The sequence below is a fragment of the Humulus lupulus genome, chromosome 6, assembly GCF_963169125.1.
Source record: "Humulus lupulus chromosome 6, drHumLupu1.1, whole genome shotgun sequence".
Taxonomy (NCBI): Eukaryota; Viridiplantae; Streptophyta; class Magnoliopsida; order Rosales; family Cannabaceae; genus Humulus; species Humulus lupulus.
In genome coordinates, this window is record NC_084798.1 from 25,868,696 (window position 1) to 25,940,784 (window position 72,089).

Genomic DNA, 72,089 nt, shown 5'->3' on the forward strand with positions numbered 1-72,089 from the left:
ATTTAATGACACAATAAATCTGATAACTCTAGAAATTAGAGTTATTTTACCACATTTTTTAAGCTAAAAATGATTTAGTTCTTAAGTTGTTAATTAAATTATTAAAGTTTTAATTACTTTTTGAATTTATTAGCTTTATTATAATTTTATAGATTTTTGTGTATTGTTTATTGTTATATTATTGTAAAATGTTATGGCTTAATTATTTAAAATTAATATTGTTAAGTTAGGAGTAAAAAGATGCAATTTTTAGCTTAAATGTTTAAGTAAATTAAATTTTAATTAATATTTTCATTGAACTTTTGTTGTATATTTCATTATTGAAAATATTTAGTTTTAATTTAATTTATGTTTGTTTTATAGGGAATTTTTTGTATGTTATTTGCTCTTGAAAAGCAAGAAGAATGGTGAAAAAATTGGCATCTCTGTAAAGAAAAGGCAAGGAAGTGGCATTTGTCAACACCAACTCAGCCGAAGCCCAGGCCCACGCCTGTTTTTCCTTCCCCAGCCGTGACCATGAGCATCCACTTCCCGAAGCTGACCAACCATGCATCAACTCCAGCTCCTTGCCTCGCCAGCTGTCGCCTCCAAGAAGCAGCTCTTCATATGCATCCTTCAGCCAAATTCAGCAAGTGCTCACGCCTATCACCAGCTGCTCACTCCAGCAATTTGGGCCCAAGCCTTCTCTCCAGCCGAAAGTTCCTTCAGCCTCCAGCATCAATGAAGCATCACACCACCTCAAGACTTCACGCCTGAAGCTCCAGCACCAATTACCCACACGGGCCAGCATTCAGCCCAAAACGTGGGCCTTCAGCCTCTTCTCTCCCAAGGCCCGTTGCCTCCCAGCTGCTTCCCTGCTGCACGCCAGCCACTCAACTCATCCTGTCTTCAGCAAAGCAAGCCCATTCCAACCCAATTTGCACCCCATTTCGGCCCAGCCTAGACCAAGCACCAAACAACCACCAAAAAGACCCAAAAATCACATTTTCATTCCCAATATTTTTCACTCAAATATCAATTCACTTTTCCATATTTTTCTTACCTAAATAAACATTCCTAATTTATTTTTTACCCTAGCTTTTCACTAATCTTTTACCCAACCAAACATTTCATCTTTTCAATACTCTTACACTTACTCTATTTATCCTATCACTTCCCAACATAATTAAATTAATCAATTTATTTATTTTAATTTGATTAATTTAATCTCCACATTTTGCCTATAAATAGAGTCTTGTAAGACCATTTGGGGAGCTCTTCTTCTTCATCTTTTCAACCTCTTCTACACCCCATATTTTTCTATTTTTCACTATTTTCTCTCTACCATTTTCATCTTTTGAAGAGCATGTCAAGTATGTTATTTTGTAATTTTTATCTAGTTATGAGCTTCTAATCTTTTTCAAAGGTTATTAAGATGATGATGAAGCAAAATGTAACTAGATAGTATTTTTTTTTTGTATGTTGATTGCCCATTTGTACAACATTGTTTATGGATTTTTCTATCAAAGATATGCATTTTTCATCTATTATTGAGTGTTAAAGCATATTACACTTAGTTCTTCATTATGCAAAAATATGATATTTTTTGATTAAATGTTTTTCATTAAATTGTTCACATCTAATTCTTAGAGCATAAGTATCATATTTTGCCTAAACATAATCTCTTTGATTTCTTGTAGTTTCATTAGGTTGTAACACAACTAATGCTTAGAAATTATATCTTTCATAAGTGAAGAAAAATCCTACATTTTTAAAGTAACTTGTGCTTGAATAGAAAATGTATTTTGAAAAAAGTATAGTGTGATTTATTTCAACTATATCTAAACTTGGGAATCAATATACTTATAAATACTATTGAACTTGCATTTTGTGGATTCTAATATCTTAATAATCTTATTTTACATATCTCATTTGAAAACAATTTTTCTATTTAATCATTAATCTTTTTATTACTTGTCTTTTATTTTTCTAAAACAAAATCTCATCAAATATTTGGAACTAGGTTAGGATATTCTTGTTTTGTTTGAAATAGTTTCTTTTGATGTTAGTCAACTCCCATGGGTTCGACCTCGTACTTACATGAACATTATATTCTGAAACGATTCGTGCACTTGCGAGTTTAATTATTAAAACACCCTCTTTTGGGACCAACAAAATCAATTATGGCCATCCCAGCCTCCTAATCAAGGTCCTAAACCTTATTAGGAAATTTGGGTCATTACAACTATCCCCTATTTACAGAAATTTCGTCATCAAAATTTATCTGAACTGCCCGGAATATAAATTACGCATATCTGATTCCAGTTCCCAGGTCGTTTCGTCGACCTCACTATTTCTGTGTCATACCTTAACCCAAGGTATAGCTTTGCTTCTCAGAACCTTATTTTTTATGTTAAAATCTGAACTGGCTACTTCTCAAAGGATAACTTAGCCTCAGTCTCCAGATTCTCATAACTCAACACATGAGTCTCTTCTAACCCATGTCCTTAACATGGAAATATAAAATACACTGTATACAGTTGACAGTGCCAAAGATAAGGCCAATCCAAAGTCAACCCGACCAGTCCTATCCAGGATTCAAACGGTCATACTAATCTAGGGCTCAACTTTCCCTTATCTCCTCACCCCTTTCCATGGTGATACTTTAAGGAAGATGTAATCTTCTACTTGGAATTCCATGTTCCTGCTTTTCAATTCAACAAAACTTTTTCATTTACTCTGAGAAGTGAGCATCCAAGATCTAACCTTTTCAATAATCTCAATGATTCCCTGAACTATCTCAAGATACAAATATAACATTTCACCCATCTCATAAAGTGCCCTTCCAATAACTGGATAACCTTCTCTCTCTGATTTACCATCAGTCTGAGAATAATCAACTATATTAAGTTCCAACTATATACTCATCGCCTTCCTTAACCCTCCCAAGATCTGGAAGTACTAATAGAGTCTTCATCTGATAAGATAGACCTTGAATTCCATGAAGGCGTACTACCTTTCTCACCTAGAGGTCTGAATACTAATCAACTGTGTTACTCGTCCTTACTGATAGAAGTGTGCTCACTTTAAATACTGGTCCATAATAACCCAAACCAACTCATATTGGACCACTAACCTGGGCAGCCCCACCGCGAAACCTATCGCGATGTTTCCTTATTTCCATTATAGAATACTCAAAGGCTGCAATGGTCTTACTAATTCCTGATACTCTGTCTTGACCTGCTAACAGGATGAGAACTTTGCCACATATTCTGTTGCGTCACTCTCCATCCCAGGCTACCAATATAAAGCTTTCAAACTCCGTTACATCTTCCATGATGCTTGGATGAAGAGAATAAGAGAATAGTATGAGATTCATTCAGAATCCCTCGTTCAATCCCAGTGTCCATCGGATCCCAAGTCTGATCCTTATACCACAATAAACTTATACCTGACACTGCGAAATCCTTAGCTAATCCAGCTAAGACTTTCTCCTCAATCTTCGTATCTGTGATTCACTTAATTGTTTTCCTTTAATCCTCTCTGAAATAATAATCTCAAATATAAAGCTGGCCACCTGGGCCATCAGTCACTCTACTCTAGTTCTGGTCATACTCTTCAAATAACATGATGCATAGGCAATCACTTTTCCCTATCACTGAGGTATCATAACAACCTATTAACTAATTCTGATCTGCAAGAAGACTCAGAACTCTTTCCCAAAACACATATAATATCCTGCCTGTCCAAGGAAACTTCTGCCCCTGAGGCGTTCCTTGACCTTGGAAAAATCTCCACATAGAATATACCACAATACCATCGATCAAGACGATCACAAATCCAATTCAGATAATTCTTTGAATATTATGTCCATCTAAATCATAAAAACAACTTTGTATTAACCAAATTCTCATAACATCACCCAGCACTCCCAGTGCTCTTATCTAATATAAAAGCATTCTTCTACATATCCTTCTACCTGATCTTTAGCTGGTACTAACCAGATCAAAGATCTACCTTGGAGAATACTATCTGACTCAATAACTGAACCTTTAGGTCTTACAACTCTGCTGAAGCCGTTCAATACAGTGCCCTAGATCTAATTCCATCCCTGGCACCAATCCAATCACCATTATCCTTTTATGGAAACGTAATCCTGACAAATCCCTTGGAGACATATCCAGAAATTCACAAACTAATCCAGTCTGTCCTAATCCCACTGGCACAACCTAAGTGGTATCCACCACACTAGCTAAGAGTTATATGCATCCTCCTGCAATAGATCTCTAGCTCTAAATACAGATGTTATAAGCATACAAAATCCATTCACAGTGCCAACTATCACAAGGGTCTCCCACTCTCAAACCCAAGTGTTACTATCATTTCCTTGCAATCTATCATTGCCTCACACTTGACTAACCAATCCAAATTCAGAATCACCCGAAGTCATTCATAACCAACCTTATCATATCAACTGATGAGTCTTCTCTTCACCATAATCTAATTCATCTCTTAGAATTTACCAATAGAGTATCACATTCTCTTTATAACATAACCATGCAATCTCCATATCTTCTCTATGTCTCTCTATATGCAACAAGCAAAGAAACAGCATGGTACCAAAACCAGTTAGCATAATACAAAAAAATCATAACTAGAAAGCTGACCTGCCACCCCTGAGGAACCAGCCTTAGTCTCATTCTCCGAATCTGACTCCATCGGAGTGAACACTCGAGCCGGAGTCGAGCTATCCACCCCCTTTCGCTTATCCTTCCTTCGCCTTGGGAAATCTTTCTTGAAATGCCCAACCATTTCACATAAGAAACATGCCTTTGCTCGGCATTCTCTCAGATGACGCCTCTTACACCGAGTGCATTTTGGGTAAGTCCTCCAATTCTTTTTCTTATTTGCTCCAATAAATGGAGGTGTCACTGTCTGAGCTCCGTGCTCTCCAGACCTCTACTTCTCAATCTAATTTATTGTGCTCTCGACAGCAAGAGCCTTCCCTACCACCTGAGCGTAGGTAGATATTTCATGCACTGGGGCAACTCTGATGCCCTAAGCTATTCTGGGATTCAATCCCTGGATAAATCTTTCCTTCCAAGCTACATCTGTGGGTACCATATCAAAAGAAAACTTGGCCAACCCATCAAATCTGTTAACATACTCGGTTACCGTTGCATTTCCCTGAATGAGGTTCAGAAACTCATTCATCTTAGCAGTTTTGGCTGCATCACAGTAATATTTCTCATTGAACCGCTGCCTAAATTATTTCCAGTCCATCACAAATGTATCTCGTGCCTGGGATACTACTTCCCACCATGTCTGGGCATCATCCCGCAATACATATGTCGCACAGACCACCCTATCGTGACCTACCAGCTCCATACTATTGATGATGGAACTGATCATGCCCATCCATTGCTCAGCTCTGAATGGATCTAGGCCTCTCTCGAAGACTGGAGGGTAATACTCCTGGAATCTTCCACAAATAAATTCCCACCTGTTCTCAACCCTAGGCTGAGCCAAAACTGGTGCCACTCCTCGCATAACAAAGGAAGAGATGTTCCCCGACATGTTTTGCTATTGCTTCAAACACCTGATCTCTTCCTCTTCCTCTTGCCTCTGCAATCTTAATTGCAAATCTGTAAACATTTGCTGGAAATTTTGAGGGGCAGACAAACCCTAGCTGTAATCCCCAGCCTTAGTATAATCACCACCAGGTCTCATTATCTGCCTTGGATACATATCTACTTGTTGAATCTGCAGTCAATAACTTGACCCATTAAACATGGTGAGCATATCAAGAGCTTTCCCCATGGGAACAATCTTACCACACTATATTCACAAACCACTGCAGTACTAAAAACATACCCATAACATTCATACATCAATCATAATCCCTACTCTTCAAACATACCTACCAAGCCTCCAACTCCAGCATGCAAATATCACATTTATATATATATATATTCACAGAGCAGGTAATCATATAATCACAATCATAAATGTTCACGGAGCATGTAATCATATAATTATATTAATAGTCAAGAGATTGGCTCTATCAGAATCTCATGCTCCCTAATACAATGTGCAGGTAAAGCATTTTCATTCTATTTAAGAAGTTAAGCACATAACTACAGAAATAGTTACCATACCCTGAGTGAAGCTGTAATGCCCCGAATTCTCCGATGTGGTTTAATGGCGGGATTAGTAGGCCGGGAGGGCCATACTTGCTTAATTATGCCATTAATTGATAATATGCATGTATATGTGAATTATATTATGATATGATGTTATATGCGTGCATGTGAGTCCACATTTGAGTATTATGATATTTTGATAATTTGGCCCGTTAAGAGTATATTTGTGTATTTGGGTGCATAATGTGATTTGGGAATGAGATTCCATTATTATGGAGATATATTCGAGCTATTCGGCATGAGACGGTCTTATATTATGGATTAGCGGTTTTGTCATAACGGGGTCAATTATTGGGTAATAGGAATGTTTATTTGATGATAAATTAGGAGTTATTGAGATTAGGATGGAATTCTGGAAGTTTTGACTATAATGTCCCCGGGGGTGTTTTCGGGGTCCCGAGCACTAGGTTTTATTTGAGGTTACTTAAGCTTGAAGTAGCTTGTCAGATAGAACGTACGTTAGAAAAACCTCTCGTTCTCTCCTTCGTTAGTTCGTTTTACCGTTTGGGCCTTTTCGAAGAAATCTTGAGTTCTAGGAGTCAGAATCAAGCGAGGATTGAGGCATAGCGATCCTAGGAAAGATTAGAAGCTTCTTGACCAAATTATTTGATAGAAAACAACCCAATCGAAGGTAATCTAAGTTTAAAGTTTTGAGTTTTAAGAGTTTCTAAGCTTTGAATTGGATTTTGTGAATCGTTGAGTTTTTGGTTCGATTGAGCCTTGGGTTTTGATGGTTTTGGGCCATTGGGAAGCTTGGGAACTTTGTTTTGATGATTTGGGAATGTTTAGGCATGTTTTTGGAGGCTTTGGGATGAAGGAGAACGTGTTTGAGGATGGCTCTGGGTTGGGGGCCGCGGCCCTGTTCTTAGGCGCCGCAGCCCTAGCTTGAAGAAGCAGGTGGGGGGAAATTGCCCTTGCTGGGCGCTGCGGTGCTTGCTCCTAGTGTGACTGGGGGCCGCGGCCCAAGGTACTAGGGCCGCGGCTCTTGAGCAGCTTTGAGCCTGTTTGTGTGTTTTGACCCCGGGAACATAGTTTTAGGCCTCGGGATTGTTCCTACTACTTGGATTAGTTTGGATTGATGTCCTGAAAGCTAGATATTGGTTTGGAAACCTATGTTGATCATTTTATTGATGGTGTCCCTTATTTGGTTATGATTAGGTGACCACTAAAGGACTAAAGGTTGATCGTTCTCAAGGGTCGTTCTTTTAATCATTCTAGCTTGAATCTGAGGTAAGAAAACTACACCCTGTGTATATGTGACATGCATGGTTATTCTTGATGCATGCTGGATGTCTATATGTGATTCATGTAATGCACGAGAAACATGTGATTAGGGCATGCTATGATTATTGAATATGAGAATGTTCAGAGCTTGAGCCTCTGTGTTTATGCATGGTCCTAATTATGCTAGTAATTGTTGAGTAAGCATGTTGAATGCCCTGTATTTGAATATTGGATATATGTGATATATGATTGGTGGCATTGCTTACTTTTTTATGGTACTGACTAGCTAGACCTAAGAGTTAAAAACGGCAATAGTGTCCTGAACGCAGGGCCGGATGAAGATTAGATCTAATCGATATGGACCGACCCTAAGGTCGATGAAACTTATAAGCGCTTGGCTAGTCTAAGATTAGTTACTAGAGTCAGGGCCTAAGGCCCAGGTGACTGTTTGTCACATGGCTAGGGAACGATGTTCCATAGTTATGACTCTAAAGTCATGAGGAAGGTTATGTTGGTGACTAATCACCATGCACCTATCCTGTTTAAGCTATGAAAGGTTCACTTATCTGTTAAACCCTGGTGACCCTATCGTCATATGGCTAAAGGGGGCTGTACCCACTTTAGTGACTTTTACGACTGTCACCTATCTGTTTTGAACTGATAGTCCTGAATGATAATTATGATCATTGTTGATATTATATCATGCTATATTGTGTTTTCTTACTGGGCCTTGGCTCACGGGTGGAGAGCTTAGGTGGTGATGTGTACATATGCGTTCGCTTGACCACCACGGCCAATGAGTTCTTAGGGGAACTAGGGGGTTTACCCTATTTTTCCGCTTAGGTCGGCGGGTTTGTAAATTTGAAACAGTAGTGACCATTTTGAGTTGTAAATAGCTTGTAAACGTTTTGATAAGCTCATGAGCAGTTATATACTTAATAAAATATATCCTTTCCTTTTTGTTGTTTTCACCATAACCTGTTAATAACACTTAGAGCACGTTTTTAACCAAAGGACTCGGGTAGCGGGTCAAATTTCCGGTTCACCGTAACTGTTCTTGGGTAACCAGGGCGTTACAGAAGCTATCTTTGATGACGAGTGTGCATGCCCAGCTTGTCTTTAGGAACCTTTAACCTTGGCTCGCTCTGATACCAAGTTGTAATGCCTTACTTCCCAGGGACTGTTACGATGAGCATTTTAAATAGTGCTAAACTCGCTAATAGAGTCATTTGGCCATAATCGTGTAACTAAGTATGATTAGCGGTTAGGGTTAAAATTTTTGTTTAAGATACAACGTTTCACTAAAACATTTATTGTATACATTGGGATCCAAAAAAATATAATTTAAAGGTTAATTACAACAAAAGATTTACAACTAGCCGACCTAAGCGGCAAAATAGGGTTAAACTCTAGTTCCTCTTTAAACCCTTGGCCGTGGCGGTCAAGCAGCCGCATATGTACACATCATCACCTAAGCTCTCCAACTCAAGGATGATCCAACTTTCTTTTGCCTTTACCTGCACCACATAGCACCCGTGAGCCGAGGCTCAGCAAGAAAACTCAAAATGCTCATGAATAGTAATAACATGTTTCAAAATCATAATAGGCATGCCTAGCAATAATAGCCCTATTCATGCATGCAAATAAGTCCAAATAATGATGGGGGATCCTGCCCTCCTGAATGGATGACTATCAAGTCAATCCTAATCAGATGAGTGATTAACATTTTGAGGTTCTGATAACCATGTTGGGGATTGTAGCCCTAATCAGAGGAGTGACTGATGAGTAAGTCACTAACTTAAATCAGATGAGTGACTGATGAGTAAGTCACTAACTTAAACCAGATGAGTGACTGGTGAGTGAGTCACTAACATGGGCTTTGCACCCTTAGCCATGTGAAGATTTAGTCACCTGAGCCTTCTGGCCCAGACTCTAAGTGGCTAGCCATTAGGCTAGACAATCGCTTTTAGTTTTCATCGAACTTGAGGTTGGTCAAGCATTAATGCTCGTGATGAGTCATTCAATGCTTATGTTGATTAGATCTAATCATTTCGGCTTCTGTTGAACACATCAGTGGCGTTCTTGACTCTTAAGCCAATACCATACGGCTCATGCCGATTTCTGACTTATGGGTCAGTACCATACACAAGTAAGCAATGCAACCAGGTATATATCATATGTCAAATATCCAAATGTAGGGCATTCAGCATGCTTACTTAAAAATCACTATCATAATTATGATCATGCACAATTACAGAGACTCAAGCTATGATCAATCTCATATTCAATATTCATGCCATGCCCTAATCAAATGTTTCTCGTGCATCACATACATTACATACTGGGTGCAGTTTTCTTACCTCTGGTTCGAGCGAGAAATAACAAATGAACGACCCTTGAGGATGATCAATCTTTTAATCCCTCAATGGTCACCTAGTCATAACCAAATATAGAATCCAATTAATAAAATTAACAATAAAAGGTTCTTGACCTAAACCTCACTCCCGGGACCTTAAATCGTACTCAAACGATGAGTATATTCGATCTCGAGCCTTAAGAATTAAAACCCCGAACCAAAAACCCTCAAAAGTGCCCAAAATATGAATCAGGAAAAGTAGGGTAGCACTACAACGCTGCCCCCCTAGCGCCCTAGCGCTACAGCCAGAGTTGTCTGGCCGTGGACAGTGCTGTAGCACCCTCCCTTGGGCGTTATAGCGCTACGACCAGGCAAAAACAGCCCTGGTTCTTCCTCCTTCGACTTCTCCATTTCCAACCTCAAAAAACTTGATCCCAAACTCCATCCAAACCCCCAGATGAACCCAAATATCTACTCTACATGTCCTAGGCACCAAAACCTAATCAACCTTTGCCAAAACTCCCATCAATTCTCATTATCCCAATCAAAATCTCAACTGAACATCAAAAGGAAAAACAGAGCAAAACCAGAGCTCTAATGGCTAGAAACTTACCTCAAGCTCAGAATCACACCCTCTTCAATGGTGGAACATAACCCTAGATCATCAAGGCTCAACTCCCTAGCTTGGTTCCTCAAATGGAGCTAAAAAATTCAAAGGGAAAAGGAGAAGAAATGATGAACGGATGAAGAAGATGAATGCTCAGTTTTGGTTTCTATGTTCTACAGCCTTAATGGTTCATATATCCTTTAGGTCAAAATACCAAAATGCCCCCAAGCTTAAATAAAACCCTTAACAGCCACCAAGGGCAAAATCGTCATTTCCCGCATATCTTGTTAATCATAATTAACACCCTCAAATTCCAGTTATTCCCAATATTCTCAAATGCCAATAAATCATATCACATTACCCTTTAATTCCCGACAATGTACTAATCCTCAAATTACCCCGAGCCCCAAAATTAACCCTGTTATGACCAAACTGATAACTTGCATTCAAAGATCGTCTCATGCCGAATGGCTCGAAAAAATCCACATTATGATGTGGCCGTATTCAAAATTCACCAACATGCATGAAAATATACAAATGTGCTTTCAATGGGCAAAATTACTAAAATGCCCTTATAATTAAAAGTGAACTCATATGCATGCATTTATCATCATATAATAATATAATTCACATAATCATGCATATACTCATTTGATGACATAATAAAACAATTATGGCCCTCCTAGCCTCTTAATCAAGGTCCTAAACCTTATTAGGAATTTGGGTCATTACATAGGGCGTTACAAAAAACCTCAAATATTTAGCCAAACCTTGAGCCAAACTCAGAACCAATTCTTATCCCCACAACTTAAACATCATATCCAACCTTATAAACAATTTCTACTCTTCCTAACACCCAAAATCGGTTTAAGAAATTACTCTCATGCAAACTCAACCCCTTAACATAAACTCAGAAAAAATAGAGAATTTGACTAGAACTCTTACCTCAAATTTTAGCCTAGTTTCCCCAATAGTAACTTTGAATGAACTCATATTAATCCTTAGGTTCCCTCAACTGAATTTCCTGGGTTCCAATCTTCAATTCTTCAAAATTTCCTCAAGTTTAAGGGAGAGAGGGAGAGATCCATGAGTGAGAGGGTGTGAGGATGTGCTGAGAGATTCTACCACTTTCTGGTTATCCTTTAGTCACTTAAAGTGTATAAAGCTTAACTTGAAATGACCAAACTGTCCCTTATTACCAATCTAGTCCTTAAATTACCCCTAAGGGTAAAATGGTCATTTATCCTCGATTCCTGCTAATTCCTCAAGTGTTCCTAGCATTAACCAACTAACCTCGTCACGTCTAATTAATTACCAAATATTTATTCATTATCTAATAAATTCCAAAATATTCTTTAAATTCCCAAAAATACCCCTAGGCTCCCCCCAAGCCGAGTATTAAACTCTGTTGTGACTATTTTGCTAATCTGCTCACTAGGACTGTCTCGAGCCATAAACTACAAATATATTCACATAATAATGTGATATCAACTATTTATCACATATAATCACATTTATACCCTCAACAAGCCAAAATTACAAATATGCCTTTATAAGCTATAAAGGACCCACATGCATATCTAATAAATCCATATAATCATATTAACCATGCAAACCACGTAGTCACACATTTAACCAATTAAACATTCATATAAACCAATTATGCCCTCCCAACACGCTAATCAAGACCCTAAGCCCTATTAGCAATTTTGGGTTGTTATAGTTTGTACTTTTTTGGATCATGTGTTTTGTCCCATTACCTGTTTGGACCCTGTGTTTTGACAAATTACTTTTTGGACCCTATGTTTTGTAAAATTAATCAAATAGAACATTAAACCTGATTTTGGTCAAAGTTTTCTCAACGGAAATCACAAATAATTCACCAAACTAACAATTCTAAACAAAAATAAATATTTCCGCTTAAAATCTGTGTTATTTTCTTCAATTTTTTCTGCATCGAAATTGAGTTTAGGGGTATAAAATATAGGGTCTAAAAATGAATTTTTTAAAACACATGGCCCAATAAAATGTACTCCATATTTTAGTGTCCTTTTATTGATTTATACTATTATTTTGGTTTAATTTTTCATCCATTTTTTTCCTTAATATTGGTCAACTATAAATAGTGGTATAATCTATACATATTTTTTATGTTATAAATGTGATTTTAACGATTTTTGTTGTTGTTAGTGTTATCCCAAAAATTAGAAGCGAGTGACATGGCAGGCATTAATTACACGTGGCTGACACCTGGCAGAATCTGTGCTCGACTATCGACCAGGAAAGCATCCAGTGTCACGCGATCGGTTTCTTCATACGACCAGCCTGGTCGCACACACATTTTACGCGGAGAAGATCTTAAGCAGTTATGATAGAATCCGAGATTATCTCCCATAATTTCCTGAATATCCGATTGTTTAGGAAATAATATCTGTTACAAATCAGTGTAAACTTTCCCTGAGCTTATAAATGGAAGAGGAAGGCTTAGGGAAAGGGGGCCGATCTTTGATATCTTGAGCTTTGAGATTAGAGAGAAATAGGCTAGAATATTTGTATTTTTCTTCAGAGGTGGGTGAAACTCATTGAACCCTAGTTCTTTGATCACTCCTTTGAATCTCATTCTTATAACAATTCAAGTGGACGTAGGTTATTACCAGATCTTGGGGCCGAACCACTATAAACTCTTGTGTCCTTATTATTTTCGTCATTGCATTCTCTCCAACGTTCTTATCCACGTCAAGCGTATTCTGACTCCGTGTCAGTTGGCCAAAATCTGGGTCAACAGTTAGATTTAACACTTTTTTTTTTAATATTTTCTAACTCCGTTAGTTTCAAATTTATTTATATAAGGTAAATAAATAAAAAGTAATAAAATAAATTGAAGAAAAAAAATTAATGAAGTAGCTATAATAATTTCTCATCACATATTTTAAAATTTCATATTAAAGTATTTAAATTACTCTATTAATTGTGTTTTCAAAACTATAACCGAAAAATATTTATGTGCTTAAATTTATTATTTTCTTTCTTTTATAAATTATTTATTTGTCATTTAATGTATTTTGTTTATCCAAACATATACGTGATGGTGAAATAAGATATAAATATACATATTTTCTTATTTGTTGTATAGTTTTTTTTTCATTAAATGAGAAATTACTTATTTTAATTTCTCTAATCATTAATTAAATAATATATATTTACATATATAATTTTTTGTTGGTTTAATTTTTTTAAACTAAATAATTAAGATTTTATCAAATCAATTTTTTAAATTTATAATTTTAATTTATAGGTATTTTTTCTAAAATGAAATTAGAAAAAAAAAATAATTTTAAAACTAGAATGTATCACATCTTTACATAAAAAGTGTGTATCTAACTGATTCTTCGTTTAATAGTATTTTTTTTAAACTATAGATAATATTTTAGTTTATTTTTTTAAAATATGTTTATGTCATTCTTTTAAAATATATGACATTGTTTATTTGTTTAACATTTATATTTATATGACAATTAAAAAAACATAATAAAAATAAATTAATACATTTTCTAAATAAAGTTAAGTAAACTTGCATTGCACATTACTTTTATCTAATATATATATAAATATATATTTCTTTCAAAATATAGTGGTGAATTTAACACGTTAGAGAATATAAGTAATATATGAATTACATGATAATCATAATTGTTGTCCATGTTTTCACCAGTCGACATATGACATAAACTAATGGGCTATTTAAGACTCCATGGGAGCTTAAGCCCAACTTCTTGTCACCATTACTGTAACTCCTACTTCTTTCTACAAATGCATTATAACAATTATGAAAAATAAGACAAGATATTTTATTCATACTTTTGAGTGCATTACAATGTTAATCGAATGCTAAAGCTATTAAGTAAAGTAGAAGAACAACTAATGAATACACAACTATAATATTTAGGGGCATTTCATTAGTATAATACCTATAGAATGATGCTAAATACAAGCAAACAATCACTAAAGTTAAGAACAATAAAAAGAAATTCATGATTTGATGATGAATTTTATCTCGAAGGTTAAGAGATGAAGAAGTTGTGCAAGTAAATGGTTGAGGAACAAGTATTTATAAGACAAAAACTAGTCGTTATGACTTTTGGTGAATAGTGATCCGACCGTTGGAAATAGTAACTTGACCGTTGGGGATATAGTTGTATTCTATTATGAGATTTTAACAATTCTAAGTTGTTGAAGTAACTAACACATAGTAATAATTAATTTATGGATGTTAGAGAAACTTTTTCAGAAAATTTTGTGAGTAAAAAAATGTTGGACTAAGTAATATAAGAAGATTGAGAAGCTTTTTTTTGTTACTATTCACTGGGTACTATTCATAGTGGGTCCCACAGTAGGGTCCAAATGGGTCCCACAGCAGGGTCCACCCCATGGTTCCCACATGATGATGCAGTAGTGATACAATGATGACTTTAGCAAACCACCATGCTTAATATTTTGAATATTTTATTATTCCACTATGCTTGATATTTTTAAATATTTTATTAGCATAGTAACCCAAAGTTTTCCTATAAATAACTCTTCCAAAACTCATTTGAATCACAAAACCTCATTTTCTTTCTCTCACTCTACCCAAAAATTTTCTTAACACCATTTTAAAGTTCTAAACCTCGAAGATCTAGGCAAAGTTCTGTCCGTAACGCTAGCCTACGAAAACCTTTTAGGTAAGCTCTTTCCCGAGCCTTTCATTTCAGTTATTTAGTTATTATATATATACAGATTATTTTACTATGCTGTTATAATGCCAAAATTTATATATAGATTATTTTACTATGCCGTTATAATGCCAAAATTTATATATAGATTAATTTACTATGTCGTTATAATGCCAAAAGTTATATATAGATTATTTTACTATGCTGTTATAATGCCAAAAGTTATATATAGATTATTTTACTATGCCGTTATAATGTCAAAAGTTATATATAGATTATTTTATTATGTCGTTATAATGCCAAAATTTATATATAAATTATTTTACCATACCGTTATAATACCAACATTTATATATAGATTATTTTACCATGTCGTCATAATTTATTATGCCAAAATTGATATATAAACTATTTTTTTATGTATCTTTATAATACTAAACTTATATAGGTTATGGTCACACTTTGGACTATTATGGACTTTTATTATATGATCTTATTCCCTATTATTATGGACTGATACTATGACCTGGACATTTCTGTATGACCATGACCACGACTTTTAGACCGGGATCTTGCCATGGACAATTATAGTATGACCATACGCCTGTACATAAAATAAACAATAAAATAAGAAAAATGGAATAATAGCAATTATAAACTAAAATTACATCATGTAGATTTTATGTAAGTTAATAGTTTGTGTTTTTATCAGGAAGCTAACAATTTCGGTTGTTTTATCAAGACACAAGGTAAGTAGAATCTTCATCTACAATACAAGTCTTTTATGTGTCTTATGTGCATTTATATGATTTATATGTTATTCTGCCATGTTGTTTTGCATAAGTTATTATTAAGAATGTTATATTTCTTATGCATAAGCACGCTTAATGTTCACAAACAAGTTATTGAAAGCGTTAAAGTAGAGGTGCTGCTTGGGAGACCTACGTTCCAAAAATGTAAGGAGTGAGATGTACTTCCCTATATAATGAATGTTTATGAGGGAGAAATTCCCTATTATCATGTTTATGTTCAGGTGGAAATGTGATTCCCTATGTAATGCCGACAGCAGCATTCTCTAGGGCCCAAAAAAAAAGAAAGTCAAGTGAAAGAAAGAAAATACATAACATGTTGCACGTTTATTTTAATGCATGTGAGGTAGTTATTCTGCTTACTAAGCCTTAGCTCATCAGATAATGTTTTGTATTGTAGGTAAGGTGCCCCAAATATAAATCGTTGATGAGTATACGTGGAGCCAATATGACTGTACATATGGGGCTGACCTGAAGGGAGTGGAGTTGTGCTGTGATATTTTATAAATAAACCAGAAACTTGATTTTATATTTATATTTCATAAAAAGTATTTTGTGAACTTTATAATTTACATAAAGCCTTAAAAGTATTTCATGAACTTTGTAATTTACATAAAGCTTTTCAATTTATCGGTTGGATACATCTCTAATTCTACGTTAAGGTATAGTAACGCCACGAAAATTATTTATAAAAATATTAAGATTTGTATGTAAGATAAAGTTTTTATTTAGTTGTGGGTATTGTATGGTTTGAAGTTATGAACATTAGTTTATGTATTGTTTAATAAAGTTTTTTTTTGTAAATTCAGAATTTCAGTATTGTCGTATTCAGGTTAAACTTTGTTTTTTACATTATATATATATATGTGTGTGTTAAGAAGTGAGGTTGTTACAATTACCACCACGGGAGGATTATTAAGTCCACCAAGGGCATTACCTCACGATAACTTAGTCGGGAAGTAATCCTCCAACAACCCTTCACGTTATGACCAACTCCTCCAAGTATACGAGAACCCTCTTCTAGAGTTGAAGAATAGCTGCTAAGTGTCAGGTAGAGATGCCCTGGACCACAGACAACTATTTGACACCCAGCTAACACAGAGTTCGTGTTGTTGATTATGTACAAGCGGCAAAAAGGATGTCTCACAACACCACCTGACATGGGAAAACGTGCAGCTACATCCCTAACACTATCAATGGTGTTTCCCCCTATAAAGAAATGGGCTAAGCCTCCTCGTACTAGGCCCACTCGAGATAAATGCATAATGTGTTCATTTATGTAATAACAAACCTCATTAAGGGATGAATATTGTAATCAACTCCAATTTATGAGCTTAATCTTCTTAGCTAACTATAAATAGGGCTAGGGAAACTCGTAAAAGGATCCGAATTCTATTTTCTAATATTGAGAGTGAGCATATATGCTGCTTGAAAACCAAGAGAACTTGAGCTTTGCAAGTTCTTCTTCCTAAATGAAAGTGACTCATGGACTAGAATTAATTAATAACATGAATCACGTACAATCTGGTGTTCTTATTCTTCTTTAAGATTCTCTCTTAATTTGGTAGTTGACATAAAAGTCAGTCAACAATAATAATTAAAATCAATAAACATGATTAATAATAATAATAACAATATTAAATATTTATTACACAGATCTCATAAAGGATAGATGAACCAAATATTACTTAATTTTTTTTATTATATTATCCCTATACTCATCTTTTTTCCTTTATTAGTTTTATTTTTTTTCTTATGGATATCAAAATTTATATAATTCAAATTAAAAATAAAAAAAATTAGAATCGCAGGAGTAAGAGCTATCTTATGATCATTTCATTTCAGATCACACAATCATGCCTATTACAAAGATAGAGCAAAAACACCAAAGATAAAATCTCAACCCCAACAAGGAAAAACACACACACAAAAGAAAAAGATCACTACTCCCATTTAAACGCACAATGTTTCACCTTTTAAAAATTCTTGTAATTAGGCAACGATGCTCCAAACCTAATCAGCAACACCATTCCAATGAATTTGAACACATGAAAAATATCATACAAAAATGGCCTACATGCCAAGGGTCCAAAGTGGACAAGTGATTCACACCATTATTACAATATACCAAAGCAAACACGCTAATAGACACATCGAAAAGATACAAAACACAAAAGCTAAACGAAAAACTAAAAAAGACTAAAGGCCAAATCCATGAGAAGAGACACTAACATCGACAAAGAGCCCAACCAACCGAAACAACTCCAGTTCCAAGCCACTAGACAAGGGAGGAGAAGCACCGGAGCCGAGAAGGAGAGCCTTCGAACCATGTTGACGAAGACGCCCCTAGAGCTCTAACCCAGCAACAATGTTGGAGGGAAAAGCAACCCTTCGCACCACACTTGCTCTAGCCCGAGCGCGAGCACCGCTGAGCACAAAACACCCCATTGAGATGCCACCTCTCCCAACAAGGATCTCGACATGCGCAAAGACACAACCTCACGGTCAGAGCACCACCATCACCAGTGGGAGCAAGGGTGGCACTCCAACCATGAGAAGCAACCCTAGATCTAGGGTTTCAAAAATAAAGAAGAAAAAGATCGAGAGGTTAGAGAACCAAGTATAAAGTTATAATAAAATTATATTTATCACATAATATTAATATTGTTTAATTGTTGTAATACATTCTTAAATGTTGATTTATGTCATTATTAGAGTAATCATACAAGAGTTTAATTTGAACAAGACATCATTTTATTCGCTCAATTTCTTCACTTTTTCTTTTTAGAGTATATTGGAGCATTTGTTTTAGTGTCATAAATTTGGAGCCTAGTTTTGCTACAATAATAGTACTGTTAATGACTTCTCTACCTTTTTTAAAAAAAAATTATTTTTGCAATCTTTAACAGGCCCAGTGGTGAGTTTTTGGGCTGGCCCGTTAGGCAAGGCCCATGCATGCAGCCCATAGCCTTAGGCATGCAGATGCATTACTCGAAGGAAATTAGGAAGAGAGAAAGGCCTAACATGAGAGAAAAGAGGGCGTCAGAGTAGCCAAGGAGACTGCCTGAACATTCATCCAATCATCGACTTCCACGTGTCATGAAAGCCATTGAAAAGAAAAAGAATAATGCAGGCAAGTCATCCTTGGCTATCGAACTAAGCACACTCTCTTCTTCATGTAAGGCCCTCCCTCTTCATTATTATAAACTACGTACACACACATATATATATATATATTATATATAACTCTGACTATATATATAATTATATCATGCATTTATATATATATATATATATATATATATAGTAGGGATCGATGAGATCGTGTATGGTCAAGAAGAGAAAGTAGTCTAGCATGAGAAAAAAGAGCCTGTCAAATTAGCCAAGGTGACTGCCTGAAACCCATCAACGGTTTCTTATAAAAAAAATACAAGTATTTATATATATATATATAATATATATATATATGTATGTATATATAATGATGATTTGAAACCTCTTGAAAGGAGGCAGGCAAGTCATCCTTGGCTACCAAACGAGACTCTTTATCTTCATGTTAGACCTCTCTTCCTATATAGTTACATATATATATGATATATACATAAACACCTATATATATATACTATATATCACGAGTAGATTTATATCATCTCTTCATACAATGGTCTCTATTTATACCCATTTTGAACCCAAAGATCGATATGGAAGAATAATTATACATATAGAGAGAGAAATTTTAGATAAGAATCGTCTTCGCCTGGCTAGTAGATTACTTCTGCCTCCTAATAATTGCGATCTTTTTAAAAAAAAAAGGAAATATATATTTCTCTCTTTTTAACTATTTTTGTCATACTTTTTCTTGTATCATTTGGCTTCTCAAAATGGAATATATTCTATCATTTGTTGAAGGGACCATTTATATTAACAATATAATGTGTACACTGTCATCATAACGTAAGTTCTTGAAATATAGATTATATATAATATGTTTGCAACTTGTGTCTTTATATCATTGCTTAATTAATCCACATTATTAATTAATTTACGGACGTACCCACAAGTAAATATTAGCGAGTAGCCATATTATAATGTTTTTTTTTGAGGAGGCCAAATTTATAATTTTTGAATAATACAAAGATTATATATATATTAACAAGATTATATTATAACAAGGTTGTTATTAATATGATTAATCATCAGTTTATAGTATATATATCCACTTATTCTTTAAAGGATGGAAGCACATCTTAATTAATTAGAATATCGTGCCTTTTTCTTTTTTATTATCTAGAAAATTCTATCATCTAATTCAAATATATATATTTTATATATATATGTGGGTCTACGGCAAAATAGTCTATTTTTTAAAATTATTTTATACTTTAGTCTAATTTTAATAATTATATGTAAAATTGTCTCTTATAATTTAGATAGTTAATCATAAATTTATACAAGTGATCGAAAAATTCAAACAACTTATTAAAATTTTTAGATAACTGATTAAATTTTAGTTAAAAAAAAGGGGGTCATTTTCACCATTTTATCGACATATACAGAGACAGCAAAGAAAAAAGAATAACGTAGTGAGTTTGACCCCTGCAAAAAGAAAAAAAAAACCGACCGAAGGAGGATCGAATGTCCCATCAATTGTGATCATATTCATACATGAACATATTAATATATATAAGGGTAGTCTATATAAGGGTCATTTTGATCATAAATAAATATATATATATATATGTATATATATAATAAGGAATATGATTCGAAAAGTTGACCCATAAATAAAATATATACTTATAGAAATACTTTCACTTTTAGATGCCATTCCACACCTTGTAGACACAAAAAGTCAATCCATACATTTCCACTCAACTCATCATGAATGACTCAACCAATACTACTAACCCTTTTTCTTTTTATTGACTTCCTGTCATGGAGCAATCACACACCCATGTCACTTGTCAATATATATACAAGTAATAACTCAAAATAATTAGAATGTAGTTTCACTAAAATTTGAAAATTTTCATAATATTATTGAGTTTTAAACAGATAAAATTATGTTTAAAATTAAAAAATATATATTATTAGACTCAAAATTGGACCTTATACTATATATGTAAACTCATTCTAAAATAAATATAGGTTCCAACACAAAATTTAAAACATTATTGTACATTATCACTTGAAATACTCTTAAAATAATAAACTATAAATGGCTTAACTTGTGAACTACACTTATATTCCGATTAGTAGAATTGATTCACTAAAAGACACTATATTCAATTATTATTGGACGATTATAGGTGGCCCACTCACGATAAATGGCTCTATCATAGTTATTTGTACGATTAAAGTAAAAGATTAGTTTCTTCTAAAAAAATAATAAATATATAAAAGAATTGTTCGTACATATATTGCTATGGTATAAAGAAAAAAAATAATATATAGTATAATTTAAAAATTAGATGTAAAATATCTAACAAAAATAAATAAATAAAAGCCAGATGTAAAATAAAAAAGAATAGTTTTGAAAATGTATTAATGCAGGAAGATTGCTATAATAAAAAGGTGAACATAAATATTTATATATTTATCTATCTATCGTAGTGCTAACTTAACTGCTAATATATGTGAAAACGCGTCAAAATTTAACTAAAATGTTATATAATCATAGGGGAGTTTTACAGTTGGAGTCCTACTTTTGTATAGGGTCGTCTCTGTTTTTTGACATATAGAGAAATTATAACATAATTTTTTTATTTGACGGTATAAATTATATTTATAATAGACATCTCACTAATTTTTGGTAAATTCTGAATGATTTATAGTGTTAAAAATAAGATTTAAAACAATCACTTGCAAGTTTATAAAAAAATAGGGACACATGGAACTAACTGTGTTAACCCTCCTTTTAACATTGTAAGTTATTTAAAATTTTATGAAAATTGGTAGGATATCTGCTATAAATTTTAATTTTAACTCATAATAACTCTAGATATGTTTGATATGATTATATGAGAGTTCTATAGTGGGGGCTATACATTTGTCCCTATAGGCAAACAACACGTGGAGAAATTGTAATCTATTTTTTTTTTTATATGAGATTGTATGTTGTAGTTATAGAAAGACATCACACCTGTTTTCAGAAAATTTCGAATAACTTACAATACCAAAAACAAGATTCACATAGTCAGTTGTATGCATGTCTGTTTTTCTTATAAGCATGCAAGTGACTGTTTTGAACCCTATTTTTGACACCATAAATCATTTGGAAGTTTCCAAAAATTGGTGGGATATCTGTTATAAATACAATGTATACATCGCTATAGAAAAAAATTGTGTTATAATTTCTTCATGTACCAAAAACAAATACTCCCCTACCAATAGGGGCAAAAGTGACACATTCACTATAGAACTCCTCTATAATCATATGAAAGACATCTAGAGTTATTAGTAGTTAAAATTAAAATCTATTAAAAATAATGAGTTTATATATTATTGGGAGCTTCTTATGTAGGGGCATCATTTTTGCCCTAACCGTAGGAGCGTTTTCTATTTTCGGCACTTGGAGAAATTATAACTCAATTTTTTTTTGCATGATAGCATACATTATAGTTATAACAGACATCCCGCCAATTATCAGAAAGTTCTGAATAATTTACAATGCCAAATTCAAAGTTCAAATAGTCTGTTTTCCACGCATATAAAAAAAAAATTGGCAATCATGCAACTGATTGTTTGAACTCTAATTTTAGCACTGTAAATTATTCAGAAGTTTACAAAAATTGGCAAGACGTCTGCTATAAGTATAATGTGCGTCGACATACAAAAAAAAATTAAGTTATAATCTCTCAAAGTACTGAAAATAAAAAAGTTCACCTAAGAAACTCCCTATATTATATAGATCTTCATATATAAAATTCTATACAATGTATTTTATTTACCGCTCAACTTCATTAATCAATCACTTTTAAAAAAATTATATACATCCCCTAGACAAAACGAAAAAATTATCTCCCTTTAATGGACGCAAAAAGGACCACAAATACCATAATGGAAATCTATTTCGACATTGTAATAAAAATAATATAAAAAGGATAAATTACAATCATCACGGTAATATTAAAAAAATATCATTTTTTACGGTAAACTAAAATAATTACACATTTATGGTAAAATTTATTCTTGCTTACCGTATAACGCATCTGCTCCCCTTAAAATTTATTTGCTGTCAATTCCAATACTCAGACTAATATATTATCTATATGTGAATAGATGTCAATATATATATTTATATAATACATGTAACTAAATAATTTTTGTTTGCTAACCGGCCATTTATAAACTGCTAAATAAATAAATATATATATTTATACATATATAATAATATCTCACTTATCTCACTCTTCTTTTTCCATTGTTTATACTTTTGTTATTTTTTCTTTAATCTTTTTCTCATCACTAATTTTAGTTCATTCATATTTTTTGTATATTAATAATAATAATTATAAATTTATTTATTTTACTTATAAATATTATAAATAAATATAATTATTGATATTAAATAAATATTTATGCTTATACAAATTATTATATATTTAAAAAAATATAATTATCTTTATTAGTAGTTACAATTTAAAAAAAAAATATGATACTTGTTTAATGCAATTTAATATTTTTGTATATATTAGTTACAAAAACAAAATTGTATCTTTTAGTTACAAACTTAGTTTTATATATTTTTGTTACAAATATGTTAACTTAATTCACATTTAAATTAAACTTCTTGCTTTGCTCTGACTCACATCATAGAAGAAAAATGGGATTTTCTTCATTTGCTCGGGTGAAATAAAGAAAATAAAATACATATTTGCTTCAGTTTGAGTAAAATAACATTTTTTTTTACAAAAAATAATTGGAACATTGCTTTTGTCTTCCTAATAGTTCAAAAATACGATTGAAACAAAAAAAAAATTGTAGAATAAAAGACCCGTTTTGAGTCTGCTTTCTCATTAATGCACAACACAGAACATAAGCCACATTAACCCCCCAAAAAATATATGTACAACTATACAAAAGGGTTGATACAAAAATTTACAAGAGGCACTGCCAATTAAATATACAGCTGCAAATTGATTTTTTTATAGACGAAACAACAACAACAATAAAAAGAAAACTATAAGTGATTCAAGACTACAAAAAATCCCTAGATTCAATGCCTGCTTCAGCATCAGTTAAGCTTTCATCATTCTCATTCAAGATGTAGTCACAAAGCTCTAAAAGCTGATCTGCCAATGGAGGTATACCTGGATTACGCCCATCGTTGTATCTATGAGCATTAAAAGCTATCTGCCACACATCATGCCTAAATTGTTCCCTGCTTTTATACTCCAATTTCCTAACCTTCTCCTTAATGGTGGAAAGATCCATCGGCCGCTCTATTATGTCAAGGTAGTCAGGAGCTTCCTTTTTCGATACAGGTTTTAAGAAAAGATACGACACTTCAATTCGATCTTTAAGTGCCTCCACTATCTGCTCCAAGATGTTTGCCAAACCAACCTGTACAGTAAATTGTTAGTTATAACTAATCACAAATTTACCAGACAACCCTGCATTTGTGATGAATGATTATGCTTGGAGGATTGGGAGCTTTTTCTTTTGTCAACATGTCATTTTAAGATAATAAAACCCTATGCAGCGATCAGGTAAATAAAAAAATATCCGAAGAGAACCAGCTGGGGATATTTATTACTAGTACTACCACTACTAAGCTACTGTTACTATTGTTGTTGTTTGCAAGTTAATTTCCATAAAATTATCATCAAAACCAAAAGGAAGCATCACATGCAAAAAATAAATATATAGAAAAGGTACCAAAAACATATATTACCAGTCACAGTCTAACAAACAATCTAATAGAAGGAAAAATAACAATAATGAATATGGACGCATCATGAATTCAACTCTTACTTGTATCCTAAACCAACAGTGACCTTTCCTCCTTACTGGAAAGAAGATATTTGCCAACATGCCAACTAGACATTAAATCTAATACATGCAGTTGCTTGTTATATTTCTAAGAGACGTCACTTTTAAAGAAAAACATGCATTGAGAGAGAAAGCAAGGATGGTAGATTACCTCTCCTCCTCTTCTTCGTTTTGTTGTTGCAGCAGATTCAGCACCATACCTTCCCAACTCAGCTACAGATCTTCGTTTTGTACTCCGGTCCCTCTCTGGCACTCTCTTGTCAAATCTTCTTGCTCTGGAGTCTTCCATATAATCATCTTCTATCTCGGGCATTTTCCTCTTTTTCTTCTTCTTTGCTTTTTGGCGCTCTTCTTCTTCCCTTTCTCTTCTGATGGATACTTCATATCTTCTAATCTCGGCAACTCTTTCTTGTTCTTCCAAGATCTTCATTTCCTCTTCACGAATCCTTCTTGCCCTCTCTTCTCGGAGTATCTCTTCATTTCTACGCTTCTCCTGCTCCTCCCACCGTTTCCTTTTGTCTCTAGCTTTCTTTTTAGCTGCCTCAGCCAAATAAACATTTTTCTGATTTCTTTGCATTTCAAAACTAGACAATTCCACAATTCTTTTAGTCTTCCTATGATCCATACTACTGCCTCCATCCTGAGCAACCTGATCCACATCAATAATTTCTTTTGGCCGTTTAATTATGATTTTCTTGTGAGATTGTTCTCTTTCTATCTCTGTTCGTGGCCGTTTTGATATTTTGTGAGATGCAAACCTGTCCCTCTCTGTGTTAGATGGTGGCCTAATAACAATAGTTGGTTTCTGTGATTCAACTTGGCCTCTGTCCATGTCAGTTGGTGGCCGAATCACAATGGGGGGCTTATGAGATTCAACTTGCACATCTTCAGGTTTCGCTTTATTAGAAATTATTATTTTGTTAACTTTAACCGCAGACCTCCCAGTTTCAGTATCAGATGTCACCGGTTGTTCACTGCTCTGAGTCATTCCAACAGAAAATTTATCAGGGGCCTTGTCTGTTGAGCTACATTTAAACTTCACTGGAAGTACTTTTGTGCCTGGACTTAAGTTCTCTCCCTCGGAAGCCTCCACCAGCGCTATTTTGGTTGCACTTTTAGGTATGAGCTTCTTTGTTGTAGTTTTTGTCTGGGACGGAGCAGATTGATTCAAAGAAGTGGATTTTCCAAGTGCTTTCTCTGGTTCTAAAGTGTCAACATTTGTGTCAATCTCTCCATATTTTGGGCAGTTCTTGTTCGTCCTCATGTGTCCAAGCTAGTCCATTGAAAGAATAACCGTCACAACCAATAATATTATGTACCAGAACACAACAAAATAATAGCTTAGCTGTTTCAGTTCCAAGGACTAAAAGAAATAAAAAGAATACACACCTGCCCACATGCTCCACAGACGAAACTTTCTCTTGCATTCTTTTTTTCCTTAAACATCTGGTTAAGAGATAAGTCAATTAAAAAAAACATTGCAGAATGGAAACAGAAACCGATCTTTAAATATCTATCTATATATCAACCACCTAATGCAGGCTGTTCCTTACTATAAACTGAAGGGAAAGGAATTGGCAATGTATGCCTTAAGACACTACACAAACCAAAACATAATCCAATCCCTCCAAATCTACAAGTATCAAAATACCGAGTAGAATACCACCTAATGTCAGAAACAGAACATTTTAAAAAAATATTTTTTACGGGTCCAAGTGAAGAGAAAAATTGTTTTAATATTTAATATAATAATAAGCATTTGTGTTTAATTTAAATTTGATTTGTAAAAAAGGTAGTCCAAAAAAGGAATTTAAGAAGAATGAGCTCAGTTACCTTGACATTAGTATCTCCTGCTATTTTGATTTTTTTATTGGTTAAATTAATATTTACAGTATCATCATTCTTCTTCTTTGTTTTTATTTTTCCAATTTTGTTCCTTTTTAGAAGATTCTCCACCTGCAACCACAACATGAAGAACTACCTTCAGTTCTACCTTTCTATAATAGTGGAAGAATTATGTACATGATAAGTCTTGAATTTCATTTGAAACCACAGGAAAAGAAGTGGAATTAAGAGAAAAGAAAATAAAAGTTTATGCACATAAAAAGAAAAAGAAAAATTGAAGTGACTCATTTCTACCACTTTAGTCTCTATAATAGCATTTTCTTTTGAAGAATATGGTCCATCATGATGGTTTGTGCTAGAAATTAGCTTGACTCGATCTGCATTCTCAACACCATAATTTGTTCGGGGGCCTGGTGTCAATCCAGCTTCCTCTCCCATAAATCTCGCCTTCTTCTTCTTCTTCCTCTCAGCTTCATCATCTGCAGCAAAGTTACCATGATCAATTGTAGAAGGCTTCTTAATAAAAGGAAAAAGAAAGGAATCTACCAGGTTGCTAGAATATCATAGGATCCAGTAAGTCTCTACATCTAGCTATTTGGCTATTTGCAGACTGAGCAAATCCTTCAATCAGGCAAGACATAAATCCAATAACTGCAAATTTAATAAAGTTGGTACTTTTTTTTTCCTTACCAATTTGAATTCAAACAAAAGTAAGATCCACATTATTACTATGCTAGTGAATTCAACAGCTTCGCTAAAGCCAAAAATTATAATAGAATCCAACAAGACTCACAGTAGTTAAATGAGAAAGGGTTGAATCCAAAAAGAATTCCTACAATGTCTAATAAGATCCACAATGTTGGAAAAAAAGGGGAGGTGGGGAATATTTTTTTGTTAACAAATACTACTTACCATCCATAAGCAATCTGCATAATTCAGCTGCTTCAGCTGTTTCATCTTCAATTTCTTCTTCTGCCTGAGCTAATGAAGGACGTCCTCTCATTTTCAGGCCTTTAACACCATCTGATTTATCATGCTTGGACTCCACTACCCCTTCTTCACACTCTTCCGCATCAAGCAGATTCTCTAAATCCCCAGCAAATGAATCCAGATCACTATTATTATCTTCGGAGTCACTTTCATTTTCATCACCATCAAAGGCTGAAAGACTCTGAACTTGCCGATCCCAAATTTCCTGACACTTCTCTCTGGTCTGTTGCTGCAGCTGAAGAAATGACATTCGCTGCCCACGTGCATATTTACTAATTGTAGTGGGATCAACTTTTACCCCTAATGCAGCTTGTTCACTTGACAGCTTGCGTATCATGGCAATCCTATGCCACCTTGTTTGCTTCGCAATCACTTCATCAGGCACATCAAATTTGAGAAGAACCTGTAAATAGAAACATAGTGAAGAGAACACAGCATAAGTGAAATAAAATTCATTCGTTAGTCAGTGGTGTTGTTTCAGTGGACAATTTTTCCTGTTTGCTTGGTATTGACTAGAGAATATATATACATTTATATATATACATATATCTGTGTGTATAATAGGTATATGGATATTGAGGTTGTGCATGAGTACACTGCTTCACAAGTTCTTCTAAGATATGGAGCCCAAATAATCTAATTCACAGGCTAGCCAAACAAAACTAGCATGCCATTAAAACTTAACGAACCTCGCGTGCAGCCTCCATGCTCAATCTACGTAGATCAGCATCTGTTCCAGTAACAGTGGTACCTCCTCGACCAGCAGCAGATTTTTTCTTCACCACGGCACTTGACACTGATGTTTTTGGAGCAGCACGAACATAGCTAAAACCTAGACCACGGCCAGATGGATCACCAACACCAGTAATTTCCATTCGCTCAATATTTTCTTTTCCCTGCCAAGAAAACAAATATGATGAAAAAGAAGAAACATATACGAGCAAAAATGAACTCCAATGATTTACAGAAATATTGCCTCTCCAGTCATTGTGATTAAAAAAAATGGTGAAACTTGGATATGAGAGAAATAAGAAAAATAAATAAAATTCATATTGGCCAATAAAATAGAGGATTATAAATTGGAGAAACCAATCCATAAAATCAACCAGATACTTTACCTGTGTAGAGGCAACAAAATTGCTACTTAAGTTCCAAGGAGTAATTTGCAATTCCCTTTCAATGTGTGATGCCGCAGCCAGAGCTATGGCTTCATCAGGCAGACGACTCATTGCAGATGATATAGCATTTGGATGGGTTTCAGTAATCCCTAAATGTTTAAGCCGATATAGACCAGCTTGCATGCTTTCGTAGGCACAGACCTACACCTCCAAGGGGAAAAAGATTAACACAAGGAGAAGAATTTTATAAGCATTACGCAATAGCAGCTATATCTCTTTAATCAAAGTTATCAATCTATGAATCAAACGTCAGACTTCAGAATATTAACCCATGAGAAATTCATCTATCACACTTGACAAAAAATAGAGGAAGAGCACATCCCGATATCTTCTCTTGACATCGTCAAGGAAAAAAGATTCATTGATTCATTCTTTTAAGCACCAAATCTGTCACCGGGTCAATTTAAATATATTACACATGGTGTTGGACATATTAATGTCTCTTCAACGAAAACACAAAATGAAATAAAAATTTTAGTAATGTCATTCCTTTTGGCCATTCCTTCACTTCATATAAATTTAAACCAAATTAGCTTCTCACTCTCAACCAGAATCCAAGTCATCATTTCCCAAGTTTCAGACACTTCCTAACTTCAAAGGTCAACCCAGTTTTGGGGATTTGGTATAGAATTTAAAGAGGTGGACAGGGAATCTATTAAAAAATCAATACAGTATACACACAGTGCGGTAAAATTTAATTCTTTTAGCTAGTTTGAAACAAATCTCTTACCCACTGCAAAAGATTAAGCAACTCATGAATTCTAAATCCTGCTAAGGAACAACAAACATGTAACTTTTAAACCAAACGTAGGAGACTCCATTAGATTTTGGGGAATATAAATGGGAGAAATGACAATAGCCCATAGGTTTCCATTACTTTATAGAGTTGTTCATTCATAAAAGAATTCTATTAAAGACTCGGAAAAAATGCAAGAGTGGAAAGATGCACATTTTCCCCATGGAGACGGGGCCGCGAAGGGACCAGCCCCTAATGGGGCGGGGAATCCCCGTCTAAATGGGTAACGGGGTGGAGATCATTTTCAATCCCCGAATATTAAATTGGGAAGGAGGAGATAGCACTCCTCGCCCCGACAGGACCCTGTTTAAATTTTTATATGTTTTTTTAATATTTTATATCTTTTTTTTTATGTGTTATTGTAGTATAGCATTAACTTTTTTAATATTTTAAATTTTATTTAGGATAATGTTTAATATTTTAAATAATAAATAGTGCAATATTTTAATTTACATATAATTTATAATTTTTATTTTAAAATTTAATTTAAAAGTTATATTTTTAAATAAATGGGTTCCCTGTGGAGATTCACCACCGTGCCCCCGACGGGGAATAAACGGAGATGGGGCGGGGGCGGGGATTAAAAAGATAAATGGGGAGGGGAACGGGGGGTGCACTCCCCACCAATTTCTCGTCCCGTATGCATCACTTCTCACGGCCTTTTTTTTTGGTAACAAAACTACTTGAGTAATATTATAAATATCTGAAAGAGTACAAGAATAGGTAGAAAAAACTACCAAAGGCCCCCCTAGGAGAACATCAAAGACAAAACAGATTACAGGCGAAAGAACAATCTCAAAATTGAAGAATAACTCTACCAAAGGAACCCAAACATACAGAAAACAAGAAAAGAACACAAAAATTTACATCCAAATTACAAAACAAAATTCCACTCTCATGGGTACTTCAGTTCTTTAGGAACTTAAATAAGAGGGAGCTTTTACAAGTTTCAGGGTTGATTTGGTGATAGATTCCCATACAACTGTAGCTAGTAGAAGAATCTTAAGCTAGATGGTTCAGAAGTATTTTCTTGCAGAACCATTGAACCATTTTCAAGAAGCTAATCGCAGCAGGGGATGATTTAATCCACTTCAATCGTTATCCATTCATATGGAAATCTTTTGCTCCAGCAGAGGTGAAGGCGTTTGGGTGACTAGTAGCTTTAAACAAGTTAAATACTTATGAGAACTAATAGAGACGCAAGCCATTGCAACAGGTTTTCCCGAATTGGTGTGTAGAATAAAAGGAACTCTGTCTGGTGACCAACTATCTCATTTACTGGGGATGTTTGGATTAAGATTCTACAACCTATTGGAGTTTTGGGTGTGGCCAGCGTCTTGTCAAGACATAATGCAGAAAATGGAGGGTTTAGTTTCCATGGGGATGTTTCGGGACAAAGAAAGATGACATTGCGAAATGTAGCTGTCCTTCCTAATATTGTTGGGTTGTATGGCAAGAAAGAAATAATAGAAATATTCAACAATGTTGAAGAGGATGTGGGAGCTATTTGGGATGGAATTAAACATTGGGTGGCTATATAACAAACTACGGTACAACATACACACCTGTTGGGGGACAATTTAAAGGTATGGGAGTACCAGAAACTTACCTACCCATGAATAACAAGCAAAAGAGAAAATAATTCCTAGATTAAATGAGGATAATTTTGACTATATTGAAATTTTATTAAAAGAGTAAGCCAGTATAAGCTAAAATATGAAGTTGCATTGCACCATTTTAAATTTTAGTTATAGTTATGGACTCAAATCTTTAAATAATTATTATTTGCATGTTTACTAAACACCACTTGTAAAACTAATTAAATAAGTATGTTTAGCTATTTAAAAAGCTATATCAGCCTAGGCTTATATAAGATTTAGATAAGTAAAAAAGTGAAGGTAGACTCACCTCCTCAGGCTTCACCATATTTCTCAGTTCATCCTCTGAGAAAATGCGGAAGTGGCGTTTCTTAACCCAAATCTGTTGTCCATTTGACCCTTTCTGGAATGTGACAATAACATATGAGTGGATTGAAATAAATAAGAATATTGAAACTATAAAAAGGAAAATAGCATATAGCATGAAACAATTTAGTAAAAGCCATGGACTCAATAAGAATATGCACAAAATCTATCACATTAGTAAACGTAAATCAGTTTTATACGACTACCTGCACATTTGCATATTCCTTGAGCTTCTTCTTAATAAAAACTTCGGAAAGATAAGGAAACTGTGATTGCAATTCATCAGCACGGATGTAAGGAAGCATATGGCGTTTTTCAGCTGCTCGGAATTCACGACACATGTGGACCAAGAGCCTATTAATCATATAATTTTGAAGGTTCTTAGTTCCAGGAGACATCACTTCCATGAGAGGCTCCTACAAAGAGTAATCCAATTAAAATGTTAGTTTCAGCAGAAAATCTATGGGTTTCCCAATGTAAATTGATTTCCCAAAAAAATACCACCGGACAAAGTATACAATTCAAACGCTGTTAATATAACGATAAATTGTTAGTTTCAACATTAAAGATACATAGTGTACATAAATACACATGCATTTCCCTAAGTAAATCTGGAAATGAAAAACAAAAAATGTACAAACAACGTTTCATTACACATTATGAATATCATGTAGAAAGCAACATGAAAATATTTTGCAAGGAAATGAAAGGAAGATAGAAAAGTTGTTAACTTTCAAATATATATATATATATAAAATAGTCACCAAATTTCATAATTATATATATATAATATATAATTACGAACAGACTGCACGGTACTTTTATTTAAAATAACAAGGACTAAATAGTTGCTGAACGATCAATCTTTTCAAAAAACAAAAAAAAAAAGGTTTGAACTATATTGATGAGAAAATGCACAGGGAGGGTAAAAAATTCCCATCAGTGACAACTAAAGCCAGAAACATTACAAATTACAACAGAGAATTCCAATCTCTGACTAAGTCAGAGCACAAAAAACCCTTGAGACCTTTTATATCATATATCCAAATTGCCGAGCAATCTGTCCGTAACTCTTGTGTAACATACCTGTTGTCCAACGGCATTAACCCTGTCAATGCGTCTTAAAGAAAGCTTTCCCTTTGCAGAACGAACTAACAAATAATCAGTTGCAGGAACCTTATGGGAAAATAAGGGTGCTCTATACATATTGGTTTCTAGAGATGACTGATTGCAACCAGATTTTATATCTCCTAGGAAAGGTGATTTATCAGCAGGATTTAAGGAGACAACATGTCCAAAGCTGCTGTTGGCACTGCGCAGCGAAGTGGCTGTTTGATCATCTGGAGCTGATTTCTGATAATAAGTGCAGAGTCTTGCACCCATTCCAATGTTACTCAAAAGTAAAGGTCTTTCCTCACAATACCTACAAAGACAATGAGGAGATCAAGGTTTTATTTCTTGATAGAATTAAACAAGGAGAATGAGTTTTACTAGCTGATCTCCAAATCCTTACACTGAAAGTTGATCAAGCACACATTGATAAGGACCAAGCAAAAACATTGTGTAAAGATGTATAAGCAAGATGTTGTCATTTGTCAAAAGTACAGAGTTTTAAACCAAACTTCTTAGAAAGTATATCTAACGTATAATAAGGAACACAAAAAAGTTTACAGTATATCTAATGTAGAAGCAAGATGTTATCAAAAGTAAAAGATAAAAATAATTATTGTTATCGAAGAGAATTTTTTTATTATAAAAAAAAAAAACCTAGTAACATTATTATCATCATGCATATGTACATAAAGAATCTCTTCCATGCCACTTACTCCATTAGAAAAACATGGCCATCTTTCACAGAAAGATCAGATTTCTTCTTAAATGCTCCAGGGGGGCGAAAAGACTTATTTTCACCAGGCAGCTTCTGCGCTCTTGGCAACAAATGAATTTTTGTACGAACAAGATGAAGCAAAGAGTTTGGTTGAACATTTTGGGCAGAAAGAGATTTATCATCTTCAAGCTCTTTCCTTCGACAAAACAGCTTCACTGTCTCAATTGACTTGAAATCTACAGTCAAAGTTCCTGGTTAGTTTCCACTATTTAGATAATAACAATAATATAATCATTCGAGAGATCATATCATAATTGCAATCATAAACTGTTTATGGCATCATAGTGTACATTAATGCTCTTTATTATAATAAGTTTCATAGTGTACATATAAGTCAGTAATAGGTCATTAAGAAATTGTATCATTATCGAGGATTAACTCATTCAAAGAAGACAACCTAGCTTTTTTGAAGCCTTGGCCTTAACAGAGGAGATGGTTTCCTCAGCATCCACATGAAGTTTACTTCCTTTCCCACCCAAGCTCTTTACAATAAGTTTCATCGGTCCTTGAGTAGGCAGCTTCCCTTGTTCTTTTACAGCCACCTCATTGTCATGGGGATACCACAAAGCTTTAGGTCGATGAAAATTAGCTATGTCCTTACTGCAAAACGCAGGTAAAAATACAAATATCACATTACATATTTAATGAATATTTTTCACAGCATAAACTTGGATATATAGCAGCATAGTCAATCATGCTTGACAAATATTGCACCTAACCAAGCAGTACAGCACCATTCCAAATCAATAATGCAAAGAACTCGCAAGCAATAGATCATTACTCAAAGAAATTTCAATATAACTGAGAGTATTTTCCATTAAGTTACTTGGTAAGTTATCGATAACAGCATTTCTTGAAGACAGAAAGCATGTAAAATGCAAAATATGTGTTTGCGTGTGTGTATACAAATTAAAATTATAATCAAAGCAAATATGAATCTTGACCAAGGATAGAAGTGAATACATCCACAAGGAATATGTATGAGGTGAAACTTTAAAAAAGAACAAACATTTTAAAGACTTTCCTCTTAATTTGATAGTGATTAGTAGGAAGGCTTTGTAATCCAGTTAGTTTTCTAATTAATAATTCCTTGTTTGCTTTTGTTTCTTTTGTAGAAAGGGTACCTAATCATATTATCTCTGTAATCTTTTCTGATTTTAATGGAGTTTTGGTTTCTTAATATACAACTCTATTTGCCAAATCAACTTACATGTGGCACATTAAAAGAGCTAAGGCTAAGCTTGGTAGCACTAATTTTTTTTTGAAAAAAAAATTACATAGTTTACTTTTTACTTTTAGAGAAGTGAAAATATTTTTGAGAAACATGTTCGGTATTAGTAATTTTTGTTTTCTCTTAATAAAATAATTAACTTTAGGAAATAAGTCACCATAACTGAACAGAATGGCATGTATTACAAATATTTGATTCTTACTTGCTCAACTTCAGCTTCATAGTCTGTAGTGTAACTGCAGGTTGTGAGTGATAAAGTTTGATGCCCTGAGCTGTGCGCTTTTTTGAGTTTGATTTCATTTGCTGAGATGTTTTTCTGTTTGAATAGTGTTTGTCATTAGCAACAGTTCGCCAACCAGATTGTCCTCCATGACCGGGCAACTCAAGAGAATCACCATAGCTCGACTTTACAGAGCGAGTAATAATCATAGCCCCTGCATGAAGCCTCAGATTTTTGCCATCCTTGCTATCCAAAATTTCAAAAAGCATCTGCTCATCCTGAAGATCAAAAATAAGCTTCGGCTTTCTAACAGGTTTTCCTTGCTCCCATATTATACTGTCCAACCAAGATCCTTCTAGCATGTCTTTGTTTTGTGATATAAGTTTGCTAAATTTTTTTGCAGCATCATTTCGATGAGGCTGCTTCTCAACAATTTTCTCCATTCCCTCATCATCCTGATTAGAGTCATCCATTTCAGATCGAGATGCCAGCCTCAATAGTTGTGGATGATATCTACCTTTTGAGAATGGAAGGCTTGAAGATCCTGATGTTCCTGTGCCAAACTGCTCCAATATAATTGGGGAACTATGTACTAAATTCTTGTGAGTTTTCTCCTCAGCTACTACTTCTGGATTTAGTTTAAGATTTTGCAGCCTAGCCTCAGATTCTGTTTCACTATCAGTTACTGTAGCCTCAAAATGGGGTCGAGTGCTCTCAACAGAATTGTCACTAACTACAGGAGAATTATCCCAGACAATCCCAACTTCCCAGTCCAGTTGATCAAGAGGATAAAATGTTGGACTTGATGGTAAATGCCTACCAACAGAAGGACCTGCGACTATCTCTTCTTTCATTGGCTCTGCAGTGAGACAGGAGTCCTTTCTTGACCCATCATCCTGTGAACCCACCAAGGCAACCCCTTGTAAAGAACCAGAATTTTGGGATTCTGACTCAATGTCATTATAGATAGAGTCATCATGGCCATGCTTATAAAATTCCTCCTGATTTAGAGACATAAAACTCTGACCAGAACCTTTCAAAAATTCTTCTTCATCCTCTTCAACAATATTAGAAACATCAATGGACTTATACCTATCTGAAAAGACGAATGAGAATCAACAAACTACCCAGGAAAAAAAAAGGGTAAACCATACAAACAAGAAGATGACCACAATAATATTAATATTAATATATATATATATTGTGAGAACACCCAAGGACCCAAACATAGCTTCTAGAATAGCAACACAATAATAAATAAAAGATAAGAGGCTGAGATATTTCTTGGGGAAAATCCTTAATATGCCACATACCTTTAGGAACAAAATACTTATGATCTCTCTTGTCCCTTTTCTTAACGGGCTCGTGAATTCCAAAGATCTCAGAGAACTGTAAAATAACTTTTCCATCTTCTATACATAAAACTGGCAATGGTGTGGGGCCTTTATCTGATAGCACCTCCTGCTTGCTCATGCATCATTACACAAAACAATCATTAATGAAGAGCCTAATAGAACAAACTGATATAACTATCTACATGACATAATATCAAAGAGATGGTTGGTTCTTAAACAGAGCACAAATGAATGTACTGTCACCTTTAATAGTTTAGAGATCACCAATTGAAAAGTAGTCATTTCAACTCTTATTTATTGTGTCTAAGATCCAAAGATCTGAAACTACAGTAACAAAAACACACTAAAAATGCCTAGGAATCTTCAACACATCAAACTTTTCTTAAAAGACACACTCATCTTTTATTTCCTAATAAGAAGTTAAATTTAGTAATGTATTTCAACTTAGATAACTTGCAGGGTAAAATACATCACACCAACAGAACTATTCTTATTTCACGGTAATTATATATAAAAGCCAGAGCATGATGTCTATGGGGCTAAATAATCATAAACTTAAGAGTAAAGAATTCGAGAATTGTCCTTCTCGTTGCTGCTATGTGACCGACAGCTGTGGCTTAGAATCGACCTAGGCTGATTAGTGTCTATGTTAGTTTGTACTATATGATGCTATAGTTTGTAGTTTATACTCGTTTTTTGGATGTAACTAAGATGATTTATATCATCTTTTTTCAATACATCTCTGTTTATTATAAATATACATTTATATAATAATCGTCATATAATTAAGACAACATAGCAACCTGAGATTCTTCTATATCAGAGGCCAACGTTTCTGTATCATGAGAGTCAGTCTGATGATCATCCTCAAAAGACTTCTCTTTGATAGAATCCACCTCAGGAGATTTAACCCCTTCACCTGACAGTGGCATGCTGAGATAAGTCCAACGTCAAAAGACAAAGCTATAGGGAGGAAAAAAAGGAAATATCAACATAAAATTCTTTTACCAGTTTAAAACTACCATATAGACCAGATTGATGGGGTTCCTAAGTGAGGTACACTAATGTTTTTTGTTTTGATATGAACACAACAGCTATATAGCGACAGTGAACCATCCCCATCATATGCTACAATGGTACTCAGTTTGATGGATTAAACTTTTGGTTCTATTGCCCCAATACCATATCCAGTACATATCATTAGAAGCATAATACTACATTTTTATTCTTCATAAGAATCCATATTCTAATATATAGCATCTGGTACTCCCATGCATACATCTTAAAATTAATAGCTTCTATGTGGTTGTCTAGACTGTAATACGGATGATTTCCCATCATCTCTTTGTAATACAATCTGGTTTCTTATAATAAAATATAAATCTTAATAAATACCTAATAGCATACACTCAACATCATAGCAGCCATATAACAGAAAAAAGAATAGTACCATAAATCAACAAAAACGATTAAATTTAATTCAGCGATAAATTCTAGATCAGTTCTCAACAGAAACACCTAAACTTGCAAGAATTAGCTGACCAATTAGCAGTAGACATCAAAACTGCCAAAGCCCTCAAGCTTGAACTGCTGGTACATATTCTTCTCTATTTTTCGTAAAAGCAATGTATGATCTCCCTCATTCTACAACTATTTCGTTGATCAATAAATGTTGTGTTTGTGTCCTAGGTAGGCATGTTCATTCCTCAAATACATATTGCTGGATACATGCATATCTAGACTTTGTGTTGAAAACATATACCCACAAAAACAAATACTTTACATTTATAGCACATTCCTAAAGGTGTTTGATATAACATTTATTACTGTTTCTCTTTATCTTTCGGGAAGTTGAAAACAATATCTTCTATCCATAGCAATGGTGTTTTGTTTTTCTTATTTTTGGAAGGCTCCCAAACATAGTTTTTGCCTTTCTTATAAGCTGCAATTTATAGTATCCAGGCATGTTTCTATTTTTTTAAACCAAAATCATGTCTGTTCCAGACTTTCAGGGTGCAACAAATAATTATGTTACCAAGCAAGCAGGCCTAAAAAGTGCAGTCATTTGAAAACAGTTTAAGCTGGAATGTGTATGAAAACAAACATTCAAAAACAAAACAAAATTATACATGCATGATAGCAACCAAATAAAGAAATGATACGCTTCTATAAAAAATTGAACAGTTAACAGAAAAGTTGCCAAAATAAAAGACTTAACCAAGCCTACCCAAAAGAGTGTTCTGAACCTTCGAATCATTATCAACCACCTCTTGTTCCTCTTCAATTTCTTCATCATAATTTTCATCGTCAAATACAGACACAGTAGGCTTCAAGGTAGCCAATGAATTAGAAATGTATGCCTTTTTGGGCAAAAGATAGTCCTCCTCAGTGGCCGCTTGAACCTCTGGTCCTTCATATTGCTCATCAAAGTCTTCATAATCAACAGCATCTTCAGCCTTCTCATCATAATCTATGTGTGAGTCAAATACAATGAACATAATCAGAAAGTTTGACAAAATGAAATGAGCTAAACCATAGAATTTAGAAGAAAATACATTATTTATACATTATTTTATTTTGTTTAATAAGAACTAGAACCTACTATTGTCAAAGACAAAATATAAAGGAGATGAAAAGTCCACTGAAATCCAAATAACAAAAAAATGCTCAATCTCTTGGAAAACCAAAAATACAATTCCTGAATTCTTTTAAACAAATCACTGAGACGCCTACTTTAGCCCAAATAATATCAATCTCTTTTTCAATATTAAAAAATTTATCTTGTCCCTTTCTAAGCACATCAACCAACAAATAGCCATCACAGCAGAATCCCACAACTACTTTCTATTTTCGTTACCCACTCTTAAAAATTGAAACTTAACAAATTTACAGAGTACTGTAAAGTAATCCAAAAAGCCTCCAACTATAAATAGTTTTACATTTATCCACAATCTTTCATAAAATGGCAATGAATTAATAAATGATTGACTGTCTCATTGCTGGTTTTGTGCAAAACACCAGCTCTGAGACAGAGCAGAATGATCCTTTCCAATAGACATAGTAAGTTCCATTCATGTAGAAAGTAACCAGCTAAAATCTTAGAATTTAAAGTTGTCCTTTAAAAGTACTTCCTCAATTTCACAATCGTCCCAAAACCCAAGTCTTTCTTCTATTCCTACCTTAACCCTCACCTGAATATGCAAATATTGTACAGTGAAGAATTGTGTTGCTTCTAGGTTCTCCTAGCAATAGTTTTCTATGACAGCTATTGTGATGTAATACTAGTGATCTAACACAAGCTCTACAAAATAGTATAGCTGAAATATAAAGCTATAATGCTCTTATCCATTTATTCTAACTAGCACACTGATTTAATTAGTAACTCAGAAATAGAAAATCCAGTGCATGTAAGGATAGTCATACAAAATACTGGAACTCTAGACAGCAAAACTTCTTAATTTACAAAGGTAGATATGACTTTCACCTTCAAATACATGTTTTGAATGTTGAAGTTGCATATTATAATCTTCCTAATCCTAGCATAGAAATTATCATCAACGAATCACTGTTTCATCAACTAATGCCTACCATGAAATCTTCAAAGAAGTAAAGCAATGAAATCATTTTATAGCAGACAAACCTTGTTCAACATTGTCTGTTGCTGTTTGTGGTGATTTGACGGACAACTGCAATCGCATAAAATTAACAATATCAGAGGGGGAGATCAAGATAAAAAGTACATACACTACAATTCCCTTAAATACATGACACTAAGTTCTTTTTTTTTTGAAAAAAATACATAACAATAAGTTAAGAACAATATCCAAATGTTATTGAAACAATGATTATTCAACTCAAATAAAGCTAGTACTAAGGAAAACATAGGATTGATTGAGTTCCATACGTCTATATCTGTTAAGGATGACCCCAGCTTGTCAGCCAGAGCAGAAAGATGCTCTTTTGCGTCCTGAAAAATGTAGTCACAATTCAGCATCAAGGTTAGAGATAAGAGAACTATAAAAAAGCAACATGAACAAGATCTAAAAATTAAAATGATCTTCAGCACATTCAAAGGTAGGCCAAGGGTAGCATGAAAGGTAAAATGTTGTGAAGATGTGTTTTTTTTTATAAGAAACAAAGATGAATTGAAAAATATATATATATTTATATAATATTAATCATCTTAGCTACATCCTAAGAGCCACATTAAACTACTGCAAACTATAGCAACCCAAAGTGTAAGAGTAGTAGAGAATATTCTCAAATTGTTCACTAGTTACTTGAAAAATGTACATTAAACAAATGGCCTCAAGGTACTCCTAACTTCACCTAAAATTTGCCTTGTTGGTGACCTTTTTCTTTTCAAGAATGCCTAAAGAGAAGCCCAAGATACTTTTTCTTATATAGGAAACAAAATTCCACATGACCAAAAAAGGAAAAGAAATCAGTGAGGGAAAACAAATAGTTGAACAATCCATTCATTCAACTAAAAACAATCAAAATCAGGAAAGATGTAGAACATAGTAACCACTGCTATTGGCTAGAAAGAAGCTTAAAACCCGGGTGTTTCTCATTATGATGATTACAAATCCTTCTTTTCAATACAAGGTAACACCTCTCTGTTATAAGTAGCAAAAATGACATGTTTTACAATTCCACATTACTGCTGTCATCTTCCCTTTGCCAAAGCCCTTATAGGTTTCTCCTACATTAAATTTTTATAAAAACGGTAATGAAGAATATGTTTTACAAAAGTTTATACTACAGATATCAAGCTGTGCTAAAATGGAATTCTTTTCCCAAACAAAATCTCCATTATCATTACCCCCCTTAAGGTCACATTAACTTTAAATTCCTCACTCAGGTCCCCCTTTATTTCTAGATATCTTGTCCAATGCCACAATGCTCTTGACACTAAAATTAAAGATTCAAGAATCTCTCCACAGAATCCAAAATAGATAGACAGAACTGAAACTCCATAAAAGTTGGACTCTGAATTTGGGGCCAAATACTAGCACATGCACATAAATAAGAAAATATACACAAGAGATCACATCATAAGCTTCAATCCATTGTCATGCTCATTGACATTTGTTACGAAAAGAAAAAAAAAACATTGTTAAACAGGAGGAACCAGTATCAAGAAAAAAGATACAGGCAACACCAACGGTGAGGTGAGAATAGAAATCACCTCATCAAGGTAATCAACATCGAGGTCGCCAGAGTTATCAACATTTCCAAACATAAATCCCAAAAGCCGATTACTACCACCAGCCTCTTCGTAATCATCCTCATCATCTGCCAAATTACAATAGAAAAAATAACATTTATACATATATATTGAAACTACTTATCTTACATGTTGAATTGAATATTATGGTACAAATGTTAAATAGGAATTTAAAGTCATAGACATACTAGACCTATATAGGCCTAAAAGTTCATACACTCGAAAGACTGAAATCCAATGCAAAAGCTCTTCAATGTAAGACACACGACTATAAATGACCATACCAAACCTCTTCAATATAAACCGGAGGACTATAAATGACTCTGATGTAAACACCCAAATAAGTAGAATAGCAAAATAGAAAGAAAATAAGAATTCACATGGTTCCCAAAAAAAATGACAGAAACAAAAAAGCTCCATTTCAGGGTTAAGCAAGACAGTTGAGGGTAGCTATTGGTCTAAATAACATAAACATACTCATGATACAGTTGAGGGTGGCTATTGGTCTAAATAACATAAACATGTACCCAAAAGCAGTAGCTCAAACAGTAAGGCATGTAGTTTGCTCCTGCAAGGTTTAAGGTTTGAGTCCCTCATAGGTACCTAAGGTCCTACATAGCAATTGCTATAATTTTATAGTCCTCAAATTTGTAAGGTTAGGTAATGAGCCTAGTTTAGAAAGAAAAAAAAATACCATAAACATGTTTAGTAAATGCTGAAGAAAGTACCAACCATCACTAATGAATCGTCCTTATTCTTCTTTATTAACCAAAAAAAGGCTTGAAAGAATCAATTGCTGGTCACTATGGCTTGATAGAGAAATTATGACAGAATGGAAAATTGGTCGAGCATTTGGGATACAGTTAAAATATAGGGAAGAATATGTGATTTTCATCTTATAAAAGAAAATAATGGTTTGAAGTTGTCATACATGTATCTTATAGAAAAGACACCAAAAATTAAAAGAAAGTCGATAGACATTATGGAAACCCCACAATGAAATCTTACTGGTTTTCCAGTTGCCTAAGCAGCTCCAATTATTTGTTTTCACAAGAAACAAGAATAGCAAAACTACATTGAACCACACAATGAAATTACAATTTAGTCCCTTAGCATCAAACTAACCTTCATCTCTTCCATCTTGAGAACCGCTATCAGAACCATAACCCATGTTGTGAAGACCCGCTTTCTGTGACAACCTAAACAAGAACACAAGGCATAAGTAAAGACCCTTCTCTTGCCAAAGAATACGAGAACAATGTGTAAAACAAGAAGACACTTGAAGATATGCATATAAACCTAAAATCACAAGAAAGCAAAGAATACAAACCTACTCACCCACACCCTGGTAACAGCTTCTTCTTCTTTTTTTCATTCCAGAATAGAATTTAAATACAATTCACATCAAATGCACACTCTATGCTCATATGAAACAGCACAGTTTTAATGTAAAACAGCCAATTTATGCTAATAAACTCCAAAAACAATCCAAACCCAGGTAGCAAAAGTCTCAAAGAAACCTATCTAATTCGAAATTCAACACAGAAAGCAGCGGCAGTGCTATGAAAGGTCCAGTAGGGGCATCTAAATTCTTTCAATATACATGTAAGGATGAGTATGTAAAGTTATATATATTCCTAAAACAAGAAGAGCAAAAGAATTCATAATTGGAAGCAAACATATAACTTTCAACGGGCAAAGAATTGCGAGTTAATATCAAGCTCGAGAGCAAATAGATACATAAAGATTGACTTGATTGATCCAATAGAGAATGCTGACCAGGATTTCATTTTCGCTTACAATCAGAACTCGGTACTAATTTTGTAATTAAAACGTATACATAAATGAGAAATAAGTAAGAAACCTGATAGCAATGAGGTGTAGAGACGGCGAAATAGGTTGGCCGGAGAACCTAACTGGAGCGGCAGCAGAAGAGAATTTAGGGTTTTTGCGTGAATTTGAGAAAGAAAGAAAGAAAGAACAGCTTTGCCGGAGAAAGTCAGTGAGTTGGGATGGAATCGGAGAGTAAGAGGAAACGAAGAAGACGATATATAAAGATTTTAAGTTTTGTTTTCCCGTAGGAGAGGAACGAGCGATTAATAAAGGGTTAAATAGCAATTCGGTCCCTAATTTATCCCAATGTATCACTTATCACACCTAATTTATCACAAATTTATCAATTAAGTCCCTAATTGAAATTTTAGATCACATACATCCCCACATATTAAAAAGAAAAATTAGCTCTAAATATGCAAATAATTTTTTCCCCCAGCCAAATGGATCGTCTTCTTACCACTTTTGTCAAAATAATGATTCTCAACTACTATAACGCTTGTTGCTCTATTACGGAGAGAGGTTAATCTCGTTGCCACCCAACACCCAATAAGAGGTTGCGGAAGGCAAGTATATGTTGTAGGCAAAAAATTACTTATCAAGTGAAGATGGTGAACATGTTACATTAGAGAGAATCTGTTGTTTATGCACACAAATTTACGAGTTAATTCAAGTGCAGTTTAGATACAACCATATTTATGCAGAAAAATTACAACAATATACAGATAGAAGAGACTATTTTACCTTAGGATGACAACAAGGTGATTAATTAGCGGGACCTCATCCCCATCCCAATTAACCATTTTAATTCTCATCTCCATCCCAACTCCACATATACCTAATAGGAGGCGAGGAATCCCCGTAGATAACCATTTATTTAAAAATAAAATAAGTTAAAGGGGTTAATGCTTTTTTGGACTCTGTGTTTATTCCCATTACCTGTTTGGACGTTGTATTTTGACAAATTACTTTTTGGATCCTATATTTTGTAAAATAGTTAAAATAGAACCCTAAACTCAATTTTGATGAAGAAAAAATTGAATATAACAACATAGTTTTTAAGCAGAATGATTTATTTTTGTTTTGAATTGTTAGTTTGGTAAATTATTTGTGATTTTAGTTGAGAAAATATTGACCAAAATCGGGTTTATGGTTCTATTTTAACCATTTTACAAAACATAAGGTCCAAAAAATAATTTGTCAAAACACAGGGTTCAAATAAGTAATGGAAAAAAACACAGGGTCCAAAAATGTATAAACCCTAAGTTAAATTACATAAAATTATTATATAGTATATTATATTAAGGGATATTTGCGGCGAAAATATCTAAGTTTTTCACTTTATAATACTTAAATATCCAAAAAAAAAATTGTGGCTAAAATACCTAAAGTCACACTTTCTTAGCATCCGTAAGTATCTGGCCGTTAAGTACCAGGTAAGCACCTACGTGGTGGCTTCTGATTGGTCCACATTATTTATTATTTAATTTTTAATTAAGAAATTCATTTAAATATTATTTAAAATATAATAAAAAATAAAAAAAAAATAAGAAAATACTAATTTTAATTAAATTAAAAAACCAAACATATATTAAACTACAATAACCAAATCATTAAAACTAATAAAAACAAATTAAATTTAAAATAGATCGAAATTAAAAAAAAAAAAAAAAAACTCTTCTTCTTCTTCTTCTCCTTGCGGCTGGACTGGGAAGGTTGTCACGCAGCTCAGATGGGGGAGGCGGCGATGGAATGGCTGGGACTGATGGGTCTTCGTGCGCCTCTTCGACATGGGGCTGAGATTGAGACTGACTAGTGGTCATGGTTGGGCTCCAACGATTGAGGGAGGTTGGGCATCTCCCGATGCTCCATCTTCGGTTCAAGAGGGCAGATCTTCAAGGGTGGTTTCAGTGTGAAGCTTCGCGATAGAGGCATGGATGCGAACTTGGCTTCTCCGAGATCTAGGGCTTCGTGGAGATCTGGGACTTCGTCGAGTCAGAGGCATGGATGACTTCGAGACTGGGTTCCTTATAAAGCCATGGAGTTGTTCAATTCAGAAAGCCAATTAGAATATTCTGGAAACCAAAGTCAGTTTGAATAAGGTCAAGACAATTATGATGAAGGTCAACACGTTTTACAACATTCTTTTTTACCATTTTAATGGAATTAATAATGATTTCGGATATTCTTCTCAGGTTTGTCAATTTACTTTAATGAATTATTAGTTTTGTTTATATTGTAATTAAATATCACAACTAAAACTAACTATAATTTGATACTCTTTATTTTGTCATTAGTTGCAGTAGTACACTGCTTCTGGATATTGTACTGGAGATCATCTACAGAGTCACATGTCTACAGTCTTCGGTCGCCTAAAACTTCCACTTCCAACAATAATTCTCTGTACAGCCAAATAGAAGTTAACATTCCACAATCTATCGTTGGGTTTTAGTTTTACAAGATTTTTTTTATTCAACATTTTTTGGTTTTCAGGATTCTAGTTAACAACGTGGCTGTTTGGTAACACTTAAAAAAAAATAGTTTTTTATTTAATTAAATACAAATTTGAAAAATAAACATAAAATGTGTTTGATAACTCTATTTTTTATTAAAATTTTAAAATAAAAATTTTTCACTTTCAAAATTTTTTTAAACAGTTTTTTATTTTTTATTTTTATTTTTTTCTTATCTTCTTCAAATCAACACTTCATATTGTTAAACAAAAAATAAAAATAAAAGTTATCAAACACGTTTATTATTTTTCGTTTTTAAAAATAAAAAACAAAAATAGTTACCAAACATATTTTTATTTTTAAAAAATAAAAAAACAAAAATAAAATAATATTTCTATTTTTATGTTTAAAAAATTCAAAATCAAAAATTTTACAAACCGCCCTAATGTTAATGATATTCTTATTTAAACATGATGTCTAAAATATATAATATGTATGATGCTTTCATTCTGTCATTATGTGAAAATATTGATATAGTTCATGATTCTTCGATTAAAAAAAAAAAAACTTGAAGAAATCTAAGTTTGTAAACGAAACAGTATCAGAAAATGAATAATGTTAGTAAAAACATGTCTTTCTAAATAAGAGATGTTAAGTTTAAGGCAGAGGTAATGTTTTAAATTTATTTTAATTTTGATAATGTTTTAATTTTAATTAGTTATTAATCAGATTCTTGTTTTTTTTAAACATATTTTTATTTTTAGGGATTTTAATTAATAATATTTAATTTTAATTTAATTAAAATATGAATTTTAAATCATTTTTAAGGTTTTATTATATTTTTATTTAATTTTTAAATATATAAATGAATTTTTTAATTAAAAAATAAAAAATATCCACTTAGACCAATCAAGAAGCCACCACGTAGGCGCTTACCTGGTACTTAACGACCAGGTACCTACGGATGCTAAGAAAGTGTGACGTTAGGTATTTTAGCCGCAAAAAAAAAAAGGTATTTAAGTGTTATAAAGTGAAGAACTTAGGTATTTTTGTCGCAAATATCCCTTATATTAATAGTTCAAAGTATTAAATATTATCTAAAATTAAATTAAAAAATTATTAATATGCTACAAAATCCCAAAAGAAACACATGTAAAATAAATAAAAAAAATTAAACAGCCTCATTGGGGCGAGAAATGTTATCTCATCCCTACGCTGATTAACATTTGGGGATAAAAAATAGTCTATACCTCCGCCTCGTTCCCTGTCATAAGGAGCAGGTCCCCTGCGAGAAAAAAATTCATCTATAATTTTACTTGATACAGCCTAGATGATAGTCTAAGAAAGCATTTTAAAGCAAAGACAACTAAAATATCTTGATTTTTAAAAAAAAAATTAAAAATAACAAACTGAAAGAATCAATTGGCCCAATTTGTGTAACATCAATACACCATACACTATATAAATTAAAATAACATGCCTAATTTTATTGGGCAACTCGGTAAACAATCTATTACATAACACAACTGTCATCAATGTTGTCACAAATATATTTTAGCCAAAACCTTGGTAGTTGCTGCATCAATGTAAGCTTGGTGTCACGGGCTGACATTTTGACAGCGAAAATGCCCGTGCGGCACATTGACTCCTTTGAGCCAAGGTCAGCCTTCCAACCATTCGAATAACAATGGGCACATTTTTCTCGCGACCGTGTGTCTCTGCACACTTCCGTCTCTCGAATAACTCTCGCTGAGTCATTGTAACGCCCTGGTTACCCCAGAACAGTTACGGTGAACAGTGAACCAGAAATTTGACCCGTTACCCGAGTCATTTGGTTAAAAACGTGATCTAAGTGTTATTTTCAGGTTAAGGTGAAAAACCAATAAAAAGGAAAGGATATATTTCATTAAGTAAATAAACTGCTCATGAGCCATTCAAAACGTTTACAAGTTGTTTACAATACAAAATGGTCGCTATTGTTTCAAATTTACAATCCCCACCGACCTAAGCGGCAAAAATTGGGTAAACCCCTAGTCCCTCTGAGAACTCCCTGACCGTGGTGGTCAAGCAGCCAAATATGTACACAACACAACCTAAGCTCTCCACTCAAGATTGGGTGAGCTTCTCTTTCCCTTTACCTGCACCACATAGCACCCATGAGCCAAGGCCCAACAAGAAAACACAATAAAGCATGATATAATATCAACAATGATCGTAATAATCATTCAGGACTAACAGTCCAAAACAAATAGGTGATGGTAGCAAAAGTCACAAAAGTGGGTACAGCTCCCTTTAGCCATGTGACTATAGGGTCACCAAGGCTTAACTGATAAGTTATCCCTTCATAAGTTTGATCAGGATAGGTGTATGGTAAATGGTCACCAACATAACCTTCCTCATGACCATAGAGTCATAACCTTGGAACATCGTTCCCTAGCCATGTGACAACAGTCACCGGGGCCTTATGCCCTCTGAGTACTAGTCTTAGACTAGCCAAGCGCTTATAAGTTCATCGACCTTAGGGTCGGTCCAGCATTAATGCCATAGAGCCATTCAATGCTGATATCGATTAGATCTAATCTTCATTCGGCCCTGCATTTAGAGTGCTTATGCCATTTCTGACCTTTAGGTCAGTGTCCCTGACTAGTCAGTGCCATACACAAGTAATCAACATTCACTAGCATTTAATATGCAATCCATGTCCACATATATCAACCAACATGCTTCAATAACAAACCGCGCATGTCATATACACATACAGGGTGCAACTGTACTCATACACTGTTTTCTTACCTCTGGTTCGAGTGAGAATTATTATAAGAACGACCCCTGAGAACGATCAATCTTTTAAATTCTTTGACGGTCACCTGGTCATAACCAAAATATAGGATTCATTAATGAAAATGATAACAAAGGATTCCCAAACCAAAACCTAGCCTCCGAGTCATCAAACACTACTCAACCGGGTAATAGGTTCGACCCCGAGGCCTAAGGCTTGAATCCCCAAGCTAAAAACCCATTTCTGGCCAAAAAGCCACTAAGGGCCGCGACCCTCCCTAGCTGCGCCGCGGCGTGCCCCTCAAACAAAGGCGGCCTCACTCTGTCAAAAACCATGGGCCGCGACGCACCACAGCCATGCCGCGGCTCATTACCCAAAGCAGCTAAAAATCCAACACGCACCAGTTCGACTTCCCCTGTGTTTTCCCTTGGAGCCAAACCTTCAAACCAACTCCAAACCTCCTCCAAACACTCAATTCAACCCCTAAACTTCATCTACAACTCACCCTCATCAAAACCCAAGTTCAACATCAATCAAAACCTCCATAAATCCAAACTATCCTCAACAAAACCAAAGGCTGAAAAACTAAAAGAAAACAGAGTAAAACCAGAAACCAATGGCTAGAACTCACCTCAAATCCGAGATCAAACCTCCTTCAATGGCTGAACCAAGTCTATAAACCCAGCCCCTTGATTTCCTAGCTTGAAACCTCACTTTGAGCTCAAAAACTCCAAAGGAGAAATGGTGAAGAATGATGTACGGGAAGGAGAAGTAAAACCCTGTTTTGCTCTATTTTTTCTACAGCCATCTAAAGGTAATATAAATCCAACCAAATGACCAAAATGCCCCTAAGTCACTTAAGGTTTCTAAAACCATTCCAAGGGTAAAATTGGTACTTTCCACCTATCCCGTTAATCTCAATATTTTCAAACACCAATAATTCATATCCCGTTACCCTATAATTCCCGGTAACGCTCTAATCATTAAAAACACCCCGAGACTCACCCGGAGCCCCGAGCTTAAACCTGTTATGACCAAACCGATAAATTATACTTAAAGATCGTCTCATGCCGAAATACTCGAACCAATCCACATCATAATGTGGCCTCACAATATATCATTGACATGTAAACAAATATACAATTATGCCCTCAACGGCCAAATTACCAAAACACCCATGTAAACAAATGTGGACCCACATGCATGCATTTAACATCATATTATAATATAATTCTCATAAACATGCATAAATTCATTTAATGGCATAATTAAACAGTTATGGCCCTCCCGGCCTACTAATCCAGCCATTAAACCATATTAGGGAATCCGGGGCATTACAGTCATGCTCTCAAGCATCTATGAGTGCAATCAGGCATCAAGGCTATCTAGCCAAGACACTCACACTGTCCATAGGTTCTTACTATGGCAAAGAAAATCCCAACACCGATGCTCACCCAGACATTCGCAAGTCAAGGTAGCATGTGTGGCCAAGAGCCAATGTAACGCCCTGGTTACCCCAGAACAGTTACGGTGAACGGTGAACCGGAAATTTGATCCGCTACCCGAGTCCTTTGGTTAAAAACGTGATCTAAGTGTCATTAACAGGTTAAGTTATAAAACCAATAAAAGGGAAAGGGCACTTTTCATTAAGTAAATACACTGCTCATGAGCCTTTTTAAAACGTTTACAAGTAGTTCATGTTACAAAAGAGTTGCTACAGTTCATATATACAATCCCCGCCGGCCTAAGCGACAAAAATAGGGTAAACCCCTAGTCCCTCTGAGAACTCCTTGACCGTGGCGGTCAAGCGGCCCTGTATGTACATTACATCGCCCAAGCTCTCCACTCAAGGCTGGCCAAACTTTTCCTTTCCTTTACCTGCACCACATAGCACCCATGAGCCAAGGCCCAGCAAGAAAACATAGCAAGACATGATATAATATCAACAACGATCATAACAACCATTCAGGACTATTAGTCAAACAAGTAGGTGACAATAGCCAAAAGTCACAATAATGAGCATCGCTCCCTCTAGCCATGTGACGATAGGGTCACCAGGGCTTAACTGATAGGTGATTCTTTCATAAGTTCGTTCAGGACAGGTGCATGGTGATTGGTCACCAACATAACCTTCCTCACGACTCTAGAGTCGAAACTATGGACAACGTCCCTTAGCCACGTGACAAACGGTCACCGGGGTCATATACCTTGGCTATAGTCATCTGGTCGTAGACCAGGCAAGCGCTTATAAGTTCTTCAACCCTAGGGTCGGTCTGGCATTAATGCTTTAGAGCCATTCAATGCATGATTCTCGACTTTAGAGTCGGTCCCTGACTAGTCAGTGTTTCACGCAGGTAATCAGCATTCAATAGCATTTAATATGCAATCCATGTCCACATATATCAACCAACACGCCTTAATATCAAACCATGCATGTCATATACCTATACAGGGTGCAACTGTATTCATACACTGTTTTCTTACCTCTGGTTCGAGTGAGTATTATAATATGAACGACTCCTGAGAACGATCAACCTTTAAATTCCTCGACGGTCACCTGGTCATAACCAAAATATAGGATTCATCAATAAAAATGATAACCAAGGGTTCCCAAACCAAATTCCAGCCCCCGAGACATCAAATACTACCCAACCGGGTACTAGGTCCAACCCCGAGGCCTATGGTTTGAATCCCCAAGCTAAAAACCTCATTTTAGCAAAATTGGCCTTAAGGGCCGCGGCCCTCCCTGCTTTTGCGCCGCGGCGCGCCTCCAGACAGAGAGGCTCCCTGCCTGCCAAACGCCAAGGGCCGCGGCGCTCCCGTGCTGCGCCGCGGCGCCCAGCCCAGAATGGCTAAGTCGGCCACACGAACCAGTTTTTCTCCCTATGCAATTCCCTCTCAAACCAGACCTTTAAACCCTCATAAAACCTCCCTCAAACATGTAATTAAACCCCCACATAACCCCCTTAGCTCACTCACATCAAACCCCAATCAACTAACACCAAAAACTCCCTTTAATCCTCACTCCCCACATCAAAAACCATGAGTTAAAAACCAAAACGAAAAACAGAGCATGTATAAAAACCAGTGGCTAAAACTCACCTTAGAACTGATTTTGAACCTCCCACACAAGCTAAAACAAGTCTCCAATCCAGCCCTTAAGTTCCTCTAGCTTGAACTATCACCAAGAGCACAAAACCATCAAAGGAGCAATGGAGAAGATGAAGAAGGTGATGTACGGGTATGGAGGAAGCAAACCCCTGTTTTGCTCTATTTATTCTACAGCTTTCTAAGTCACTTAAGTCATATATATCCTTAAAAAAAAAAACCAAAATACCCCTTGTGTCATCTTAAGCCTCTAAAGCCACCCCAGGGGCAAAATTGGTACATTCCGCTAAACCCGTTAATTATAATTAACGCTTCCCAATTCCCGCTAACCTCAATATCCTCAAACACCAATATTTCATAACCCGTTACCCTTAAATCCCCGGTAACGCTATAACCTTTAATATCACCCCGAGACTCACCTCGAGCCCCGAGCTCAAACTTGTTATGACCAAACCGATAAATCTCGTTTAAAGATCGTCTCATGTCGAAATACTCGAACCAGTCCACATTATAATGTGGTCTCACAATATATCATTATCGCACATACAAATATACAATTATACCCTCAACGGGCCAAATTACCATAATACCCCTGTAAACAAATGTGGACTCACATGCATGCATTTAACATTATATTATAATATAATTCTCATAAACGTGCATAAACACAATTAATGGCATAATTAAACAGTTATGGCCCTCCCGGCCTACTAATCCAGCCATTAACCATAATAGGGAATCCGGGGCATTACAGCCAACACCAAGCTGACGTGCCAACACCTCTCATCATGCCCCATTCAATACTATCCAATTAGTTCACGTCACAGACCAAAGACTTTAATACGTCCATGGTCTAATCCTCAAGGCACCATACCATCTTGCATGTTGGCCGGCCCTCAAGACTGGCTGCCAGTCTAGTAGCACACACTGGACCTCTGTCCTACTCAAGCATAGTGCACCCTCCAATGCTTGCATGCTAACAAGTCCCACGAATGACTTCCCGTGCCATCTCGTGTAGAGATTCATGGCCATGGTGCGCCACGACATATCTCGAAGGTTTGGGCCACGTTCCACGCAAGTGGCATTCCGGCAAGCCAAGGGAACCGTACCCTTAAACCTTTGGCAGCATACTTCGACGCACTACCGGGGTGGCCGGGTAATGTCCATGAGTACTCCTACTCATGGAGACATATGAGTCCCCTCGTGGTCCTCATATGCCCGCCCTACTAGTCTTCCCAACTAGTAGTAGCTCACTTGACGCACCTGCGCCAGGGGGTGGTGGAGAGCTGACACCAGGTGCTCCCCCTACAAAGAGTCTTCTGAGCTTTTAGCCTTATACCAGGAACATATATGATTTTTGCGTGGGAGACATATTTGGCTTCCATCTCGCCAATTCTCCGAATCTCCCAAATCCAATCATGCCATTGCATTCATTGACCCTTCAATATGGAACCTACCAAGTCCCGTCCATTTCCGGACAATATTGAAGATATTTACGAAAATGTCACTGCAGTACAAACTAGGCATCAGCATGCTCACTAGCCTGCACCCTCGCGTGCGCATCTGACCGAGCGCCATCCTAGCTTGTAACATGCCATCAAGGCCGGCATGTTACACTTGGTAGCTGGATGAGGAAAAAACAATGAAGAGGAGAGAATATCAAAATCTAAAAAAGATGCAAAAATAAATGATCACAGTTGTACACATTAAGAATCATTGGGTGAAGATAGGACTAATACCATGAAGAATACATCAACGGATTTTAAGCTTCTTTCCTTGTTATCCTGTCATATCACAAAAAAAAAAAAAAAAATTAAACTCAATGTAGGCTTGATTTCCATCCTTAATTTTATATGTAAAAGATTCTCACCTGAAGCAACAAATTCCTAAGGCTGTGGTGATTTCATGAATTACTGATGTGGCAAAGTGCAAATAGAGCACAACTGAGAACAGCAAATAAATGATTTGTCAATGAGAACAAGTCAATTAAACATATAATAAGATTAATAAGGTATCTGATATAAATACACATTATATTTAAATAGATGCAGTAGTTACAAACCAGTTACTACTTGCAAACAAAAAATTTATGATATTGGAACTCAATAAAATGAGTCCTGTGACATTGGAGGCAGATTATAAGAATTTGGAGATTGTTTAGAAAGTAGAACGATGAAGCTTATGAATAATAAACACCATACGTGTGAATAGGAAGTAACCAAGAAGAACCAAGCTTTCATCAACTAAAGGAACTCTGCAAAAAAGTCAACGAAAGTTCATAAATAAAACATGTATCTTAGTCATCAAGAATTGTTAGAAATGCACAATTATACATAGCAAAATGTAAATAAAATAAGGGTTTATACGTTTATACTTTTTTGACCCTGTGTTTTTTCTCATTACATATTTGGACCCTGTGTTTTGATAAATTACTTTTTGAACCATATATTTTGTAAAATGGTTAAAATAAAACCCTAAACCCAATTTTGGTCAATGTTTGCTCAACTAAAATCACAAATAATTTATCAAACTAACAATTCAGAACAAAAATAAAATCATTATGCTTAAAAACTGTGTTGTTATATTCAATTTTTTCTTCATCAAAATTGAGTTTAGGGTTCTATTTTAACCATTTTATAAAACACAAGGTCCAAAAAGTAATTTGTTAAAACACAGAGTCCAAACAAGTAATGAGAAAAAATACATGGTGCAAAAAGGTATAAACCCATAAAATAATACAACATACCCATCATTCAATCGGGCTGTGAGCGCATTTGCAATGGCAAAAGGGATATACAATAGTGACTGCAGAAAATATTGAAGTTAGCAAAAGTAGTCGCGCTTCTGCTACGGAATCCACAAAGAAGTTTACTTCAATATGTTAAAATTGGATTAAGAGTCAGCTTATATCTTAAGCTTAAAAAGTCAGAACATGATTAATCCCTGTTTATCATAATAGTAATTTACAAACAATCACAGAATTCTGAAGTGAAATTGCGGCATACCATGCACATTCCGGTTTTCAAACCTTTTGGTTCATCACACAGGTGAGCCAGTATCATTCTCCCCTGCCACAGAAAGGAATGCATCATCAATGGGAAAGTGGATATGAAAATTTGATTATCTAAGAACTAAAGGTCACATAATACAATAAAGTTGCAAGGACTCTTTTCATACAATAATAGATATATTGATAAACATAAGAAAATAATAAGTTCACAGAAAAAAGATATTTTACCACGAGGAATCCAAAAGCAAGTCCAGTTCCAAGTACAACTAAATGTGGATAGCTCCTTATAATATCAGAAGGAGACAAATAATCCCTACATGCATATAATTGAAACAAAAAATATCAATATGCATAATTATCTTCACACAAATAAAGGAAATAAGAAAAAGAATTTACAGGTGTTTGAGAAATGCCAAGCAAGGACTCCGCCTAGAAGTACAGCAAAAGGATAAAGCTGATAGGAAATTCAAATATGTTAGTTAGGCACAAAAGGTTAGGAGACAAATCCCTTCAATTATAAATGGCAGGGAAGCAACAAGGCAAGTAAGGATGTAAAAGTAGGGGTGGCAATTTGGGTCATGACACGATTAATGTAAACACGAACACGACACGTTTAATAATCGTGTCGTGTCATAATCGTGTTGACCCGCTTAATAATCGTGTCGTGTCATAATCGTGTCAGACACGATAACACGAATAATTTACATAAGTTTTATGATTTTTTTCATATAGTTATGATTAATCGTATCATAATCGTGTTATTGTATTCGTGTTGTGTTGACTCGTTTAATGATCGTGTCGTGTTCGTATTTTTGACACGATTAATAATTGTGTCGTGTTCGTGTTTACTTAATCGTGTTGTTGTGTCATAATCATGTCGACACGAATCTGACACGTCTACACGAATTACTAACCCTATGTAAAAAGGACAGGTTACCGCCCTGGGAGGACATTTGCCCCAACTCGACGAGTTGGCAGGTCGGACTTGACCAATCCCTTTTTTTTCTTCCAAAACAATATATTTTAATATTTAGAAAATAAGGATTATTTTAGAAAAAACATTAAGTTTTTTTTCTTCTTTAGAATTCGAATTTGGACCTCCTCTTTGTGAGGAGGAGAGTTGTAGTACCATTACGTTGTATGCCTATGAACACATGTATTTATGTCATTGTTATTGGTATAAACATTATGCACATATATAAATATATATTTATATATATCTTCAAAGAATAAATACAAAACTGAGCGTTGATATAAGGACTATATAACTGCATTTTATTATGTTGTGCCATCTTAAATATAATCTAATTCTACTTTAAGCTATAACGTAATGAGTAATATAACAATCACATACTGCTCATGCTTTTTTCTTTCATTTAATATTAATTGAGGCGGGTTTTACCCGCCCCACATGAATACTTATTTTGCAGGGTGGGGATACCCTGCCATTTGCCTCGATAAATTTGAGGCAAACTCGGCCCAACTTGGCAATGCTTCACAGTGCCCCATCCCGAATCAAGATCCTCTGTCAAATTAGTGTATCTCATATTATGTCTAACCAATGTAATTATGACACTTCATATTTAATAATTTATTTATAAAAAAAACTGCTCCTGCTCTTTCATAATAAGTTAAGTTTTAATATGAGGTGTCACAATTACATTAGTTATACACAATATGATTATACAATAATATGACAGAGAATCTTAATTCGCCCCACCGCGTCAGGTTTATTTGCCATTCCTAGAGGCAAGTACAAGATAATTATAAAATTACCATTGCCAGGGCCAGTAGCATGCTTCCTTTCCTTGCTTGAACGACCTTGGAAACATTGTGCACACTGCATCAAACAATGAGAAATGCAAGTTATGGTTGCCTTTTAGACAACTTCAGGTTTTGAGCTCTTAATAAGAGCTCAATACCAATATCAACTAAGCCATATTAGGCAGATAGATAGAAAATATAAATATCTTTTTCTTTTCTTTTCTTCTCTTTTTTGAGAAAAGTCATTTATTTTTGTTGTGCACTATAAAAATCTCGAGGCTAACAACCACAGAATGGAATGGAAAGTTGTTGACCCTCTACAGGGCAGACAACATTGGTGGCAGTGCAAACAATGTGTTTCAGTAATATAAAGCCTAGCTTCTGCAACACGGCTCATATAAGATCACAAGAAGTTAACAAATTCCATTTTAGGATTCCACTTTATTTTTCCCTTCCTATTTTCTTTTAGTAACAATTATAAGTTGTAAGTTCCAGATCCATCATTCAACAATAGGAGTTATGTTGAAAACGTGCACTTTGAACTCGAAGTTCAATAGTAAAATAAGAAAGAAATACGTACTTGAATGAAATTGTTGGTATAACAGCAAAGGCTACCATGAAGAACAACACAAGTCTGGATGTTGGGATTTCTGAGGTATAAAAAAAGAATTGAACAAAGTAAGACCATGTCAAAAGCCACATCATAACCAAGAGCAACAATATTAAGTATACATTCCACAAGGTTTGTTTCACATAGCTATTTTTGGGTTGTCAACATACATCAATCTTACCACTAATAAATGGAACCCAGTTTAAAAAGGGCATAGACTTGCCAAACTGTTGAGCCCACCATTCAGCACCTGGCAAACAAAATAATGAATAAATTTTCCAGTCGTGCTAGACATGGATGGGGTAAAAAAAATAACTCAAGGTACAAGTATGCAAATTTTAAATATATTGATTTTCATGTGCATAGAATCTGATTCAAGACATTACCCACAATAGCTGTGAAGAAATGACATACGACTATCAGCACAAGACCCTCGGTAGGTCCATTAACAACCGGAAGAATAAGGGTATTTGTGAAGTAACTGGACCAAAATATTCAAACATAAAATGTCTGTAGTTTAACAACCAATAAAGTTCTACTGATAAAAAGAAGAGCAAGAAAGAAAGTTAATGCCAAGAAAATATGATGACAATATCAATCCTAATTAGATAAATTCTGAAAAAAGAAATAAATAATGATTAAAGTACAAGCATGCATCAATAAAAGAGGCTCAAAGTTTATGTAGATCCATAGCCCCCGTCCAATGACAATGCAAATGACTTTCTGGCTGGTTGAATTAACCAATTGCTACTTCATTTCCTCAAGAAATAAGTGGAGTATTAAATGCTTTTACTTTAGGCTAACGTACTCTAGGAGGCCAAAGAATACTTAACGTATTTTTAGAAAGGAAAAAAAAAAGAACTGAGGTGGCAAATTTCTGTAATAAGCTGCTAATTGTTTTGTTAGTACGAGTATAAATAGAAAAGTTAGATAATTGTATAGGCATGGATTTTTGTTTGTAAAAGAGGAGTAAATATACTCAGGGAGATCCCAAGCATCTCGAACAGCTTGGAACCGTTGTAATTCTTTCTGTGGATATTAATACAGCCTATATTCTAATTCTTTCAAGTACAGTGTTGGACCAATAGTCAATCACCACACAAAGTTCAAACTATTTAACTTAACTGTTCCCATGTTGCACCATAAAATGGAACAGCTGAAATCACCCAGAACCAGAAAGTATCTCTTCCACACATGGCAGTGCTTCCAAAAGCCAATGACTCAAGCTACAGTATAAATAAAAATGAAACAGAAAATCATAAGCAAACACAAGTTCATCTTTTAGAGCTAAAAAATGGCAAGTTGCAAAAATGACATACGGCACAAGCAAGTGCGTCACATCCTGCACACAAATACAAAGAAAAAGTTTAATGAATCATTGAACAATTATTTGTTTATATATAAATATACATATATATATATATGTATATACATAATGAGAGAACGAGAGAATGTAAACACAAAATTACCAAGGTCAAAAAGTTCCCCCAATGGACTTGAAGAATTTGTTCGTCTTGCTTGCTTCCCGTCCACAGCATCAAAGGTCTGGCAATGCATACCAATTAAAACATTAAAAGGAAGTTTCAAATATGCATGTCTGTGTCGGTGAAACAATCCAGGAAATAGGATGGAAAACATAAAAGATCGATTTTAATCAAATTGTTAGACAGGAAAGACGACAAAATTATCACTTTAGACTGAAAGCAACATAATTATCACATTTTCACTCTAGATAATAAGATGTTCTGTGAATAAACAATATCAATTAAAATCAAATAATAGAGTGGCATCTGTAAATATTGGAAGCAATTGATTTATTAATTGATGAAGAGCCTTTAAATAGGCGTGTCCATTACAAGAGAGAAGAAACTAAAACTACTGATATATACGAAATGTAAGGAAAATATTGACTAAGCTATTAACAAACAAATAACAATAAGATATGTATAAGAGAGATAAATAAGGAATACACAAAACTACTCTAGCTAAAGGTATGCTAAAGACTGTTACAGTTTGACTGATAACACCTGGCAGTATTATCCTTCTACACGCCCCCGCAAGACGGACGACCTTTCGGCAAGACCGATCTTGGAAAACAAATCATGAAATCGTGTTCTGGCAAGTGGTTTCGTAAGTGCATCTGCAAGTTGGTCTGGCAAGTGGTTTCGTAAGTGCATCATGAAATCGTGTTCTGGCAAGTGAGCCACGTTGAACCTCTTCTCGAACAAAATGGAACGCTAAAGCCAAATGTTTCATACGAGAATGAAACACTGGGTTTGCACAGTAATTCGTTTCCCCCAAATTTTCACAGTATATGCTAGGAACTTGCGGAATATGAACAGCCAACTCTTGGAGAAGAGATTTTAACCAAAGTATTTCAGCTGTCGCAAATGCTACTGCATGAAATTCAGCTTCTGTCGACGAACGAGCCAAGCATTTCTGCTTCGTAGAACTCCATGAGAGAGGATTACGACCTAAGTAAACAATGTATCCAGTAGTTGACACATATGAATCACGATCTCCAGCCCAATCCGCATCGCAAAAAGCATGAAGTTGAAGAGGAGAGTTGCGATGTATAACTAAGCCATAATGAGAAGTACCATTTAGATACCGTAACAGCCTCTTGAGTGCACCATAATGAATTTCTGTGGGTTTGTGCATAAATTGCGAGAGACGATTTACAGTAAAAGCAACATCAGGTCTAGTGAGAGAAAGATATTGAAGACTACCAACAAGAGCCCTGCACTCAGTTGGATTATCAAGTAGCGTACCGTCATTGAGTGTCAAAGGAGGATGAGTAACAATGGGAGTGGGAACTGATTTTGCATCCACCATTTTGGCACGTTCAAGAAGATCATTGATGTACTTTCTTTGACACAAGAATAAGCCATTTGAGTGAGGTTGTGCCTCCACTCCAAGAAAATATGACAAGGCTCCCAAGTCTTTTAAAGAAAATCGATTCGCAAGTGTAGACAGGAAACTTTGTAGCGTTGAAGAAGTCGGACCCATGATGATAATATCATCAACGTATACTAGTAGATAGAAGTTGACATTACCATGATTATAAAGAAAAAGCGATGAATCTGCCACTGAGTTGCGAAAACCAAAACTCAATAAGAAGGTACGTAACTCTTGATACTAAGCCCGAGGGGCTTGTTTAAGACCATAAATTTCTTTCTTGAGTTTACAAACATGAGTGGGATGATCTTTGTTAATGAAACCAGGAGGTTGAGACATATAAACATCTTCAGTAAGGTTACCTTGTAGGAATGCATTGTTGATATCAAGTTGCCGTATCGACCAACCATTAGTAACAACGAGAGACAACATGAGACGAAGAGTGGTGGGCTTGATAACCGGGCTGAATGTTTCAGAATAATCAATTCCAAATCGTTGATGAAAACCTTTGGCCACTAGTCGAGCCTTGTACCTTTCAATGTTACTGTCAGGTTTGTATTTGATACGATAAACCCATTTGCATCCCACTACATTTTGAGAGGGATGATAAGGTACTAGCACCCAAGTACCATTGCGAATGAGAGCTGCATTTTCTGTGGTCATGGCATCATTCCATTTAGGATCCTTGAGAGCTTGAGTGATATTTCGAGGTTCACAAGGTGAAGAGGCAGCAGTAGTAAGATGATGCACATACTTGGGATTGGGCTTTGTGATGTTATTTTGTAATCTTGTAACCATAGTACGAGAAGGAGGAGGAGGAGGTAGTGGTGGTGGAGAAGTTGGAGGTGAAGGTGATGATGGCAGAGAAGGCGAAGAAGAGGCAGTAGGAGAGGCATTTGGTGATGGTTGTGGTGTTGTGGCTTGTGCAAGTGGGGTATTTATATGATTTTCAATAAGTGGATCTATTGGTGGAGCAGTGGGTGGAGTAAGTACAGTGAGTTGGACATTACACCACTCATCCAAGGTAGTGTGAGAAGATGGAGTAGGTGTAGAAGAGAAGTTAGTGTATGGAAACACATTTTCCACAAACTTTACATGACGAGAAGTGTAGATTCTATTTGTGGGAGAATGAAGACAGTAGTATGCACTTTGAGAGGGAGAGTAACCAACAAAAATGCAAGGGAGAGACCTATTATCAAGTTTGTGAGTCGCATATGGCCGAAGCCATGGGTAACAAAGACATCCAAATTTTTTTAGTTTGTGATAATTTGGAGCATGACCAAGTAGGCGTAAAAATGGTGAGTCATTGTCAAGTGTAGGAGTAGGGAGGCGATTTATAAGATACGTTGCTGTAGCAAATGCATGAGGCCAAAATGTCAAGGGAAGATGAGCATGAGAGAGTAATGCAAGACCAGTTTCAACTATGTGTTTGTGACGACGCTCCGCAAAACCATTATGTTCTGGCGTATGAGGAGGTGAGGTAAGATGAGAGATACCATGTGAGGTTAGGTAGGGATTGAGTTTTTCATATTCCCCCCCATTATCAGAAAAGACTTGTATTATTTGTTTCTTGAAGAATTTTTCAACTAGACCACGAAAACGAATAAAGGTCTCAAAGGTATCTGATTTATTTTTAAGAGGATATAACCATGTATATTTAGTAAAGTGGTCAACAAAAATCACATAGTATTTAAAATTGTCATGAGAGTAAATAGGAGATGACCATACATCAGTGAAAATTAATTCAAGAGGTGCACTGGAAGTAAGAGAAGAATTAAAAAAAGGCAACTTGTGACTTACATTGAGATTGCAAGAATTACAATGAGACATTGACAAATCTGAGATGGAAAGGGAAAATTTATTATTTAAAATCCTAAGAACTGAATTTGATGGATGCCCAAGCCGATGGTGCCAATCGTGAATGGGCTTTTTGAAATTGGTGAAGACTTAAGGAGGACCCGGGTTCCACTCGTAAACCCCAGCCTTAGTTGGTCCTTGGAGAAGTGTTTTCCCTTGTACACATTCCTTAACACGAAAAAGAAAAGGTAAGAATTCTATTGTGGTGTTGTTTTCTTGGAAAAATTGGGAGATAGATAATATATTACGAGAGATAGAGGGAACATGTAATACATTAGAAAATTTAAAGAGGTGGGAAGGAGTAGAGATAGAGAAAGAACCAATATTAGAGATTGGAAGAGAAGAACCATCTCCTATGATTAATTCCTCAGTCCCATCATATGGAGCATGAAGAGAAAGATTGTTGATGTCATTCATCACATGGTGGGAAGCTCCACTATCAAGAAGCCAGCCACCCGAAGAGGAAGCGGCAGCTGTTGCCATGTTCGCTTGAGGAGCTTGATAAGAAACACGACCAGCTGGAGGTGCTCGTGCTTGTGTAGGTGTTGGGATTTGAATCACAGGGAATTGAGCCTTAAACATAGGACATTGATTTAAGGCATGACCTTGAACCCGACACCATTGACATTTGCCAAGATATGGTCGTTGTTGACGAGCTGGGTAGTTTTGGCGCGGAGTAGGCAACAAGGCAGGTGGAGCAGCCCATGGCTTGTTTGTGGTAGAAGGTGATTTAGGTTGGGCAGCCATGGCTGTGATGGGGAACACAGAAGAGGAGGGAGTCGGTGATGGGCTTACAACAAATTCCTTCATGATCAATTTTTCATGTAGTTCTTCAAATGATATTACTGTATCACGACCATTAACAACATCAATGACTGATTTGTAAGCTTCATAATCGAGGCCTTTAAAAATTTTGTCAACAATATCGTCCTTATCCATTGGTTTTCCCATGGCTGCAAGTTGATCGGTGCATTGTTTTATTGCTTGCATATATTCAGTAATTGTAAGAGATCCCTTGGTTAATTTTTCCAAGCGATCTTTGATTTGCTTGAGGTGACCCCTAGAAGGGTTAGCATAAGTAGATTTAAGAATTGTCCAGGCTTCATGGGCAGTGGTAGTTTGAGAGACAAGAGGAACAAGATCCTGAGAAAGAGTGCCGACAAGTGCGCCGAAGACAAGTCGATCTTGGCGGAACCAAGTTAGAGCATCAGGATTGGCCGTCGTGACGTTATTGGTGGTAATATTAGCAGGAGGGGAAGGGAAAGTGCCATCAACATATTTATAGAGATCATGACCCAAAAGTTGTGCCTGGAGTTGAGTTTTCCAGGCTAGATAGTTGGTAGATGTGAGTTTGAAGGTATTGGGAAGGTGAAGAAGAATGAAAGGCTTGGTGGGATCTCCAGCATTGTTTAATTGATTGGTAGCCATAGTGATGAATTGAGAAAGACAAAGGAAAAGAAAAAATTTAAAGATCAAAAGGCACTGATACCATGTAAATATTGGAAGCAATTGATTTATTAATTGATGAAGAGCCTTTAAATAGGCGTGTACATTACAAGAGAGAAGAAACTAAAACTACTGATATATACGAAATGTAAGGAAAATATTGACTAAGCTATTAACAAACAAATAACAATAAGATATGTATAAGAGAGATAAATAAGGAATACACAAAACTACTCTAGCTAAAGGTATGCTACAGACTGTTACAGTTTGACTGATAACACCTGGCAGTATTATCCTTCTACAGCATCCACATACTAACACATAGTAAAAAAAATAATTTAAAGAAATCAAAATGAATATACAATGCTTTAAGCAAATATATTACATATATTTTTTTTTTTAAAAATGACAACACAATTCGGTGTTAACCATATCAAGCTATCTAGCTTTCGAGAAAATTAGTCACTCTACATGTATATATCATCATCACATATAATGTATATCATGTTGAGATAGTTGCTGCAGAAATAAAAAGGAACGAAATTACCGAATAATAATCTGGGTTGAGTCGCGGACTAGGTCGCTCTCTTTAAGACATTCGCGGCACTGCCCAGAGATGTGCAAGCAGACTATCAACCCCGTCGTCCCCAGGATAAAACAACCCAGTCTATACTGTATCGGACCTCCACTGCACCGTAGAGAACCGTCGTTTACCACACCCTGATGAATGCTACTGCTCGGAATTTTTAATCGAAAAAATGTTGAGTGAATTTTTTCTGAAAAGTAATCCACTATTTTAAAGAAACGGTAGATCTTTATTAACGGGAAAAAGAACGTTTTATTAAAATGTGGGAGAGGTTCCTAAAAAAGCTGAAGAGAAAAGGTCTTCAGTTTTACCAACATTAATCAAATTAATAAATAAATATTTTTCAAAAAATAATAAGGTGCACACCACACCAACCAACCAGCTCAGCTCGGCTCGGTCGGACGACGGCGCGCGTGCGTGTGAGGTGGTCAGGTGAGCCTTTGTGTGACTCCTCCCTCTTCCACAAAAGTGGGTACCCCTTGGGGCACAACCCCAAGGCTCAAGTCCACTATCTATATACCCTTACAAAGGAGTATTCTAAAACAATGTGGGACTCTTCCTCTAGGGAGTCATTAAAGCACCTTTTTTTTTTTAATAATTCACTCTTATATAGATAAGTTCCAACAATCCCTCACTTGAATTATTTAAAAAATGTTTTTTCATCGAGCAGTAACCTAAGAACAATAAGATTGAGCATAAACAAAGGTATCTTTCGACTTGAACCTTTGCATAGTGAATGCAATTTAGAATATACTAGAGTGACACGTAGTCTTGAACTCTATCTCTAACATTGCACCACGCACAATCTTTCTAGGGTGTAGTCCAAAAGTCCGTGCTTTAATGGCCATGCACGTCTATCCCAGTATAGTGAATGCTCTAGAAATTTGCCCAAAATTTCATAGGAAGCGGCCCCACTTCCACATTCACATAGGTGAGTCTATCAAGAGTACTCCTGTAGCTCGGTACTCCACTCCACATAGAGTATAGATCTCATTAAGAGTCTCTATTAACTCATCCTTATGTCGCTTCAGGAATTCATGCTTCAAATTAACTTTAAGTAATAGCATGATCTATCTCATATCACATCATAACTTGTTATTACCCATTGAACCTATTTCTTGGGATCTCCAGTCTATAGGTCGGGTTACCATCATGTGTGATTCATCATTCTAGGGCAATAGTCCCATTCCTTTTGATGTTTTAAGGACTTTCTCTCTAGCTAATCCTTTCGTCAAAGGATCAGCTAAATTTTCATCAGTGCGTATATGATCCACTCTTACAGCTCCAGTAGAGAGGAACTCTCTAACAGTATTATGCTTACGTCGTATCTGACGTCTTTTACCATTGTAATAATAGTTCTGAATTTTTGCAATAGTCGCGGTACTATCACAATGGATCAACACAGCCGGTATCGGTTTTTCCCATAAAGGGATCTCAGCTAGCAGGCCTCTCAACCATCCTGCTTCTTCATTAGCAGTAGCTAGTGCTATCATTTCTGACTCCATTGTAGATTGAGCCAGAATAGTCTGTTTTTTAGACTTCCATGAAACAACTCCACCAGCTATGCTAAAAATATAGCCGCTGGTTGCCTTGGAGTCATCTGACAAGGTGTTCCAGTCAACATCGCTATATCCTTCAAGGACAGCGGGAAACTTTTGATAATGCAATCCAAGGTTCATAGTTCTCTTAAGGTACCTCATGACCCTTTCTATAGCATGTCAATGCTCAATACTAGGTCTACTAGTAAACCTGCACAATAGTCCCACAACATAGGCAATGTCGGGTCTAGTACAATCAGTGGCATACCTAAGACTGCCAATGATGCTCGCATACTCTGTTTGTCTTACACCATCACCAGTGTTCTTAAATAGCTTTACACTGGGATCATAGGGTGTACACGCATGTTTACAGTTAAAGTAATTATTTCTTTAAAATCTTCTCAATGTAATGAGATTGGTCCAAAGAAATTCCCTTTTCAGACCTAGTGATCTTTATACCAAGGATCATATTCGCTTCTCCTAGATCTTTCATATCAAAGTTTTCACATAGCACAGATTTCACATCATTTATGACATGCAAGTTCGAACAAAAAATAAGCAAGTCATCCACATATAAACATATGATGGTGCAAATGTCATTCTCAGATTTATAATAAATGCATTTGTCACTTTCATTCACTTTAAAACCATGTGAGATAACTAGATTGTCAAACTTTTCATGCCATTGCTTAGGTGCCTGTTTCAAACCATACAAAGATTTATCTAATTTGCACACTTTATGTTCTTGACCATGGATCACAAATCCCTCAGGTTGGTCCATGTAAATCTCTTCTTCTAATTCACCATTTAAAAAAGCAATTTTAACATCCATTTGGTGCACAACAAGATCATGTAAAGAAGCTAAAGCAATAAGCACACGAATAGATGTTATTCTTGTGACAGGTGAGTATGTGTCAAAGAAATCTACATTTTCTCTCTGTCTAAAACCTTTGGCAACAAGACGTGCCTTGTACTTATCAACAGTACCATCAGGTTTCAACTTCTTTTTCAGAATCCATTTACATCCTATTGTCTTACATCCTGGAGGCAAATCAACTAAATGCCAGGTTTTGTTAGACTCAAGAGAGTCCATTTCATTATTAATGGCTTCTTGCCACAGGTCTACCCACCACCCTTCTGATCCACCAACAAGGTTGATCTCAGATATCATAGCCATGAAAGGCTCTTCAGTTGTCAGGTTAGCCTGTGGAGCAGAGCTTGGCCTGTTCCTGCACTTGTGTGCAATATGACCTGGTCTGTTGCAAACAAAGCACAGAAATGGAGCAGGTTCATTCTTATTATTATTATTATTAGGGGGTTGTTGCTGCTGCCTGTTTTGGTTCCTTTGATGGTTCCAATTCTGATTATTGTTCCGAGGTTGATTGTTGCGGTTTGAGTTCTGCTTTCGATTATGATTCTTGAAGTTTTTCCCATTGGGTTTCAGAACCGCAGTGGACTTTTTGTTAGTGTTGTTGTTGCTGGATACAACAAGCACTTCTTCTTTCTAGTCTTGTTTACGAGCTTCCTCCTCAATACGAAGGCGAGTGATCAGACTTTCTAGTGAAAATTCTTTTGTTTTGTGCCTGAGAAAATTTTTAAAATCTTTCCACGCAGGGGGCAGTTTGTCAATAATCACAGCAACTTGAAATTGTTCATCTAAAGACATACCTTCAGAAATTATTTCATGAGCGATTTTCTGAAGTTCATGAGATTGGGCTTCCACTGACTTGTCATCGGTCATCTGAAATTTGAGGTAGCGACTGACAGCGTACTTCTTGGTTCCAGCGTCCTCAGTGTCATACTTCTTTTGCAGTGCGTCCCAGATTTCCTTAGCATTTTTGTCAGAATTATAATAGTCATACAAGTCATCAGATAAATCATTGAGAATGAAATTTTTGCATAAAAAATCATTTTCGACCCAAGCCTCTAATGCCTTAGTTTGTTTGTCCTTCTCATCGTTGTCATCTTTTTCAAAGACAATAGGCTTATCAGTAATCAGAGCAGTGTTAACCTTTTTCATTGTGAGAAAAAATAACATCTCCTGTTTCCATCTTTTAAAATGGTTACCCTTAAAACGAAATGGTTTATTTATGTCAACAACACCAGAGTTATCATCGGTAGTCATGGCAGAAACTTAACGTCTTAAAATTGTTGAGATAGTTACTGCAAAAATATAAAGGAACGAAATTACCGAATAATAATCTGGGTTGAGTCACGGACTAGGTCGCTCTCTTTAAGACGTTCGCGGCACTGCCCAGAGATGTGCAAGCAGACTATCAGCCCCGTCGTCCCCAGGATAAAACAGCCCAGTCTATACTGTATCGGACCTCCACTGCACCGTAGAGAACCGTCGTTTACCACACCCTGATGAATGCTACTGCTCGAAATTTTAATCGAAAAAATGTTGAGTGAATTTTTTCTCAAAAGTAATCCCCTATTTTAAAGAAATAGTAGAATTAATAAATAAATATTTTTCAAAAAATAATAAGGTGCACACCAACCAGCTCGGGTCGGCGGCGCGCGCGCGTGGTGGTCAGGTGAGCCTTTGTGTGACTCCTCCCTCTTCCACAAAAGTGGGTACCCCTTGGGGCACAACCCCAAGGCTCAAGTCCACTATCTATATACCCTTACAAAGGAGTATTCTAAAACAATGTGGGACTCTTCCTTTAGGGAGTCATTAAAGCACCTTTTCTTTTTTTTAATAATTCACTCTTATATAGATAAGTTCCAACATATCCTATAGACAATACCATATTGCTTGAATAAATTTCATCAAACCTGATATAAGAACAGTAGTAATCCATGAGCAAAATGAACCCATCTTGGAGGAGGTGAATCCAACTGAGGAGAATAAATCTGAACATAAAACACACAAATATAAATTCAATAAACACAGAGGAGGCAAAATGAAGTATCTTTTAAATTTAGCCAAAAGAAAATGGAAATGAACTTAAAAAATATCAAATAAATCTATTCTGTCATACTATAAAGTAATAGATAGATATCAACATTTGTGCTAGCCAGCTATATGTATGGAAAGAAATGTTTCTGCCAATCCTAATCCCACGGAAAATAAGTATTGCAATATACATTGACCAAGCATTGCTTGAATACTTAAAAGAAAAAACCCCATACACACAAAACAGCTTAAAGTATTAGCATAAATTTGTGTTTCTGCCAAACCTAATCCCACTTTGAATAAATCCATTACAAAAATACAGTGATCAAACATTCCTTAAATACTTTGGAGAAAACACATACACACGCGCGCGAGCACACACACACAAGACAGCTTAAAGTGCTAAACTACCAATAAAAATTTGCATAAGGGGTATTTACAAATTCCTGTCTCAATGGTGTTGGAAAATAAAGATACACGTAGAGTAGGAAATTAAAGAGAGTGTGAAAAAGTAATATAGAAAAGCATTGCAAGATAAATCTGAAAAATGAAAAAAGAAAAAATTATAACAGAGAAAATCCAACTTACAACGCCAAGCATCACAGACGTGAGTAAGAACATGAATCCTATTAGAGTTATCTGGAAAAAAAAAAACAAGAAAAGCATAACTCTTTAGAAAACAGGCAAGAAGCCAAGAACAAACATTACAAAAATGAAGAATTTACAAAGAGGCACATAGATGTTAAGAGGGAAGAATATGATAACATACCATGTTCGGACTGAAGAAACCAAAATCCAACATGTGTACAGGAACGAAAAGTTAGCACATAACAATACAAAATAATAATGCACCAAAACAAATTTAACACAAGACACTAGTGAATTCACTTTTGAACGAAAAGCTAAAGCTCATAATAGTAATTTAAAAAATTAGAATGACTAGAGATATTTCATTCACTAAGTCAACAATAAACTGCATATGCATCATCTTTTTGGAAAGATAAAAAGGTCACATGTCCATGAGTGACCTCCAAATTTACTACAAACCTCAATTATGGCAGAAGAGGAAAACCATGGTAACAAAAAAACGACAAAAAAACCAAATCCCACGTCCTAAATCCTAATTTTAAAGAAGGCTGAATAAAAAAATATTTCACTACCAGTGTTCACTAATGCAATGTGGTGGCCATTTAGATGATATGTCCATGGTCCACGGTCCACGGTCCACGTTAGGTACAAAATAGGGTATTTTGAGTCGACCAGTGGAGAAAATTTTAAAGGAAATATATATACATATATATATGGGTACTAGTATAGTATTGATTGTTTTTTAATTACTACCTATAAGTACTTTTAGTTTCAGTATCTTTGGTATATGAATAAATTGTAATTCTATTTTTTTACATAACGGTGTATAATGTAATTACAGAAGACCAACCGCAAATTTTTAGAAAATTTAAAATAATTTAGAATGCTAAAATTAGATTTAAAAAACTTGTTGCACATGTACTTATTTCAATATTTATCTGCGCTTGCAATAAGCTATTTGAATTATAATTTTGGCATTCTAAATTATACAAAAATCTCCTGAAAATTTATAGGTCTCCTATAACTACATTATACACCGACATGTACAAAAAATAGAGTTGCAAATTATCTACATACCCAAAATACTAAAAGTACCTATAGGTAATGATCACTGCCTAATAATCTCCCTCTTTGCATACATACAAAGTGACGTTTACTTTTTGCGCAAGGCAATAGGAAGATCATCATTTGGGATCGGATCTGATGACGAAGGAGCAGGTGCAGGACATGAATAAGGAGGTGGATGCCTGGAGTAGACTTGCATAATAGGAGGCCTGTTTAGAGCTGTGTTTATGGCTGAGACAGGATCAAAAGATGTGATAGAGTATACCAACAAATCATCATCCTCCCCCTAACAAGTAGAAATAGGTGTGGGTGGAAAGTAAGGTATGTCTTCCATGAAGGTAACATCAATTGAGACGAGATATTTGTTAAGACTAGGGCAATAACACTCATGCCCTTTATGAAGATGAGAATAACCAAGGAATACACATTTTAATGACTTTGTATCTAATTTAGTGACTTGCAAACAAACATCTCGAACGAAACAAATACTACCAAATATCTTAAGATTAACTAGAAACAATGACTTATTGGGAAAAATGACCTTATAAGGAATCTCACCATTAAGAACAGAGGATGGCATGCGATTAATGAGAAAACATGCTGTAGAAACGACATCAACCCAAAAAAAGTTTGGGAACATTCATTTGAAACAAGAAGGCTCGTGCAGTTTCAAGAAGATGTCTATTTTTACATTCTACGATGTCATTTTGAGATGCAGTATCAGCACAAGAAGTTTCATGAAGCATACCATTTTGAACCATATATGAGTGAAATAAAACAGATGTATACTCTTTGGCATTATCACATTGCAAAGTACGAATGGAAACATTAAATTGAGTTTTGATCTCAGCACAGAATGCACAAAATATATAAAACAACTTAGAACGATTTTTCATTAAGAATAACAAAGTTACACAAGAATAATCATCCACGAAAGTAACAAAATATCTTAATCCAAGTTTAGAAAAAATAGCTGAACGACCCCAAACATCATAATGAACTAATTCAAAAGGAACACTGGCACGTTTATTAATTCTAGGACACGAACTAAGACGATGGTGTTTGGAAAATTGACATGACTCACAATCTAATGAAGACACCTTACTACATTGAGGACAAAGTTTTTTGAGCAAAGGAAGAGATGGGTGACCCAATCAACAATGAGCCTCGAAAGCGGAAGTGACACTCGAGCTTGCAATAGAAGTTGATGGCAGTGGGTCAAGAACATAGAGGCCTCCAGACTCATGTCCTTTACCAATAATCTTCTTCGTCATAAGATCCTGAAATAAACAATAATTGGGAAAAAATGAGAGGCAACAGTTAATATTACGAGTGAGTTGACTGACAGAAAGCAAATTAAAAGATAAATTAGGTAAATGTAAGACAGAGGACAAAGAAAGTAAAGGGGTAGGATTGATAGTGCCAGATCCACGAACATAAGATGATGATCCATCAGCTAAAGTAACAGTATGAGTGGAAGCATGTGATTGAAAAGTAGAAAAGATATGAGAATTACATGTCATATGATCTGTGGCACCAGAATCAATGACCCATTTGGAGGATGAGGAAAGAAGACACGCATTGGAATTACCAGAGTCATCAATAGCAGTGATAGAAGAAGATGAAGGCTTGTGTGATTCTTGATACTGTGAGAACTTGGAAAATTCAACAGCAGAAATAAGGACTGATTTTTCAAAGGTATCATTAGTAGAGGCGACGTTGGCCAAGTGTTTTTGCTGATTTTTGTACTTAAGCTTTTGACACTCAAACTTCGTATGGCCTGGCTTTTTAAAGTAGTTGCACATAATGGTTCCAGAGTCCGACGTTTGAGTTTCAAATCCTTGCGAGCCACCTCCCTTGTTTCCAGTATGATTATTTGATCTCCCAAGAGCATAATTGTTATTCTGACCGACTAAAGCACCACTAACTGGAACAAGTGTACTTTCTGTTCATAAAATGCGACTAAAGACATCTTGGAGAGAGATCTCAAAACCGAAGAGGATTTGTGACTTAGCAGACTCAAAATCAAAAGAAAGGCCAGCTAGAAAACTCATAATAGCCATCTTCTCTCGTT

The 72,089-nt window shown here is 35.2% G+C and overlaps 2 protein-coding genes across 7 annotated transcripts in view; both read right to left on the reverse strand.

The window, feature by feature from the left end:
* Positions 1-23,870: 23,870 nt before the first annotated feature.
* Positions 23,871-43,641, reverse strand: LOC133781941 (transcription initiation factor TFIID subunit 1). Of its 6 annotated transcripts, none has more exons than XM_062221052.1 (22): positions 43,446-43,641; positions 42,707-42,780; positions 41,543-41,649; positions 40,256-40,318; positions 39,992-40,037; positions 38,579-38,821; positions 37,155-37,270; positions 36,310-36,457; positions 34,979-36,092; positions 33,943-34,145; positions 33,484-33,721; positions 32,744-33,080; positions 31,861-32,073; positions 31,602-31,694; positions 28,838-29,038; positions 28,409-28,615; positions 27,642-28,122; positions 27,024-27,208; positions 26,718-26,840; positions 26,274-26,330; positions 25,036-26,157; positions 23,871-24,455 (listed from the first exon to the last, which is right to left on the reverse strand). In XM_062221052.1, exons 2-22 carry the CDS (start codon positions 42,750-42,752, stop codon positions 24,090-24,092), a joined length of 5,709 nt encoding a protein of 1,902 aa, XP_062077036.1. In that variant the 5' UTR covers positions 42,753-42,780; positions 43,446-43,641; the 3' UTR covers positions 23,871-24,089. The 6 variants fall into 6 exon arrangements, with proteins under 6 accessions (XP_062077036.1, XP_062077035.1, XP_062077034.1 ...); XM_062221051.1 differs by having other exon boundaries at positions 31,864-32,073; positions 36,310-36,460; XM_062221050.1 differs by having other exon boundaries at positions 36,310-36,460.
* A 9,747-nt stretch (positions 43,642-53,388) lies between these two features.
* LOC133781943 (choline/ethanolaminephosphotransferase 1-like) overlaps positions 53,389-72,089 on the reverse strand; it is a 20,175-nt gene continuing 1,474 nt past the window's right edge. Inside the window, exons 2-18 of the mRNA XM_062221056.1 lie at positions 69,132-69,141; positions 68,951-69,001; positions 68,242-68,319; positions 58,608-58,683; positions 58,458-58,480; positions 58,264-58,364; positions 57,525-57,619; positions 57,320-57,388; positions 57,109-57,178; positions 56,541-56,604; positions 55,178-55,218; positions 54,993-55,077; positions 54,760-54,822; positions 54,501-54,559; positions 53,956-54,008; positions 53,625-53,697; positions 53,389-53,538 (exon numbers count right to left, since the gene is read on the reverse strand). Coding sequence (XP_062077040.1) covers positions 53,517-53,538; positions 53,625-53,697; positions 53,956-54,008; positions 54,501-54,559; positions 54,760-54,822; positions 54,993-55,077; positions 55,178-55,218; positions 56,541-56,604; positions 57,109-57,178; positions 57,320-57,388; positions 57,525-57,619; positions 58,264-58,364; positions 58,458-58,480; positions 58,608-58,683; positions 68,242-68,319; positions 68,951-69,001; positions 69,132-69,141 — 1,033 coding nt within the window. The 3' untranslated portion in view covers positions 53,389-53,516. The remainder of the gene's footprint in view (positions 53,539-53,624; positions 53,698-53,955; positions 54,009-54,500; positions 54,560-54,759; positions 54,823-54,992; positions 55,078-55,177; positions 55,219-56,540; positions 56,605-57,108; positions 57,179-57,319; positions 57,389-57,524; positions 57,620-58,263; positions 58,365-58,457; positions 58,481-58,607; positions 58,684-68,241; positions 68,320-68,950; positions 69,002-69,131; positions 69,142-72,089) is intronic.

Coding starts and splice junctions, on each gene's coding strand:
- LOC133781941 (XM_062221050.1), bottom strand. CDS start 42,752: ATGGGTTATGGTTCTGATAGCGGTTCTCAAGATGGAAGAGATGAAG. Junction 36,093..36,309: donor TAAGTATTTTGTTCCTAAAG/GTATGTGGCATA, acceptor TCGTCTTTTCAG/ATAGGTATAAGTCCATTGAT. Junction 32,074..32,743: donor TTAATGCCGTTGGACAACAG/GTATGTTACACA, acceptor TACTCTTTGTAG/GAGCCTCTCATGGAAGTGAT.